The following is a 72,089-nucleotide window of genomic DNA, read 5'->3' as shown; positions in this document are numbered from 1 at the left end:
TGAGAAGAATTGGAACGTTTGTGCGAGGAGAAAATTGAAGCGTCTCCGCTCTGGTTACCTCTGAATTTAAGGGAGAAGACAAATAGAAGAATTGTTCCGTCTGTGCGTGACGAAAATTGAAGTGTCTCCAATCGTCTGTGCGTGGAAGGGTTCCATGGCTGTGCGTAAATTGTTCAAGAAAGAGAGGGCAACCGCTGGTATTATCAAGAGTCATTAATCTACAGTGAAGAGCGCTACAGTTGCAGCAAGTGACTTCTGGCTTCCAAAAGGAGGGGTCCTCCAGGCTTCTGCTTTTCGGTGGAAAAAGCCATGGCTTTTGTTAGAAGCCGGCTGAAGGAGGAGTTACCAAAAGCTAAAGGGTGTGGTGCTTATAAGTAGGGGAGCAAAAAAGGCGGCTCCCCCCCCCCCCCCCCCCCCCCCCCCGAAAACTTGACATCATCATCATCAAGAGGCCTACTTTACTACTACCCCAGCTCCTCTTATCCCCATGAAGAGGTGGTCTTGGGGAGCTAAAGGGGCTGCCTAGATTCGAAATTCCCACTGTCCTCAAACCCATTGGTCTCGTCGCTGGCGCTGTGGATAGTCACGACTCTCTCATCGGCACCCGACACCGTTTCGCCGATTCGAATCTTGGACTTGGTGTCGACCCTAAGTTGCTTCACAATCTCTCCTCCTCTTCTGATTATGCTCCCGATTTTCTTCACCGGGCACAAGTACCGGTAAACTGTGTCCTTGGCGTCGATGATGAACTGCACTCTTTCCTCGCCGATGTTTCTTCTCTTGCCGCCACCACCTCCTCCGCCGTTGTCGGAGTAATCGGACTGAGAATGGGAGCGATTTCGGTAACTATTCCTCTAACTTGCCATGGATTATCTGATTCCCCCCAATCAACGACGAAGTCAGTTCAATAAATAAATAGAGCTTATAGCACTCCTAACAAAATCTAATGAAATTCATGAACTAGTCGTACATAACAACATAGAACATATAGCCTGACGACAAAGAAATGATATACCCCAGAAACACAATTTGATCCCTTCAACCGAAAAAGTTGAGATACTAAAATTAAAGCATCAAATACCAGAAAAACTATGCAAGAAACTAAAGAAATAAAGAAGATGATAATCCCAAATGGTGGTGCAGAACACCACAAAGAGTGCCACGGCACTAATAGAATCCAAGACATTGCCAAAACAGATCCAGGGATTCAAGAGGTCGGTCACAACTCACAATCCACAACCAAAAGAACAAAACTTGATAAATAGGTACCAAGTTGAACTACAAGAATTACCTGCTATGACAATCCAAAGAAACCGCAAATTCCAAATGACAAAATCAATGAGAAAATATTGCTCACCTGATCGTTCAATTTCAGAGACGATAAGAAGACGATAAACCACCGATTTGGACAAAAGGGCAACAAATAGTTTGAAAGACTATACGTTCTTCAGTTGCTTAATTCGATAACTTTCGATCACCAACACAGGAACAAAACATGATTCTAAGTCGAGATTATACCTTCGAAACCGGAAATCAACCTGAATCAACCCAACTCAGTTCCCAGAACTCACTGCCGAGACGGAAATGGGTGATGAACTGATGAGTGTGATGCCAACAACTAGAAAGCTCTTCGATTGTTAGGCGGCCCAGACGGTGGCCGGAAAGTGCAGAAACTCGCCGGGAAGACTTAGACCTTCTGACTGACTTTTCTCCCTCCTTGTCCGGTGCATGGGCAATCGAAGACCACAGGCGTGACGGTGACGACGAGAGGAAGAGATCGGTGGTCGTGAGTCATCGATCGGTATCCGGATGGCGTCACTCCTGTCGGGTTTGTCTCTCGGGTCGCGGCGGTCAGAAAAAACACCATGAATACTTTACAAGTGATTTTTGTCTGGTCTAAGTTGAAGATGAAAAGCTTTTTTTTTTTTTTTAATATATATATATATATATAACAAAATTGGTGTAAAAGTACGACTTTGCCCTTAAAATCTAGTCACATGTACGACATGTGATCATTTTTAACGGAACTGTCACAAATTTTGGATGGAAGTATCACGTTGATGTCAAAATATGTGTTTGGATATCACATTGATACTTTTGAGAGTTCGGGTATCAAATTGGCCTTGGCAATTTAGTTTGGGGAGGGTAGCTAAATTTTGCTCTTGTTTTAAGTCCTTGAAAACTCCTGACCCTACCAACCCGTATTCTATTGAGTTAACATGATTTTTGGCAAAGAAAAAAACACAAAGTCATGCTCCGGCTTAGCTGGCATGGGTTCATCAACATTACACCCATCAAGGGGGATGTAGCCATCATGCATGCACCAATATATGATGTTTAGCCATAGAATGATTGGGTCGCGCGAGTAGCCTCAAGTGGAATAACCAGGCTAAACAGCATTGAAATCGTCATCAAAGTGCATCTTTAAGTTATACCAAACTAATCGAATATCTTTCGGACGAGGCCTCCGAGAAATACGAAGCGACCTCGAGAGCGAAGTCTAGGGTTTCGTGTAGTGGTGGCGGTGACGTTGTGTTACCCAGACCAGGCAGTGGCGAGAAGGCGACGGCAAGGGAGGCAGTGCGTATGTAGGCCTCTTGTTCATCAACGTCATTGTTTAGTTGGATTGCTTGACAGAACAAGTTGAGGTGGTAAAGGCTCCAATCGTAGCAGTTCTCGGCTGAGGCAGTTGAGGGTGCGGGTCTGGGTGTGCAATGGTCTCTTTCATGCCGAGTTTTGCGACATCAGAGGTCCGCAAAGGAAGCGGCGGTGGTTGTAACTCTTGAGGAAGGGGTTTCTGAGTTCGGGGGCGGCGGTCTGATCTTTGTTGTTCCAGGTCGGGGTTTAGGAGTTTTCTTTTGTTGACCATGGCGATGGCGAGGATCGCGACCCGCCACCAGACTGCTGACGGGAGGCTAACCCTTTGAAGGTTTGGTGCAAGTCGATCGAGGGAGACGAGGTGTTAGAGATGGGCTTTGGCCATTGGGCCTATGCTTGGTTGGGCTGCTGTTTGTGGCTTGGCTAGACTAGCTCGTTCTCCTTTCACCTTTCTCTGTCGGATTGGGCCTATTGTGGACTTTTGGGGGAGTGACAGAGCCCTAATTTGGTTTTTTTTTTTCTTCGACTAAAGTGCTCTTACCATGTTCTGCCCTTGGTCATAGTCGTATGTTGGTTGATGAGTAGCGATGTACACCAAGAAGGTTTTTAGGCTTCAATACTTGTCAAGACAGTGGCTCTGTTTTAGGGTTGGATAGGTGTGGGGTTTTTTCTTTTTGCATTTTTTAGTTTGGATTTTTGTTTTCAGACCTTTCTGCTTTGTGCAGCTTTGATATGTGTACCGAGTGTGATCGTTGATATTATTGATGGAACCTGCTTCGATCTGTTTCCCTTAAAAAAAAAAGTGCATGTTTAGGTTGCTTATTAAATGAATTCAATATTGCCCTGCCCAAGCTCGGGAAGCCATCTTTATAAAAAAATAAATAAAAAAAGATGATGATGATGATGCATGAAAGAGACGTCGGACTTCGGAAATGCACCCAAGCCCTCTTCGTGGTTTGTGGCATGTGCTTTATAAAAAGATTAATTTTGTTAATCCACTAGGTTTTCACATGTAAGCAACATACACCATACAAGGCAATGCGCTAAAAGGGTTGATAAATTCATGGGAAAAATTCACCAACGGTGTCTGGACACTTAGGGGACTTTCAGAATGATACCTGAACTTACAAAGTTATCAATGTGATACCTGGACTCATTTTTTCGTATCAACATCGTACCTATGACCAATTTCCGTAACGACTCCGTGACGGAAATTGGCCGTAGGTATCACATTGATACGAAAAAATGAGTCCAGGTATCACATTGATAACTTTGTAAGTTCAGGCATCATTCTGAAAGTCCCTAAGTGTCCAGACACCGTTGGTGAACTTTTCCCAATTTTGCACGTGCGATGCACGTGAGTCACTTAATGAAGACAAAATGACCGATTTACCCTCAAATTCTGTCTTTTCTTTTCTTTTCTTTTTTTATTCTTCTTTCTTTCTTTCTTTCTTTCTTCTTCTTCTTTTTTGGTTTCTTCTTCCCCTGATTTGAATCATCAAGATTCAAATCATCTTGCTCGTCCGATTCCCACCGCCGATCGCCGATCAAACACCGCCGTTGCGTCTCAATCCACCTTCATGCACCACAGATGTTTCTGGTTCCCCCAACTTCAAATCCTATATCAAATTGAAATTGTGCATTGAGGCTTCACCGCTCACTCCGAGTTCATCCCCGCCGCCACCGCCAATGACTTGACCACTACCACTCTCGTTCTCTCCTCCGACCCCCTTTTATACACCATTGATCAGAAACTCAGACCCCGCCAGCCCTCCACTCTCAAATCACAGCTCCAATCCCACCCCTCCATCCTCTCCTTCGTTCCCGACATGCAACACACCATCCTCACCTGCAATTTCATCGGTTTAGCCGACAACTTCGGCCTCTAGCCCAACTTCGATCAGAGGCAATTTTAGGCAGACAAAGATTAACAACTTCGGCCTCCACACCATCCTCACCTGCAAAAAATTCGAGTTGTTCTTATTCACCAGCTTCGCCACTCCGCTGCTACCCACCATTGTGCCTCGCCGATTAGTAGACAAAGAACTCGGAGCCTCCACCATCGAGAAATTGAGGCTCACGTTCTGCGTGTCCTACGCGGCGGATATCGGCATCGTCGGAGAAAATGTTGTATGAACATAAATTTGGTTTGGGTTCCACGGTGGCAGCTAGTCGAGCTCGTTGATTTCGGCCTTGGCTTTCTTGATTAGCCAATCGGCGGCCTTGCTAGGCTGGTCGTATCCAAGCCAGTCCTGCATGTCGTAGAATTGAATGGCGGTGTGGGCGACGAGCCTGATGCTGCGGTCCCTGGGGCCTTTGGTGGTGCAAACCTTGCTGTGGCGGTCCTTCCGGCCGGTGGTCCTTAGAATGTGGCCTTGAGCCTCCACGATTTCTCTAGCGGTGGAGGAAGAAGCAGTCCTTATCCCCAAACCCAATCGAGAAGCAGCGGAGGACGACGTTGTTGTGCGGTGGTGGAGGTTGTTGAGGTCAAGTCATTGGCGACGGCGGCGAGGATAAAGTCGGAGTGAGCGGTGAAGCCTCAATGCACAATTTCAATTTGATATAGGATTTGAAGTTGGGGGAACCAGAAACATCTGTGGTGCATGAAGGTGGATTCAGACGCAGCGGCGGTGTTTGATCGGCGATCGGCGGTGGGAATCGGACGAGCAAGATGATTTGAATCTTGATGATTCAAATAAGGGGAAGAAGAAACCAGAAAAGAAGAAGAAGAAAGAAAGAAAGAAAGAAAGAAAGAAAGAAAGAAAGACAGAAGAAAGAAAGAAAGAATGAAGAATAAAGAAAAAAAGAAAAGAAAAGAAAGAATGAATTTGAGGGTAAATCGGTCCTTTTGTCTTCATTAAGTGACTCACGTGCATCGCACGTGCAAAATTGAGAAAAATTCACCAACGGTGTCTGGACACTTAGGGACTTTCAGAATGATACCTGAACTTACAAAGTTATCAATGTGATACCTGGACTCATTTTTTCGTATCAATGTGATACCTACGGCCAATTTCCGTCACGGAGCCGTTACGGAAATTGGTCATAGGTACGACGTTGATACGAAAAAATGAGTCCAGGTATCACATTGATAACTTTGTAAGTTCAAGTATCATTCTGAAAGTCCCCTAAGTGTCCAGACACCGTTGGTGAATTTTTCCCTAAATTCATTATCATGAACAGACAATTAGATTAGATATAAGGGCAATGATATGGGGCCTCAATGAGGCCTAAGATTTGTGGCCTCAAATCCTAGGTGTCATGCCATGTAAGTAAATAAAAATTTATTTTCAATTCCATATAATATATCTTGCCACATCATACTACTTCAACACCAACTTTACCCTTTTAGATGTTAGGGGGTGAATCAATTATATTAATGAATTTAATTAGGTGACAAAAAAAAAAATATATCAGCTATTAATTATATATTAATTTAAGAAATATGTCTATAGATTCTTTGATCAATATTTTTCTTCATTTAATTAAATTATTTCCTTTAATTTTTCTTCCCAAATGGCATTAATATATTGAATTACGTGTCAAGAAATAGACATTAACTTTTCTTTTCAAATATTGATTAATTTCATCCAAAAAAATATAGCATTAGTAAATTGAATTTGGGAAATACTTTTGTCTAAATTAAGAGGTAAGAAAAAACTACATGTTAGCAGCCATTAATTAACATCTGCAATCTAAATATAAGGGGAAAGACAAACAAAAAATAATAAATTCAGATCTAACGTTTAAACTCATAAAGAGAAAACAATTAACAAAAGAATATATACAATCATATGAATATGTATTTTTCACATTATATTTTCAAAATTTGCAGGAACCCAACAAAAGTTGAATTCATATACATGTGTTATACAAATCTACTAATCAAATGTACGTGCAAATCTATTGACTGAATTACATGAAATTTTTTCAACTCTTGATTGAAGAAAAAAAAAATTGTTGTTTAAATCTAAGCATGAGTGTAATGAAAAAAAAAGTAAGAAAGCCAAATTTTTTTTTTTTTTTTTTAGAAGAAAGTCAAAATAATTTTTGAGGTAGAAAGCCAAAATAATTTAGAGTCATTAGATTTTAGAAGGATAAGATTGTCTTTTTCTTAATAGTTACATGGCATGATTTGACAAATATGTGATGTATGTAGATGACATGGCATGACACCTAAGATTGAGGCCAAAAATCTTAGGCCTCATTGAGGCCACAAATCATTTTCCTAGATGTAATTAACACAGTGAGTGTAGCTAACTGCATGTGTTAATTATATAATTGAGAATTCAAAAGTGAGGCTGGAAATAAAAGCCGCTTCTAATTATAAACACAAAAATACGCTGCATGAACCGATCACATAAGCAATAAAGTAAAATACACAAATGTCTAACCGGAAGATGTGGAAATATGTATATTTCATAAGCTACAATTACAGCTCTGGACTTATTCTTTTATCGTAAGAGTATACATTAAATAGGTGCATACTAATTCATGTAAGCAAGTTATGCCCCCTCAGATGAGCAAAACCTATTATTATTGAAAAAAAAAAGGAAAAAAAGCTGGTTTAACTTGCGACGAACTCAAAGTAGCAGATTTGTGATTAATCAACCTCATTCACAATAAATTGATTGATCAATTTATCTGTGCACCACTCCCTGTGCCTAAGGTACTCCTTGCAACGATAACAACTCCGCCCTGTACAATATCAACAACACATATGCTAAATAAGGTTCTTCTTTTGAGAGAGAGAGAGAGAGAGAGAGAGAGAGAGATCATACTGAGGTTTGATCCACTGCTGTCTTTGCTGGTAGATCATCAACTTGGTCTGGTGATTGATCAGAAACTTGTGTGTTTGAAGGAGCTTCGACGTTAACACCCAAGCACTTGAACAAAGCCCTCATTGCTGATTCAAGAAAACTGCTGCCCAGATTTGGCTTGGTCTTGTAAGCATCATAAGAAACAACAGCTATCTTCTCACTCATCTCCTGCCCAGATTTGACTGATGAGTTATGCTCTTCCATTCTATGGTTCTTTTCATTTCATCTTCGTTCCCCGCCCATTATATACTAGCTAGTTTTACCTCGCGGGCACAAGTTCAATATTTAATTCCCACGTGGATAGTTTTCATTTTGAAAAGAGATAGTTTTCTTTTATTTCAATACTTTAGGTCAAACTTTCACCGCACAAACGACCTAGACTATTATAATTATTCTTGAGAGTTGATAGTTTGTGAAGCAAGTAGAAAAAATAACTCCCAACCGTGCGTAGTAATTTGAATAATGAGTGATGAGAAGTTAGGACGCGTACCATAATTATTACTGCAAAGCAAGCTTTACACACTTAGCATATTTATGTGAGTGGTGAGAATAATCCATGAGTCAAACATGAACAACAATTATAGTACGCGTTCTTAAGTCATATGGCATGAGACGAGTTTGGTTAGTTTGTCACATGAAACTAACAAATAGTCTTTTCCTTAATTATATTATGTTAAAGAAGAAAAATTAATCAGTTAAATTACCGTTGAACTCCGAGATCCATATTCCACTATACAAGTTCTAGATATTATACTCCATACTCGAGAAACAAAGAATATATCTAGAAGGTCATCAATGGACCTATATACACCTCTGTGTGTGTCTATATATATATGTTTAAGGAAAACTGAATTGGGAGAGAATTGAGTCGTGTTTTCATTGATAATAGGGGCCTCTTTATATAGAGGATTACAAGACATAGAATCAGAGTTGTACAAGGAAAGATAATCGTACAATTAATCGGATATCTATGAATATCTCCGAGAATATCTCTAATTCAAAACCCTATTACAACTAGGTCAAGTAACCTAGAGTTTGGGCCAGACACATATTCTGGATTTACTTGAATACTCCCCCTTGTGTCGCCCAAACGTAATGCTCATCTCGTTGCCTCATTAAAAACCTTGCCGAGTAACAAAAACCCTGTGGGACAAAAATAACCTCGGTCGAAGGGCAAAAAGAGCGCAACACACCCTTCACGTTTCGAGACCATACATGTAGGCATCTCCCCCTGATATCTGCACCCCCCCCCCTGATGACAACGGTCATGAGAGTTCGGATAACTTCCGCAAACGATGCTACCAACATGTTTCTCGAAAGTGGAATTTAGGCAATGACTTAGTGAGCAAGCCTGCCACACTGTCCTCAGATGGAACCTAATTCACTTTGATCTTGAGGAGAGTCTGTTGTTGCTGATTATGCTTGGTGTTGTCGCTTTTGATGTAGCCTTGCTTCATTTGTTCAAAATAAGCAGCATTATCCTAGACGCTCGTAGGCTCATCTGTGATAGACTTCAAATCACAATTGTTCGAACATGCGTAACTATGAATCCAATCCATATACGTTCACGAACCACTTCGTGAAGAGCAATAATTTTTGCATTGTTCGAAGATATAGTGACTAGGGTCTATTCTGTAGACCTCCAAGATATCACGGTCTTACCCATAGTGAACACTTAACCAGTTTGGGAATGACCTTTGTGTGGGTCAGAGAGATACTGTAACATCCCGTATCTTAATTCACCGGTTTACTAGTCATTTGGACAGTAAACGACAATTTGATTTACTTTTACTCTTTTTCAGTAACTTTAGTGGCTCTAAAAGTTGACTTTTGATCGGGTCAAAATTTGAGAAAACTTCCTTCGTGAAAGTTTTAGAGGACGTTAAACCGAGCGCGTGCATATGTGGTACGTAAAAATCGGAGTTCGTATGCGAAAGTTATAAGCGAAATATTAAAATTACTATTCACAATAGCTTTCTATATATATGGAAAGTTACTGTGGTAGGTTTCCATTTTCAGAAACCTACCCCCCGAGATTACTCTCTCCTTCCCTCTCTCCCCCGCGTCGGTCCTCTTCCCTTATTCCTCTGATTCGCCGCCGTCCTGCCAATAATCGGCGTGCAGCCGGCCACCACAGGAGCGCCTCCCTCCCCTCTGCACCTTAGTAGCTTTAGATTGTGGTGATTTGGCCGAGAAACCTTGAATCGAAGCAAAGTTCATCATTGTTGCAGTTTGGCTTTTTCCGGCAAATCTTCCATTTCCGGCCGTTTCCGACCACCAAATTGGGACCGTAGGAGCGCCTCAAGCCGGTGATCATTTCCCCCTTAGCCTCTTGTCTCAATTTGCAGTGTGCAGAGAGAATCGATGAAATTTCGAAGCTAGGGTTTCGAAATTTCTGGGCTTGTGTTCACCGGCCAAATTGGAGCCTTTAAAGGTAAAATTGGATTGTGTTGTGGTTGAGAAAATCGTTGGGTCTGATGAGTAGGTGGTGCTGCCAAATTTTGGTGGCCATTGGAGGTGGTGGCCACCGGCGCGTGAGCCCCACGCGCCGCCACTGTGGGTGGCGCGTGGAGGCGTGTAGAGCAGTGTTTTAATTTCAGTTTTTAGCCCATTAAATTCTATAAATGTTGTAGAGCTTGTATGTGAAGTTTGGTGATTTTTGGAGAAACTTGGAATTAATTATGAATTTTTGAAGTTTAGGGTTTCGATTATCAAATTACGAGAATCCGACCGTCGGATATCTCTCGGTTCTGCCTTGGAACCTTTAAATTAACGAATTGGTATTAGTGGTATAATTTGGGTTGAATCCGAGGAGAAGTGGAGATGTAATTATGAGGAATTGATTTTAGGAATCGTATTATTTTGTTGAATAACTATTCACAGAATATAATTGTGTATAGGGCGACGTACCGAGCTATTGCTCGATGAAGGAACTCGTATGCGTGATCGTCGGAATAATACTGTGAGTGGACTTTTCTTTTAAATAATGATGCATGCAATTATTTTGAAATTATTGATTTATTTAATTATCGTTTTAATTATCGAGCATGATATTTTGTCTTGGATTATAATTTGACATTGATTTTTCATGAGTTTTGGATATGAACTTATTATGCACGGATTTGGATTTATGAGTTGTTTTTGAGAATATGAATTGATTTTCAGAAATTGATTATAATTATTATTTGAAATTCTGATATTGTGATTTTCAATGAATTCTTTTCCGAGGTGATTTCTGGAATTTCATATTTATTTTCATTCGTCGATTTGAGATTTCTGAAAGATTTTCGAAATGGGATTTCGATGGAATTATTTCTTGTTTATTTATCGACTTTCGGTTTTGGCATTGGGAATGCCTCGATGATGATTTTGGAATTGGTTTTGTTTCGAATTATGGTAATACTATTGGCGTGTGGGACACGTCGTTGGAAATTCATTTGCAAGAGTTGGGGATGCTTTATGGATTTATGTGGTTTTCGCATTTTCTTTTGCCATACTCTGGGTGACTATTATCATTGCTAGCATTGATCTTCCGCCTTTGTGGCGAGGTGATGGGATCACCGAAGCCCGTCCGCCTTTGTGGCGCTGGTTACTGTCTTTGTGACAGTAATGCTGAAGCCCAGTATCCTAATCGCTACAGATAGTGGCGTGTGGGTATATAACGGGAGTATATGGGAGTACTTTAGCCTGGGAGGCTATCACCCGAGCCTGAGTGGTTTATTCGTATGGCTATCATCTTCCCCTACTCATTATATTATTGCTGGGCTAGCGGGGTCTAGTCCGATTCCCTTAACCAGCGGGGCTGGTCTTATTTTCATGAGTATCAGAGTTCTTTCCTCTTTGCTTAGTTGTGGCTAGCGGGGCTAGTCGGTTTTCTTGAGCTGAACTAAAATTGTTGTGTTTCTTTAAATTGTTGTATGCATCGGGTTTTTAAAGAAATAAATGTGGGAAAGTATGAAATCTTTTTCTTTTTAAATTGTTTATTTTTTGTCCACTCACGCTAACGTTTTATGTACTTTCCCCTGGGCCCTTCGGTTTCAAATGCCCAGTTTGCAGGCGAAATTAGTTGAGGTCGGGCGTACATTGGAGTTGAGGCATAGACAACAGCGTGGCTTCCGCGTTTTTATTTGATTTAGGTTTTCCTTGATTACCCTTGCTATTAGATTTGCTCTGATTACCTGAGGAAATTAATGTTATTTAAGTTGTGTTTTGTGTCATGTGATTTTGGTTGATGTTGATTTGGGGGAACAGGGTGGCTCCAGAAGAATAAGGATGGGTGATCTAGAAGTGTAAATATGTTTTCTACAGGTTTTGGGTAGTCCATTTTTAGAGGAAGTTCCGCTAAATTTTTGGTAGAATTTCTTCTAAGGTGGACCCCGCAGGGCCACTTCGGATTTCAGGGTGAAATCCGGGGTGGGTCCTGACAGATACCCAACATCAGCAAAACCTTCCAAAACACATGTTGTTTTGGGATAGGGATAGAGGACGCAGGTGAGTGTTGGCGACGTTCCTGGTGTGTGATGAGTCTGAATTCATCGTCTCTCTGTAGGGATAGAATAAGCCCATATCAATCGTACATCTCAAGTACCAAAAGATATCTTTCACACCAATCCAATGGCGTCGCGTTGGCGCAAAGCTATTGTGAGCCCCCGAAAATTTTGTTTAATTTTTGAAAGTAATTTTTCGCCAATAAGATTTTTCGCCAGGTGATTTAAGTGAAGAAATTGACCTTGGAGATCAATTCGGTGTAAAGACTTCAATTTGGGCCTTATAATTTAAGTTTGGGCCAGAGTCCTTCGTTTTGGGCCCAGAAGGTTACAGAAGTTTAGTGAGGCGACAGTTTGTTGAATTTTCGAAGACGATAAATTGAGTTGTAACAGAGTTTTGGATTTTGGATTTTTACGAGATCGAGTTTTGGGCCTAGGACGAATTCGAGAAATAACTTAGGAAGTTTCCGACGAAAAGCGAATAAAAGAAAAGTTACGAGCCCAAAACCGAAAGCAATTTACTAGAAGAGTTTCGTAATTTGTCGCATGGGAAAATGGGTATTTCACGGACATAAGTATAAATAGAAAGTTGGCAAGGGAAAACCCTAGATTCCCATTCTCTCCCTCTCTCCTCTCTCGGCCGCATCTCTCTCTTTCTCCCCCTACCTCACTCTCTCTTCTTCTCTCTGCCATCATTGAAGAACTCCATCTCCGTCCACCACCTCGCAAAACCGCCACCACCAATCGATCCAGCATCCAAAACCAACCCAAGCCCGAGCCTTACCGTCGACATGCACCGTCGGCAGCCTCCACACTCAACCACCAAAAACTACGACACCACTGCCTTCGTTAATCCTCTGATTTCCAATCGCCAATTCACACCACCACTACCAGAAATTGAAGCACCAAGCCCTAAAGAGCAAAGCCCGAACCATAGCCTCAAACTCCAACACCGGAAAACGCTGAACGCACATCGCCGGAATCCGAGACTCTGCATGTCGTCGTTTTTCAATTCCTAGCCATGTCTGAGTTACACGACCACCATAGATGAAGTCAACACCTCTCCTTTGACCAAAAACCCCATGGCTCAGACTTCTATCTTCGGCCAGAACCACTACACGCGCCGCCGCCGGCGCGTGAGCCAACCTAGCGTCACCGTGAACGCCACCAGCTTATTCTCTTCGTTTGGTAAGCTGGATTCTATCCCTTCTTCTTAGTGAGGCTTCTACTTTGATCTAGATTGAGAACCCTAACTCGATTGCTTAATTTGAAATCTGTGAGGATTATGGAATATGTGTTCTGGAGATTTTGGAGGAAATGAGGTCTGCAAAATTGTAAGCTTTTGGAGAAGAAGGAGTTGCTGGGTCAGTTTCGATTTGAATCGGATAAGGTAAGGATTATGTGCAGATTCTCTGTGAAATAAGAAATTGGTTGAAGGTTGATTTTGATCCTATTTTTCGTAATAGGGAATCTGAAGGATTAATGGTGGTAGATTGCAACTTCGACGATTCGGCTACTAATTTGGAAAAGAAGAATGGTAAGGGTATGGGTATTTTAATTCTCTACTACAGTGGCTTGTTTGTACCGATTGAAGTGTGGTCTTGTGTGAATTACTTGAAGGGAAGTTTGGTATTTGGTGCTCGAGTTATAGGTGGTGTTGTTGAGACAAGTCTGGTTTGATCAGAGGTGTAGAGAATTGGTCTTGTGAATTTTATTGATAAGTTTGTTTCCAATATTGAAATATGACATAGGAATGAAAGCGGTGATTTGGTTAAATGCATGAGAAAAAGTATAAATAAGAAGGGACCGGTTTTGACAAGTGAATTAATTTGTTGGGAATTCAATTTAAAGTTCGTGAAACACTTGAAGTATTCTAAACCTACCATATCCCGGAATTACCGAAGGATTAAATCATTTGGGAATGGTGGTTGTTGCTATTTAATTTGCTTAAGGTTTAAAAGCTAAATGAAATGAGGTCAAACCGGTTGACTGAAACTTTATCATGGAAAGAAGTGTGATCACCATATCCCGAACGAGCGTTACTGCGTTAAGTGAATCGTTTGGGAATGGTAATCGTCATTTGTTTTTTTATAGTAGTAATGCTAAACAATTTTTGGGTCAAAGTGCTAAGTATAATCACCATATCCTAAATGATTCAAATGCTACATCATTTGGATTATTTGGGAATGGATAATAGGTTTTAAAGACTAAAAGAAAATTCGATGGACTTCAAGGAAGTTAAATAAATGCTTTGGTTGCTCGGTTAATTGAGTTATAGTGTAGTCAATGTACTCATTGATTTAATTTTATTTCAAAGGACTCGAGCATGTGCACATGGATTTGGACAAATGATCGAAAGTCGGGAACGAACCCGAATTTGGACGAGCACTCCATATCCAGGTAGGGTGAGCTGTCCCTTCCTTGTTAGAGGCTTTTCTATGTGTGGAATGCACTAGTGAAATAGTATGTTGCCTGTAAGTACGTTTTTGGTTGTTCATTAGTCGATGCCTCGTGATATCTGTGTTTCCATAACTGATATTCCCTGATTGCGAAAACCGAGGCTAGACTTGTTTGTTGAGATACTGTACCCCATTGTATGTTTGTACTTGTGACCTGAAAGTGAATGGGACCTAGACGCGTAGATTCCTAGGGATCCCACGGTGTCGATAACCGTGAACCTCCAGAGGGGGCCGTGCTCCTATGTTTGTCGAGGAAGGGGGAGTACAGACAGTGAACCAGTCATAGGAGACTCAGAGCCAGGAAATGGACACTTTCGCTACTTGTAGTCACAAGGACTACAGAGTAGTTGGTCGGTTCTCGAAGGATGACGAACCGGGTCGGTCACCGATTTGTTTTATTTTAGCCGGCAGGTAAGTATCTCGGAGCTCCAAGTTGTGGGAAACATACTGCATATGTTTTATAAAAGAGATAAATGTTTGTGGTTGCCTATTTTAAAAGTATTTTCGATAAACGTGCACAATATTATGTAGTAAATATTTTCAAGTACATTGTCTTTCAAACCTAGCATGGTTGGGTCGGCCCCTACTGGGCATGCGAGAACGAAAGCTCACCCCTACAACAGTGTGCAGGTTTCAAGCATGTGGTCGGGGAGCGTACAGAGGAGGCACATGGCCCGGCTTGGCTCATTCTTCTTTAATTTTAACAAAAGAAGGTTTTGGTCCTTTATCGGATTTTTAAGTAGCTTGTTTATTTACTTTTTATTTATTTTCTACTGGTTTACTAAAACTTCGAGAGGCCCGTAACCCTGGGGCGCGTCTCTCGCACTTGTAGTTACTTAGTGATTTGTTTTCCAAATTGGGCTCCGATTGTAAGCCCAAAACTCATAGCCCATTTCAAATTCCGCTTTTGAAAATATGTTGGTCGGTTGCTAGAATGATTTGTCCAAGAAAGTGTTTTGTAAACCAATAATCTAAACCCATAAGGCCTTGCGATTTCGGGATTGAGGAGTTATCGGGATGTTACTCGTGACATGTAGGTTTCTCATTGGCTCGGGGTCGCGGCGCTGTGGGACCCCCCTCTCGGGTCACCACAGCTATATCTAGCTAACAAGTTCACAGCATATGAGATGTCCGGTCTTGTTCATTGAGCTAAGTACAATAATGTGCCTATGGTACTTATGTAGGGCACTTCCACCCCTAGCACATCTTCGCCATCATCCTTCGGACGAAGAAGATCTTTTTCAGGATCAAGACTACGGACGATCATGGGGGTGCTTGAAGGCTTGACCTTATCAAAATGCCTAAGCATCTATCAACACGATGCTCAAGTTCCAAACTGAGACATAATCGTGTTCTCCCAAAATCCTTCATCTCAAACTTCGATTTCAAGTGTTCAGCGGTTTCCCTTAACTCTTTAAGGGCTTCCAATGAAGATCATGTCCAACATGAACCGCGATAGAATCTGAAACTTGTTATGGAAACGTGCTTCGTGGTCTAGAGACTCTTGACTTGGGTAAATGAAGTTCATCATGACCCTTCATGTATATTCCATATCTAGGTCCCCATAGAGATACGTAGTGACCACATTCGTAAGCTGCATTTTCAGTTATTCGGAAACTACCAAAATGACAGGGTAGTGGAGTGCAATGACATCTATTACGAGAGAATATGTCTTATCGTAGTCGATACATGGCGTTTTGTGAGAAGCCTTGCGCCATAAGGAGAGATTACCATCTCTTTTTCTCATCACGCTTTCTAACGAAGACCCATTAGTCAATAGGTTTTATGTTAGGAGGTGTTGGCATCACTGGCTCAAAAACCTTCCTCTTCATTAGAGAATCCAACTTAACCTGGATCGCATCTTTCCATTTAGGCCAAATTTCTCTACGTTGGCATTCATTCATCAACGGAGCGTTGTTCAATATCATCGGACTCAACAAACTCATGCGCAACGAAATGCGCAACTACATCATCAATTATGATGGAGTTTCTATCCCACGTCTCATGTACACTAGTGTAGTGTAATTTTCATAGAGTTCTATATTCTCAGGAATAAGTTCTGACATTGAGGCGTCCCCCAACGATAACCATAATCTGGAAGATACTCATGAGACGGATTTTGAGTGTCGATGATCCAAGGATTGAGTTGTGCCAAAGTATCATTCGAATCCACGGGCCTCCCACGCATCCTAGCTGGGGCCATGACTTGTAACGCCAGAGTGCCACTCTCTTTAGGGTTGGTGCCATGCCTACCTCCGTGTAGGGTGGCGCTACGTCCTCTCGTAGGGACGTCCTTCCTTGCAGGCATTTACAGCAGATGTGTGATCTCGTCACTTTAACAGGGATCGAGATGAGACATAGTGGGCACAGATCACGACAATTCCTGTCGTTCCTGCTGAACATCTATGTTCTTATCTCCCCCTAACGAGGGGAAGACTGTCTCATCAAAGTGACATCCACAAATCTAGCAGTAAGGAGATTGTCTAGCAAGGGCATTAAGTGGCGGACGATTGTTGGAATCTCAAATCCAACGTAGTTGCCCATTCGTCTGTAAGGACCCATTATAGAGCGTTGTGGCGGCGCAATTGGCACATAAATGGCACACTCAAATATGCGTAAGTATGATACTTGTACCCAGTCACTAGCTGTAATGCAGAGGTAGATTGAGTGGCGGTGGGTCGTAGACGAATTAGCATAGCTGCATGCGATATTGCATCACCCCAAGCGGATATAAGGATATTGGTGCGCATTACCAAATTCCGAGCTACCATCGTAGTCGTTTCCGCGAGACCATTTGGGTGTGTACATGAGAATATGATGTCCAACATCAGTCCCAGTGATATGCAATAACCATCGAAAGTCTTCAATGTAAACTCTTTAGCAATGTCAAATCCAATTGACTGAATAGGATGATTCGGAGAGTGAGCTCGTTGTCATATGATATGTGCTAGGAGTGTAGCATAAGCAGCATTACAAGTGGACAATGGCACAACACGTGACCAGCGTGTTTGCGTGTCAACCAACATCATGAGATATTTAAACGTCCGTAAGTTGGTTGAATCAGCCCATAGAATCCCCATGGATTCTATGTAAGAACATAATGAGTATGCTCATTTCCTTTACATAGGACGATCTCAGTCCTAATTTCCCTAAGGAACAGGCTTTGTAAATCGAGCGATAGGCCTTGGAAGCAACCAATGAGGATTGTGGTTGGGCCTGAGCGTCTGAAACGCTATTTGAAGCAAAGTTGGTGATTGCAACATCACCTAGGGCATCATCACCATGATGTACGCTTCCATGGCGTCATGGATAAGGACTGTGCTAGCCTTAGGCTACTGGTGGATGGCAATGGCGGCAGTCACACTTAGTCCAGGAATCAACTTTTGATTCATGCTTCGTTTCGCTCGAAAGAAAGGATGTCCATGTGAAGTCTTTAGTAGACGGATCATCATATCATAACTAGGATGACCTATCCTGTCATGACAAAGTCAATATGTGTCTAAATCTAAGAGATCTTCTCTAATAACTTAAAAAAATCTAATCCAAAATGCTAGCTAATGCAAAACAATGGTAGTCGGCTAACTTCTTTCGGTAACTCCAAAATAAATGTGACCAGGTGAGTAGAGAGATGTCGGTGGAGCAAGGTTCACTTAAGTACCACTAATCTACGAACCTTCTTAGACATCACACTTACTTTGGGTGAGCCTACTTTGAAGAAAGACTAAACCATTGGCATACTACAAAAAAAATTGGCAATTGCCTATTACATCTCTTGGAAAATAAAAAGACTTAATCAAAATCGCCAGTCTCTGGATCTTGGCCTTTGAAGTCTTCAACCCTTAGAGCGAGATCATCATCCTGATCTTCTTGCTCCATGTAATTTACTTCCCTTGCTTCACGATACGTCTTGTACGCATTAGCAACATTCTGGGGTGCATTACATGCTTTAGCCCAATGTCCTGACGCTCCACACCGAAGACAAGCATTATCATGGCCAGGCTCCCTTGATCGAGACGCGCCTAGAATGCGTTGGGGATGGCTATGATCCTTGGTGGCGCCACCACCATAGCCGGAGGCTCTACCTCTCTCTCTCTTCACACGTTGACCTCTACGGTTCCGTGCACGTCTATTTTGGTGGTTTTCTTCCTCTTTGGGGCAAGAATATGGACCAGAACGTTCAGAATAATCCCTTTCCTTAGGGTTTCACTCCTGGCACCCTCCCTTAGGGGCGCGACTATAATTAGACTCTGGAATTGGCTTTTCTCCCACGGGTCTAGAGTTATAGTTCTTCACCAGTATGTTGTCGTGATTTTCAGCTACGTTCATGGCTCCAACAAGCTCATGAAATCTTGTGATGCGTCCGGCATTGACATCAATCCGATAGTTCTTGGCTATCATCAATGCAAAGACGGGGAAGGTAGAGAGAGTCTTCTCGATCAACATCGTATCAGTGATTTTCTGCCCACAGAATTCCATCAAAGACTTGATACGAAGTGCTTCCGAATTGTAGTCAAGTACATACTTGAAATCACAGAAGCGGAGGCTATGCCATCTCACTTCTAAATCAGGACGCAGGGAGTCATGGACGTTGCCAAAACGCTGCTCAAGTTCTACCCATAGTTTTCTTGGTTCTTCCTCATTGAGGTACTCATTCTGGAGCGCGTCATTCATGTGCCTTGTCATGAGAATTATGGCTTTAGCTTCATTGGCCTCTCTCGTAGCTCTATTCGCTTCAAAAGCAGCAGCTTGTTGAGGAGTAAGCACGTTTTGACTTAGCTCTTGGATCGTACTTAGGATCCCATCAGCCTTAAGATGCTGGCGCACATCACGGACCCACTTATGGTATCCTACGCCTATTGTCTCTAGTGGAGCGAAGCTCAACTTGTTCAGGTTACTCATCTTGAAAAACAACAAAAGATTAGGGTTAGTTTCGGAGCGAAAAAGGCTACCACGAAAACAATAAAAATTTCTGAGCGTAGTCGCTTCCAAGAAATTCGATTCCAAGAGGGGTTGGATTAGATCGAAACAATGATGTTTGTGGTCGATCGTTTCTTCTCAACAAACTCTAAGTTTGGAGGACTCTACAAGCTCCAAGTTTGGAGTGAGCACGAACTCCCACAGTTCGACATAATTAGGTCTCCCCTATGATGAAGAAAGAGGGGTAGAAGAAGGGAGTTTGCAAGTCCCTGAGAAAAAAGAAAAGAAATTGAATAAAAACTAAAAAAACGGGAACTTTTAGTAAAAAATACCTCGAAATAGGTCGCAGGAAAATTTGGCCGGAAAAAGTAGCCGGCGGTGACCTGTCGCCGGAGCTGCTGACGTGGCACTTGCTGCTGACGTGGCTGCTTATGTGGTGATGTGGCTGCTGACATGTCGCCTTGGTGGGCCTGCGTCTGTGGGCGGCTTGTTCTCGGCTTGGGCTGCCTCCTCCTCCTTTTTTTCTTTTCTTCTTCTGCCGGATGTTCACGTTGCCAGTTCAGGATCTTCTAGACCAGTTTTTGGGCTATTTCTTCTGGTTCCTGAATTTTTGGTCTGAGGAGCTTCTGCTGGCAAAATTTGGTAGAAATTAGAGGTTCAGAAGGTGGTGAACCGGTGGAGTATTTGCTGCGGGTGATTTATAGATTCTGGTGGCCAGTTCGTTAAGTTTCCAGCCGGTTCTGGTGATTTTGCCCCTGGTTCTGGATTCCTGGGGTCGAGGGCTTCAAGTTGTATGGCGGAGGCAGAAAAGGTATCAAGGTTTTGTATTCGGATTTAGGGTTTTGGCTATTAGGTTTTAGGGTTAGGACGTCGTGCTGATAACATGTTTAAGGAAAACTGAATTGGGAGAGAATTAAGTCGTGCTTTCATTGATAATAGGGGTCTCTTTATATAAAGGATTACAAGACATAGAATCATAGTTGTACAAGGAAAGATAATCGTACAATTAATCGGATATCTATGAATATCTCTGAGAATATCTCTAATTCAAAACTCTATTACAACTAGGTCAAGTAACCTAGAGTTTGGGCCAGACACATATTCTGGATTTACTTGAACAATAATAGAATAATTCATTCATGGGCGGTGCCGCCACATGAATGGTATGTGAATTTGGGTCAGGGTTTAAATTTCCATTCTAGGTTATCATTTAAGGCCATCCCCGATCCTAAGAGTTAAAATAAGATTCATGTCAAATTTAAACTCTGATAGTCATTATTTATGGCTTCATGCAAATACTAAGGATCATAATTTTGTCCGCCTCCAGGAGTATAATGTTTTTTTTTTCGAAAAGCTGAAAGAAAAACTACAACCCAGAACCTCTAAGGCAACCTACAACTAAAGAATAAAAAAGAAAAGCTTGTCTAGCCGCAAGTGGAAGAGAATTAGACCACTCCTGAGCCTGAGAATTATGTCCCATTTTGGTTAGTATATTTGTTAAGAAGTTGGCTTCTCGGTGATCATGATTAATAGACCGGATCTGAAGATGACGAGCAAGGGACTGAACACGAATGATAGATTTAACACACGGGGGAGGAGGAATTCTGCTAGTCAAAGCATCAACAAGGACTTTAGAATCGCCTTCAATATCCAAAGACTGAAAGCCATGAATCAAGGCTGCATGTAAGCCAGCTCGGAGGGAAAGACCCTCCGCAACTAAAATGTCCACAGAGGGAAAGCTCTTGGATAAACCCTAATCCCACACTTGCAACCCCAAAGAAACAAATAAGTTTTCCTACTATTTACTTATAGTAAGTTTTATTATAATTTAATACTAGAGACAAACTATGGTACTGTGATGTTTATCATATACTCATTTTATATATATTTGAACAAAAATTATCTTTGCTTGATACCCAAAATCAAAAGCCCCAAAGAAGCTGCTCAATTTCGTCCTATAGCTTTAAGCAATGTCCTCTGCCGGATTTGTTCCAAAGTTGTTGCCAATAGACTCAAGGTGTGGCTCCCTCAAATTATTTCTCCACTACAGAGTGCATATGTACCAGGAAGAATGATTATTTCAGATAATACCTTGGTAGCTAATGAAGCAGCACACTTCATGCATAAGCTTCGTCACCAAGACACTGGCTTTTTCTCTTTGAAGTTGGACATCAGCAAGGCATATGATCGATGAGTGGCCCTATCTGCAGGCTATACTTACCAAGCTAGGGTTTCATCCGCACTGGATCACCATGGTCATGAACAATGTGACAACAGTGAGTTACTCAGTATTGGTGCAAGGTGAACCAACTCCACATATTCTCCCTACCCGGGGAATCAGGCAGGGAGATCCCTTATCACCCTACTTGTTCATTCTCTGTGCAGAAGGCTTATCAGCTTTAATCACACAGGCTGTCAACACTAACATGATTCAGGGACTCAGAATGTGCCCACAGGCTCCCACTCTTCACCATTTATTTTTTGCAGATGACTCTTTATTATATGGAACAGCTAATACTGAGGAATGTCATGCATTTACACATATTCTAAAAGTTTATGAACATGCTTCTGGTCAAAGAGTGAACTTCCAAAAAAGCAGTATTGTCTTCAGTAGGAATGTTAATATGGCTCTTCAGACCAACATGGCATCCATCCTCAGAGTGGAACGAAAGGACGAGCATGATAAATACCTCGGCTTACCATTGAGAGTGGGGAAATCCAAGACAGCAAAATTTGCTTACATCAAGGAGAAGCTGACTAAAAAGTTGATCAACTGGAAAGCCAAAATTCTCAGTTGTGCAGGCAAGGAGGTTCTCATCAAGGCAGTTGCTCAAACAATGCCTCTGTACGCAATGAATTGTTATCTCCTACCAAAAAGCATGTGTGATGATATTCATAAGCTATGTGCCTCATTTTTTTGGGGTGACACGGATGAGAAGAAGAAAATCCATTGGAGAAGTTGGGAGAGGCTTTGTTTAACCAAACAAGAGGGAGGTATGGAGTTCAAAAACATCTATGCTTACAATATGGCTATGCTTGCCAAACAAGGATGGAGGATTCTTTCCAATCCACACTCTTTAATTGCTAGGTTATATAAAGCTTTGTACTTTCCTCACTGCTCCTTTTGGGAGGCTACAGTTGGAGACTCTCCTTCCTTCTCTTGGAGAAGTATACTACAAGGCAGGGCTGTTCTGAGAGCAGGTACATAATGGAAAATTGGAGATGGCCAACAGGTTGATATTTGGAGTGATAGATGGCTTCCAGTGCAAGCTACTTATCAACCTACTCGACCTCCACACACCTCGCTTAACACAGTAGCTAACCTCATTGATCATACAACTCGGCAATGGAAAGAGGATCAAATTCAAAGCTTATTCCCTCAGGATATTGCTTCACGCATTCTCTGTATTCCTCTTGGTCGAAACCATAGTTCGGATCGCCTAATCTGGAGCCCGGAAAAGAAAGGTCATTATTCCATCAAGTCTGCGTATTGGATTGCCAAAATGGAAGTTATGCAGAACACTCTTACCTCCACATCACATGGTGATCCATACAAGGACCTCTGGAAGACGTTATGGCAAGCCAAAGTACCTGGCAAGGTGAGTATTTGTGTGTGGCGTGCTTGTAATAATTTGCTTCCCACTCGAGAAAGACTGCTTACTAAAGGGTATGATGGAGATCCCAACTGCCTCCTGTGTAACCATCGCATAGAGGATGTAGTTCATTTGTTCTGCAAATGCCAGGTTGCGTCCACCATACTCTCGAATCCTCCTTTTAATCTACAGGATACTATCTTACTATCCCTTAACTTCAAGGAATGGATGTTGGAAAGGGCTGTCACTCTGAGTTCGGACAGCTTTGCACGTTTAATGATGATGATTTGGGCTATGTGGAAAAACAGAAACAACATGTTGTGGTCTGGTATACAACAAACAGCCCAAGATATGCTGTTAAGCAGCTTCTCCTGGCTTGCTGAGTTTCAGAAGGCTCGAGGAGGTGTGAAAAAACCTAAGGTGCATTTACGTCCTAAGTGGAAACCTGATGAGCATGGTGCTCTTAAATTGAACGTGGATGCTGCGTTCTTATCATCAACAACTAAGGGAGGTGTTGGAGGAGTCTTACGTGATGCCTCAGGAAGATTTGTAGCAGCCTTTGCTAGTCCAGTTGAACATGCTGCGTCTCTGAAGCAATGTGAGCTCATGGCCATTCGGGCTGGTCTTGATTTACTGGTCTCCCTCCAAGTGCAACAGGTGGTGGTGGAAAGTGATAGCACAATGGCCATTGCCGAGGCTCTATGTTATGATTACACACTATTAGCTAATGGAGGATTAATTGCTGACATACGATGTGCCATGCAGAAAATCCCAAGCATCCGTCTTGAATATCAGCCACGATCCTCCAATATGGTGGCACATAGGCTTGCTGGCATTGGTTTTGAAACTGGTAACAGTTGTGTATGGATAGGTCTAGCACCTGCTTGTATTCGTGATGTTCTCAATCACGATTATCAGTACCTCCATTGAGGTCTTTCTTAATAATAGTTCTTTACTAATTCAAAAAAAAAAAAACAAAAATTATAATTATTTGAATTAAAATTACAATATTGAGAACAAAATTACCATATTCATTTACACTATTTACATATAATTAAACAAAAATTACAACATTGACAACAAATTTATTCAAAAACTTGTAACAAGGTCGTAGGTAGTGTAATTATCATTATTAGAACTAAGATTACATAAAATATGACTCAACATTACTACTCTGACAATAAATTTGTTGTCACATTTATAAATGTGTGTATGAGATACGGGTATGTATTATAGAATTTTCCTTAATACTAACATTCTTTTGGGGGTGCCATAAAGCTTACTATTTACGTTGCAAATAAGTTATTCATAATCATACTTGTATGTATAGAGGAGAGCAGAATTATTAAACGGTGCCATAACACTTGTTAGCTTCTTGGTGGCTCTGCCACTGTCTCTCAGCCTCTCCAACATTTTGGTTTATTGGTTGGATTTATATTCAGAACATAGGATATATTATTCCTCTCATTAGAAAAGATGGTATCTTTCCTTTTCTTTTTTTTTGGTTTCATCAGAGACTCTAATTTTGTAGTATGTACCTTTGACTATAACGTTTAATTAAGGTGCATGGTCCACCATCAACTCTGGTTTGATAAGAAAAGCTCTTGCGTCACCCAAGACTTTATGTAGTATGTACCTATGACTATAGTATAGGATGCAAAGTCAGTGTTAAACATCAACTCAGATTGAATGAGAAAAGTTCTTGTATCACCCAAGATTCTATGTAGTTTGTACCTTTGAATGTGCACCTTAAACTTTTTTATCCTTTGTAATCACATCACTCACTCTTTGTTAATTAAGAGGTGAAGTGATAATTATCTATAGGAGAAAATGTGAGATTTTTTAATTTATTTTTTAATCTTGAAATTTGAATGTAGAGGCATTGAAAATATAAATAAAAAAGACATTTGGATCCTAAAAAATGTTCCCATAAGAAAGCCAACCACCAAGCAACAAGTGGCCAACAACCAAACTTTAAGCAACATACCACGTTGTGCATATACTCCTATTTCATCTCATCTATTATTCAGTGGACCGGGCGGTCCACCCCCTTGGAGTTGAGTTTATCTGTTTATATTAGGACTGTTAATTTCGACACGACCCGATAACACGATTCGAAATTCGTAAAAATAAAATGAGTTGAACCCGCACGATTAAAAAGCGGGTCAGCCGTGGGTCAACCCGCCATGATCCATTTAATAAATGAATCGGCCACAGGTCAACCTGTCAACACGAAGTGAACCCGTATAACTGATTATGCTATACTTCTTAAAATTTTGGACGTTGGGAGTATTTGATCATATGATTAGACAATTTAAAATATATTGCTTTATAATTATTGGATTTAATTATTTATGAATTATATAATTATTCATATTCTTCGTCTTGTTGAGTTTTTAATGAATTTAATCAATTTATGCATTTTTTAGTTAAATGGGTCATATTGTTAACCCTTAAATGGATCATTTTGTCTAATATGACATGATCTATTTATTAAATGGGTTAAGCGGGTTGGAAACGGGTAACCCGTTTAAAAAATAGGTTGGGTTTGAGTTTAAATTTTTGACACGATTATTAAATGAGTTGTATTTTAGTTTGTCTCTTGTGACATGATAAATACTTTGACCCGACACAATCCATTAACTGCCCTAAATTTATATGCAGCACGCACCTTGGCTCTTTAGACCTTGAATATTGTTTTTAGTATACCCTGACCCACAGATTAGAGTTGGCAAATTGACATTTTGTGGCAAAATGAGGACCATGGCCCCTGGATTGGAGAAGGCCTAAGATTAAGTTTAAAGTGGACCTATTATCCTCTGGGTCTAAAAGTAGGCTTACTATTTGTCCACGAAAAGTCAAAAACTATTGGCAAAATAGTCAAATTACCCCCTGATTTATTTCATAATTGTCGATTTACCCCCTGACATTTTAATTTTGATTATTTACACCCCCACTTTTTCAATTATGGCCGATTTACCCCTTACCGTTAATTTTTGGACTTTTCATCTAATTTCTCTGTTAGCTTGGTTAGCATGTGAGGAGTATTTTCGTCTTTCCAATTGTCTATCGAAAACAAAAAAAAATAATCAAACCAACAATCAATGTCAGATTTTAGGAGAGAGGGATCTAAATAGAGACATGCCACTGATCGATGAACCCAATGATGCAAGGGTGCAATCAATACAAGAGCATTCTGGCATCTGGATCTGGCGAGAGAGATTTGCCCTGACCAAAAGTACAAGGATATGAGTACAGAAGACCTAATGGCAGTGGTCTATTTTTACTGTTTTTTTAATCCTCTCTGCTCTCTTCTCTTCTCGACGTTTAAGTTCTCTTCGATGTGGGACTTCTTCACTTGTTGGAGCCAATCAATTTGGCAAAGCCAGCATTATGTATGTGGGTGTGATGTTTGCTTAGTTGTTTAAGTTAAAATCTGGAAAAGGATTGGAACAAATAATCCATTTTATAGACCAGGTGTTGTTTGCTCATATCTCTGACTCCATAATTAGTCTCAACCATTCTTGTGGTTGAGTAGAAATCGAATTAGATCTTACCCGCTACTCTCACTTGGTTGCAGGTGAACAATAGTTTGAGAAATTGTGTTTCTGATCTAATATGCATTATATTTCCATCGCACTTGAAGGCTTGTGGACTTTCTGGGTTCATTTCTCTCGTCAATGGAGGATAATATTTACTGTCCAACATAATTTGGGCACATATTAACTCAAGATAAGAAACCAATAATAGTTTTTAGATAATAATAGGAGGCCTCCGAGTTTGGCGGAGCGACCTCGACGGGCGAAACCTAGGGTTCAAACCTAGGGATCGTGTAGTGGCGGTGGTGGCGTTGTGTTAATGCTTGTCATGTTGGTTGCTCTGATTTAGGGTTACGTTGGTGTAGGAGTTTTAAATTTATGCTTTTCTTTCTTGCAGTTCCTTTAGGTTTTTACTTTTTTGGTTAGAGTTTTGGGTTGCTTTTCGCAGTGTATATTGTGCTTGTATTTGTATTATGAGTGGTTTCTTGAAACCCTCTAGCTTGGCGCATTTCCTACCTGTGTCAATGACGTATTCGGTTGACAAGTTATGCAAGCTTTACATCGAGGTGATCGTGAAACTTCATGGAGTGCCTGTGTCGATTGTTTCTGATCGTGATGCTCGGTTTACTTCAAAATTTTGGAGCGGTTTCCAAAAGGCCATGGGAACTGATTTAGATATGAGTACGGCATTTCACCCTCAGACTGATGGGCAGACTGAGCGAGTGAATCAGGTGTTGGAGGATATGTTGAGAGCCTGTGTGTTGGACTTCAAGGGAAGTTGGGAGGATCATCTGCCGTTGATTGAATTCTCCTACAACAACAATTATCACTCCAGTATTGGCACCATATGAGGCCCTGTATGGTAGGCCATGTAGATCTCCGATCTGCTGGGCAAAAGCGGGAGATAAAGTGTTATTGGGTCCTGAGATTGTGCAGGAGACCACTGAAAAGATTTCAGTTATCAGGGACAGGATTCGAACAGCACAGAGTAGACAGAAGAGTTATGCAGATTTGAAAAGGAGACATGTTGAATTTAATGAGGGTGATCATGTGTTCTTGAAGGTCTCACCCATGAAGGGTGTGGTGAGATTTGGCAAGAAGGGGAAGTTATCACCAAGGTTTGTGGGACCTTTTGAAATTCTGGAAAGGGTAGGAGATTTGGCTTATAGGCTTGCCTTACCTCCTAGTATGTCTGGTGTGCATAATGTGTTCCATGTGTCTATGTTGAGGAAGTATGTCCAGGATGTGTCACATGTGATCGATTATGGCCCGATTGAGGTGCATGCGGATACGACCTTTGTTGTTGAACCTGTTCGTATTCTGGATAGGTCAACAAAGCAACTTCGAAGGAAGGAAGTTGACTTGGTCAAGGTATTGTGGAGTCACCATGACGAGGGTGATGCTTCTTGGGAGTTGGAGTCGGATATGAGAGCGAAGTACCCACAGTTGTTTGTTGATGAGCAAGCGTGAATTTCGGGACGAAATTCCTTTAAGGAGGGTAGAATGTGATGACCTGGATTTCTGTTATTTAATTTTGGTAATTAATAATGGACCAGTTGTACGAATAATTGTTATTGTGCTTTATTCGTAGATTGTATGTGAAGTGGAATGGTTTTCGTCCGTATAATTATTTGAATTTCACAGTTTAGGGGGTCGTGTGAAGGTTGACTTTTTGTACGTTGGGATTCTCGGGAAACTTCCTTCACGAAAGTTGTAGAGCGCGTCGATACGAGTTCGTGGACATGCGGAACGGGGGAATCGGAGTTTGTATGAGAAAGTTATGGCTAGCGGAAGAAGTTTCCATTTTAGTATAAATAGAGGAAAATCATAAATTATTTTCATAAATTCCATTTCCTTTTCCGGAAGCCCTCTCCTCTCTCTCTTCTCTCTCGGTCGGCCTCTTCAGAAACGAAAATATCCTGCTGACCCGACCCGAACCCGGTGTTCCGACCCGGCCGGAACTCCATTCTCCGGCGACCTCTACCGGCGAAACCTGCACAGAACGACTCGCCTTCTTGCTCCGGTCGTCTCTGTGGTGACCTCGAGCGACGATCTTCGGTGGAGGAAGCGCAGCAAGGCGGTGCAGTTCGTGGTTTTTCAACCCGACCGGAAAACGCAGCTCCGACGTCGGTGAGGCTTCAGGCCAATCTTGGGGAGTTCGCAGCAGCCTCCTTGTGCGATCTTTGGTGGTTGTTTGGAAGGATTTATGTGAAAACTCGATCAACTCAGTTGGGATTACTGTTCACGGCTTGTGAGGTAGTTTTCGATCCCTTATGGTTGTTTTCTGACTTCGAGCTAGTTATGAGATGGCACAAGCATGCTTAGATGAAGCTTTTTGATGTTGGGAGTTTTGTGAAATATTGAGTTTTGGCCGGCGGCGGGTACCTCCGTCTGTGGCGACGTTCCGGCGGTGTTCCGGCCATGTATGAGACAGTTTCTGGTATTATATGTCTTCTACTCGTTGGTACGAGCGTTTCGATATATAATATGCAAATTTTGGAGTTCGAATGAATTTGTTATGATTTTTATCGTTTCATATCGATGAATTTATTCGATCCGTGAGGATTTGAGTATCCGATCGACTTGTGGTTTGGACACATTGATCATGGAAGTGTTTCGGTGACCTTGGGAGGTCTCGGATGTGGTTTTGCCTCGATTGGCGCCACTTTGGGGATTTTAGTCCAAAACAGGGGTTTCGGATTTAAATCAAATGTGAATCGTTACTAAGTGGATACCGTTGTGATTAGGTACTTGACGAAGTATTTGGACGGTTAATTGGCGGATTGACCGTTTTGTTCTTGGTTGAAGACGCAGCGGGAATTTAAGGTGAGTAAATCTCACAAGGATCTTTATGAACAGAAGTACCATTATTGTTTTGGCGTTAATTATTTAACTGCAAACTATAGTTGGTATTAGTAGGCATTCCTGAGCGAATGACTACATATATATATATATTTACGTGAAATATATATATTCTTGTGGATGGTATTTGATGAATAATATGCATGATGATGCTTATATTATTGTTGAATATGACTTTTCATGGAAACAATATTGTGGAAAAAGATGTTTTCTATTGTTGAAATGTATTGATGTTTGATGTTACATTTTTGAGTCAAGCGTGACTCATTTAAATGTATTGGTCTTTGTACCAAGAGTCACAGATGGTGAGCAGGGATAAGGAAAGCCGAGATTAGATGTTAGTAACGTTTTAGGTCAGGTGTGACTTACTTAACGTTCGACTTTGAGACCGGACGGGTCTGAAGGTCATAGGTCACAGATGGTGACAGGTTGCAGATGGCGACCTTGATGTTTGATTTCATGATCAGACGGGGTCTGAAATCATATGTCACAGATGGTGACAGGTCGCAGATGGTGACCAAGGCAGGAAGTTGGTAATCACGTCCTTGGTAGGACGAGTGATTACGATTTCAATAGAGCTCTAGTCTGTCTGTCATGATAGCTTATGGGAGTGACGGTCGAGGTTGCTGGAGACTCATAGGTATGTAGTTTAAAGGAGAGTTCTGATGGTATTCTTCTTTAATTGTCTAGATGAGACATAAATTGCTACTTGATGGTTAAGTTAGCAAATAGAACATTGTCACAGCGGTGACTCATGTTGTCCTTTCTGTGGAAAGGATATGGAATGTTAGAAGGAATCATGGTTGCATGAGTTCCTTAAGTAGATTGATGTGAGTTGTTGATTGATGTTCATGAGTTACTCATACGGGCTTGCAGAAGCTTACCGGGTTTGTTGTTTGGCAACCCCGGTGCACCATTCAAACGGTGTAGGGGTTAATCCTGCAGGTCAGGAAAATCGTGGCTGAAGCTGAGGTAGCTTGTTGGCAGCAGAACGGGTAGGAAGCAAATTTTGTTGGCTTTGCCAGTGTATGACTTCCGCTATGTAGTAAGCTCTGAGGAGCATTTACGTTTTATTTTGTGATGACAACTTAATTCGTAAACTTGTGTAATATATAACTCTGTGGGCGAGTGTATATTAATTTGGATTGTTTCAGGGCATCAGTATATACTTGTTTTAAGGGAAAGATGTTCCAGGTATTTGTATTGATGACTGAACGTTCACGCATGTATAATTATGGGATTATATATATATCGATTTTTATTTTGTTAAAAATCAGGGGCGTGACAGTTGGTAACAGATTTCGTCTCTCCCCATATACCTCTCTCCTAAAATCTGACATTAATTGTTGGTTTGTTTAATTTTTTTTCGATAGACAATTGAAAAGACGAAAATACTCCTCACATGCTAACTAAGTTAACAGAGAAATTGGATGAAATGTCTAAAAATTAACGGTAGAGGTAAATCGGCAACAATTAATAAAGTGAGGGTGTAAATAATCAAAATTAAAATGTCAGGAGTTGCATACATACAAAGTTTTAGAGGGTGCACCCAAACACTTGAGAAGAGCCTTAATTGCTGCTTCAAAGAAATTGCTGCAGGGTTTGGGCTTGTAACCATCACCATGACTGGAATCAACAGCTCCTATCTTCTCACTCATCTCCTCTTCTTCTGATGCTTCTGTGTACTGATCTTAAATCTCTCTTCCGCTTGATCCTTCAATTCTTCTCATTCCCTTCCCCAACCCTCGCATTTCCCTCTTGCCGCTGCCTATTCATAATTCAATACTTAATTTCCCCCTCGTTTTTTGTTTAGGTCAACTTCACCACACACGTAAACGACCGAGTCGACTACTGACCAGTGATTGAATATATCAACTACATCCCAAATGGTTTTGAGCGTATGACTACAATATCATCCCCAAAGGTGGAAAACTAAGCATCGAAAGCTAATTGCTCATGTACAATGTAATTAAACATCTGAGCATCCAACACTGATATTGTTGCTGGAAACTTCGATGGTAATTAACATTGGCAGTATAGAAACACGTCAGGAACTTTGTAATTGTAATGTAATCGTATCAAAAAAAAAAAACTTTGTAATTGTAATTTTTTAACAATAAATCTTGTATTTTATATCGATTTCTACAATATTTTAGAGACAAATATATGATTTTGGTTAATAAATTAAGTAAAGGTGGATTATAATGTTTTTTTTGTCTCTTGTTGAACTTTTAAGGACGTTTTTGTTAGAGTTGTGACCTGTTGGTAAATTATAATTCCAACATTGTAAAGGTCGTGGGTTCGATTCTCACTCACATATCTAATGGTGGAATGGGGTAAGGGTTTTTTTTTTTTTTTTTGAAAAAAAAAGGACGATTTTGTTAGAGTTGAGGATATTTTCTCTGCATTATGTGATTTGAGAACTGTTTTTCTTTGCATCCTAATAAACATAAGAAGACCTTTTTTTTAGTTATGAGGTTGCGTTTATTTCTTCCTAATAGACATTAGAGGACAGTTATGTTTACATATTAGGGCGTTTTCAAGCGTTCTAATTAATAGACATCAAATGACGTTTTTCCAATAACGTTAAAATAGATGATTTACAACGACTTCCTGATAGAGGATGTTTTTTCTAAGTGTCCTAATAGGTCATTGAGGATGTTTTTCAAATGTTATTAAAGCTAGCTATTTTTTATGTAGTGTGTAATAGAAAACCTCTTAGTAAAATTACATAGAAAATGCCTACAAATCTACAATGTTATCCATTTAACTCGAGGTAACATATAGCTTCAACCCTACAACTTGGCGAATATTGATTGGCTAGAAAACAGTAGCGATGGTTGTTGGACGACAAACCTCCGTACGTTCACCACTGTATAATATAGGGTATTATAGGAATAAGAGATATCCACGTACATCTCTGACTCAAGAGCTATAACTTAATGCATGTGGATTATAGTCTTCCAGCATATATGCTACCTACTGCTTTTGAAGAAGGAATACATCAATATGCCAACGGTCGTTTGTTATAAAAAAAAAAAACGGTCGGTTGGTATGAATACATTAGTCTTCTCCTATTTATTGTCCTTTAATTAGCAAACTGTCGTTCATATAACAATTTTGTCAATCTTACTACTCATATCTAAGATTTTGGCCAAAATATCTACAGTACGAAGGTGTGTGGCCGGGGCACATATTGTGTTTCCTGGTTTGTGTTTTTTGGCATCTATCTAGCTTGGGGTGTATTGGGATATAGAAATATTTTTCTGATCAATGCATATTTAGAGATTTTTGGAATTCATTTACTTTTCTCAAAGATGGCTTGCTTTGAATATATAAAATGAGGAGTGTTTACAGTTCACACTCTATATTTTATTTTTTAGTTTTTAGTTTTGGTAACTTAAATCTTTTTTTTTTTAAGAATTTCAAAAACTAAAAAATAAAAAAAAAGCGTGCATTTTGCTTTTTTTTTTTTTTTTTTCTAGGAAGATTGTCAGACATTGTATTCAATAAGCAAAGACAACATTACAACAGTGATTCGCCCTTGTGGGGCTGTCAAAAGAGATACCGCTAAAAGTAATAGTATCCTGCCAATTGATGGAAGCTTGGGAGAGTAAACTAATAAGACGCTGGCAATAAATTTTTCTTGCAAAATTCATTAGAACACTCGCTAACATCCTTAGACCAATAAGCCCTACAGTACTTTGTGGGTATTGATCCCAAAAGAAATATGAGACCTGAATCCACAACGACAAATGACTTGGATTCATGTTTTAATGCAAAAACCATGGGGATCCCAAATTTAAAACCAAATACGTGCAAGCTCAATAACAATGCAAACACTTGAGCCAAAGATCAGAATAATTTTTCTTGCAGGTAATTATACAACACCGTAGTTGAAGGTTGAGTATAATAAATAAAAAATCATAGTAAGCGTGCAAAAAGAAAAAGAAAAAATAAGTCGCTAGCATTACACTAAAATTTCGATAAATTAATAATCATGCTTAAATAATAAATCTTCTGGTCTCGACTTGGGCCAATGTACTAAATAAATATTCTCACTAAATGCATATTCTCACTAAATAAATATTCTCACTAAATGCATAAGATAATAATTTTTTTAACTATAGGTCCCATTGAATATATAAATTTATAATTGATTAAAACGACATATAAATTTTTTTAATAACTTACTTATTAGATATATAAAGAGTTTGCTAGCTCCTCTGTAGCCTGAGGTGGTCGCCTCAGGTTGCACCCCTTAAGGCCGGCTTTGGTGACAGGACATACCTCGAATTTTACTCTGAAATCCGAAATGGTCTTGCGGGGCTCACCTTAGAAGAAATTTTATCATAAATTTGGTTGAACTTTCCCTAAAAGTAGACTACCCAAAACATCAAACCTATAAACAAAATGATTGAACACTTCTAATACCCACAAAGGCAACCCAAACTTCAAGAGCCTACATGCTCTCCTCAAATAATTCAACTCTCACATGATATATAAGAAAACTTAAACTCATATCTCGAGTCTCAAATTATCATTAATACAACTGAAAGTTGGTCATGAGATTAAACTACGCAATGAAGTGAAATGTGACACAAGTAGATTAAATAGTTACCTACAACGAAGACAAAAACTACCTCGACTCCTACCCACGCTCGACCTCAACCTATCTACAGACTGGGCACGTAAAACTGAAAAGCTCAGGGAAAAGCATTTGCAAACTATTAGAGTGAGTGAACGAAAAATAAGTAATTGTAATTCAGGTAAAACAAAATATTTAATGCTTTCACAATTTCAATTTCATATAAAAAAACCAAGCATGCATTAAAAGTTAAAAAAAAAAAATACTTTAAATGCTAACTGAGACGAGCATCTCAAAAATGGTGCAAAACTTGTGAAATTACTCTTAATCATTCTCTGTGTCACGCCCCGATTTTCAAGCACAAATAATAAACAAATTAACAATCACAAATACTCTAGGCATGATGGTTCAGACATCAACACTAAATACTTGGAATTTGTTTTTCTTTTAAAACAAGTAAACAAAGATGCTCTGAACCCACAGTATCAATAGAGACTTATTCTTTACAGTCACATATTACATTACACAAAGTTTACAAATTAAGTTGAAATAACAATTTAATAAGTAAACACACTACTGCACTCACTACACAGTGGAAGTCTAACAAGTGCGAAACAAAACAATCAGATTCCCAACCTTACTGCAACAACAACAAGGAAGCCTCAGCCACCAACCATGTACCCTGACCTACAGGATAAACCCCTACACAATCGAATAGTGCACCGGGTTGCAACAAACAAACTCGGTAAGCTTATGAAGCTCGTATGAGTAAATTCAAAACAAACATAACAGAAACACATGCTTAAGTTATCTCAACCTAAAAAATCAATAAGCATACATCACAACATCAACGATTCCACATCTTTCAATTTTAGGCTTAAGTAAGCCAACTCGTGACTAAAACTCACATGCTATAACTCTCAACTCAGCATTCAATTACACAAAACCACAACCAACACAATTTCACCTCAAGTAATGTTAAATAACTTGATAATTATTTAGTTAGATTTATACTATATAACTTGTTGGTTGCTTATTTGTAGCACATTTCTTAAACCCAAATTTTCATTACCGACCTGATGTTGGTCATAACACATGTTTCACAAGCTCTCTGACAACAATTGTCGAACAATTTAACATAAATGGAGAAGTTGTGGATACGTTTGTGGATGAGGTAACTTCTTATTGATGACAACCTTAAAAAAGTTTGGGATTATAAATGACCAATTTCCAAATGGTTAATGCAGATTGTATGCTTTAGAGATGCAAAGGAATCATTTGGCTCAACCATAGCAAGAAAAACACGAGAAACTAGAAAAACAGGTTTGTGGTATATGTATACATTAATACACACACACACACATATATAATTTCATTAATAAAAAATGTTGATCTACTATAGAAATAACTCATTGTAGTTCATTTATGGCTGATTGGTGGTCACAATGTGGATGTTCTGCACCAAACATACAGAGAATTGCAATGCGTATTTTAGCACAAACAGCTTCTTCTTTTGCGTGTGAGAGAAATTGGAGTACATTTACTATTATTCATACCAAGCAAAGGAACCATTTGGCATATCAGAAGTTGGAAAAGCTTGTATACTGCTACTACAACATGAAGCTGCGGCTGCTAGACAGATAGGAAATGAATAATGTGGTCAATGAAAACAACCATATAGATCTACTTCATGTTGTAAGTGAGCCGCTTGATAATGGCATTGATTCACTTCATGATTGGATTATGCCTGAACACCTCGATGATGAAGCTGGAAGACCTCTTCCACAAGTTGTAGAAACTGCAACTAATGCTGGAATCAACGTAGAGGGGTCTTATCTGAAGAAGTTGTTAAAAATCCAGGAGATAATTCAGATATAGATGATGCGTGGGGTGGTACAGCAACTCCAGATAGTTTTGATGATGGTGGAAACGAAACAGGTGGTGGAGGTGAAAGATATGAATATGGACAATCTTTTGTGGGTGGAGGATTAAACCAATTTACCTGTGAAGGTAATTTTGATCATACCACCCAAGATGAAGACCACGGAGTGATAACAGCTGGTCATGCTGCTCAAGAGAAGACCTTATATGTGAGGAGGACTAGAGGTGCAACTGATGATCAAAGTACCACATTTGATGTTTCTTCAATTGCCTTAAGTTTTGACTCTATCAGTTTAGGCACAGAGCACAGTGAGATCTCAAATGAATCTCATGAAGGCAACAATCAATTTGACGATGACGCTTATGGAGAAGTATATGATCAGTCATCCAGTTGGATTCATCCTTATTATCCCCTTATAGGGGAAACAGTCGGCAGCTCTAAAGAGATCTATAACTATCATGTTCATCACTACAATTCGTACTATATGGGTCATATGTCTTGGTCTGATTATTACATTTTCGTAGACCAACGAGCGGCTTTTCAACCACTTAGAGTTTCTTTTTAGATGTAGATGACGTTGACATTCATATGTATTTATATATAATTATAATAAATTGACTATTTCAAAAACGATATATTTTCTCCTATATCTCTGATATATCGGGGATATTTTTGATATCTCAATTTTTCAAAATTCTGATAAATATGAAGACACCGATATTTAAAACCTTGAGTCCTAACAAGTTCCTGACTTTTCCTCCGTACGTTTCGCGCCATGATCATAGCTGTCCCCACTGGAGTAAAAATCTTTAGTTCTTTTTTGGCAAAAAGAATCTTTAGTTCGGCAAGTGATTTTAATGAATGATTTTAACGATCCCGCGCTTTGCTGCGGGTATATCACGTCGTTCAAGTTATATAACAATTATCAATTGCTTTCTAACTGAACTAACAACTAATAGTAATCAAATGAAGTTCTCTAGTTCATAGAGGGAGGGAGCCCAACTACTTTTACAGTCTTCTCCATGTTGTAACCATTTAACACATTCCTCCTGCACATAATAGAAGATACCAGCAAAGCAAGTGTTAGACTTTGCTCAAAAAGATTCCAATTCAACATGATTTTAAATTAAGTTGAAGAGACTTGGTGTCAATTATAAGCAGTGAGAAAAGCATTGACATATCAGTTATAGGACCAGTTATAATCAGTGAGAAAAGCTAATGAAATATAATCAATGAGCAAGGAGCAAAAAGGATAACATTGTTCCAGCAAACAAAGTGAGGAGTCCAAAATTTCATCTGTCAACTCTTTGCTAACAAATCATGCATATATGTTACTACTTAGAACCATAGTGGCCAGGCTAGGGACGGAAAAGAAGTGCATCCATTCGGAATTAACTCAAACATAGAACACCGATTGCAGAACCAACCAATTCAGAAATTTAACCAACAAAACTCAAAAGCATAAATAAGAGTGTCAAATTAGGATAAAAGCTAAATGATTTAATTCGCTAATAAAAATGCCATGCTGTTACTCATTCAAATTTTAAAATAGTAATTGCTGCAGGTCCATATGTACAGCATATGCAAAATCCGGAGAGGGCATAACCAATAGCTAAGCTATTAGCCCTATGCCAATCTCTCTGCCACTGCCAGACATCCTAGTAGCCCAAAACTCTGACTCTGCCCATGTAAGCAAGTCTATCTCGATAAGTTTATCCTATAATTAAAAATGTCAGTGTCTCTCCTACATATTTAGGCTATCTTCATTACCAAAAGACTCAAGATTGTACTGCAACTTATAATAGCTTGTTTGCAACCACAAATTTCAAAATTCAGTATCTTTTGCTATGGCTCTCTCTGTAATTGACAAATAACAGACTGACTCTACACAAACCATTATCATGATCTCAAGATGTTTGTAAAGACAACATCTTGAAATATGCAACAAAATTTACAATTCAAAAAAAAAATAATAATAATAATAATAACATAAAAGCAACAACGTAAATGAATTGAAAAGAAAAATCAAAGTATGCTGATTCCCTCAAATTCATGAAATTGCATAAACAAAACCTATTTCAGCCGAGAATCAGCAACATAATTTACTGGAGAACCAGAAATCGGGCAAACACAGAAATAGGCAGAACCCAAGCAATAATCCGATTAGAGAAAGCTCAGAGGAAGAGGAAGAAACACTACCTTCAGTAACTTGCCTGGCCAAAAGCAAGCAAACACCGAACACCGATCAGTCTGTCATTCTAGCTTCGGTCAACAACCAATGGCAGAAACTCTGAACTCTCTCTCTCTCTCTCCCAATTCCTTCGTCTTCTAAGCACAACTCTCTCTCCCAATTGCAAACTTGTGTTCTTTGATTGGTGCCTTCAAGTTGAAGCTTCTGGGCTTTCTTCAAAAACCAATTGAAATTTGAAAGATCCGTACGGTTCAAAGCGAGGGGAGTAGGAGAGCGAGAGAAAGGAGAAACAATTCGCTTTAGGTGAAAGAGAGAGTGAATGACAGAGGCGTAAAAAAAGATAAAGTAAGGACAGAACCGTCCTTTCCGTCCCTTATGAACAGTCAGGAACAGTGCACTCACATTTAGTATATAGTAAATTACTCCTTATCGAGGAGAAAGTGGGTGGCAACAACCCTACTAATGTCCAAGCACAATCTTATCAAGAGTTAAAGTGAATCGGACTGGTCAAGCCACATAAAAAAGGCAAACAAATGATCAAACCAGAAAGTGAGGTCAGTGTAGATCAAACAACATTTCGTGATCAAGGTTTTAATTTAGTCATCAAAATTGGTCTTTTTGGACTCGATATTTTACGATAACGTACCACTTTTATTCAAAGTCTGTACCCTTTCATTGAAAGTCAATTTGAGTGTGTGAAAATGGGTCAGAAAGTAAGGTCATATTTTCTCACTCAGTAACGAGATTCTGGTATGTACAACATCCCATAAATTCGAACACCTTCTATTTACTTGGACATCAGAAGGCAAGTGCACGCCTCCTGCTAATAGCTAGGGTTTATAGATTTGTTGTACAGCCTGACTATCTTACCATGTACAAAACACAAATGTACAACCTTCCATATCCATCACTGGTTGAATTTATTTACTGGCCGGTTGTACCCCAAACTGGTTAAAACAAGACCCAAACTAACTACAGTCCGACCTGTTATTAGGTCCAGCTCCGGCCTAGACCCATGATACATGCCCGGGAAAATCAGGCAGTACGTTGTGTATTCTCCGTAGGTACAGCTCTCATATCAAAAATACATCAGCATCACCATGCAGTTTTTATCATATTTTAGCCTATAATTAAGTTAGTTGGAACATTGTTTAACGAAGACCTCCATTATCAAAGTATAGTCCACTCTATCAGGTCTTTCTTTAGTTACTTTTCTTTTGATTGATGTCGATCCATTCCCATTACATTATGCAAGTCATTCCAAACATAGAAGCCACGAAAACACAGTGCAACTTCATAGCCACCCACCCACCCACCCACACCTTGAGAAATTGAACATGTAAATGCAAAAAAGAAAAAGTGAAGAAACAGCAAGGCCAGGCACCAAGGCCACCCATTGTCTCCCCTCAATGATTATAAATAATCTCTCCCCTCAATGATTATAAATAAAGCTTCCCAAAGCTGTTGCAACAATAACGAAGTTCAATAATATTAGCCACAAGCTGACTAGTTATCTCTCTAATAACAGAAAAAGAAAAAACTCAAGGTGAGAGAACATGGCATCCCCTCCTACCTCCCTAGTGTTCAAAGTGCAAAGACGGCAGCCGGAGCTGGTTTCACCTGCTAAACCCACACCGCGAGAGCTGAAACATCTTTCTGATATCGATGATCAAGAAGGTCTTCGATTTCAGATTCCCGTCATACAGTTTTACCGTTATGATCCCTCTATGAAAGGAAAGGACTGCGTGAAAGTGATTCGAGAGGCGATATCACAAACACTAGTGTTTTACTACCCTTTTGCTGGTAGGCTTAGAGAGGGGCCTGGCCGTAAGCTTATGGTGGACTGTACCGGCGAGGGTATTCTCTTCATTGAGGCCGATGCTGATATTACGCTCCGCCAATTTGGTGATGCTCTTCAACCTCCCTTCCCTTGCTTGGAGGAGCTTCTCTATAATGTTCCTGGATCCGATGGGGTTCTTAATTGCCCACTCTTGCTGATTCAGGTAAACCATTAATCATCCATCATACTCGTACGTAGTATAACTATTTACTTGATTTCCGTAAATTAGTTTAACTAACATGTTTAATCCAAGGTCCTCAATTCTAAGCATGATTGTTACATGCAGTTAATTAACTTCTAAATTTCTCGTGTTAAACATGCAGTTAATTAGTTTCAAGTTCTTCTGCAATAAATTAACTTCTCTGTACTGCTGGACTATATTTTACTGCCGCTAAACAAGTAACATGCTCATCTTCCCAAAAAAAAAAACCAACTAACATGCTTTGTACCAGAAAAGAAAGAAATGAAAAACAAAGCTGTACCGCCAAAAAAAAGAAAATCGTGTGTCTATTTCCACCCTATTAAATATAGGAGGCTAACATGCAAGACAAGGATACCTAATATTTTTATATCAATAAAAACACCTAAAATTTACCACGAACATGGCTGGAGAGGATTGTATGCACTGACTGTCAGTTATTTTAATCTCTAAAAAAATAACAGTCACTCATCTAATTCACTCCTTTATATATTTTAATATCAAAAAAATTACATCCATTCATATTTCAAGTACCCATGCACTGACGGTGCATGAAATACACTCCCGAACATGACTACATAACTATGCAGGTCAAAGATTCCAAGACTTTAGCATGCAGAGCAATAAGTATATTAATATTTCGATAATATTATCCCACTTTAATTGGTGGTAATCAACTTGACAGGTGACTCGCCTCAAGTGCGGCGGTTTCATCTTTGCCTTGCGTCTTAACCACACCATGAGCGACGCAGCCGGGCTCGTGCAATTCATGACGGCCGTGGGAGAGGTAGCGCGTGGCGCGCGTGTCCCCTCCATCTTACCAGTTTGGGGAAGGGAGGCATTCAAAGCTCGTGATCCACCACGCGTGACATGCACCCATCACGAGTACGATGATGTGCCAGATATCCATGGCACTCTTATCCCACTCGATGACATGGCTCACCGGTCATTTTTCTTCAGGCCAACTGAGATATCCGCCATTCGTAGATTCCTCCCGGACCACCTCCGCAAGTGTTCTACATTTGAGATCCTCACGGCGGCTCTCTGGCGGTGCCGTACTATAGCCCTTCAGCCTAAAGACCCAGAACAGGAGGTCCGTGTGCTCTGCATTGTTAATGCACGTTCCAAAATAGTAAACCCTCCATTACCGACTGGTTTTTATGGCAATGCCTTTGCATTTCCTGTGGCACTCACATCTGCGGCCAAGCTTTGCCAGAACCCTCTCGGCTTTGCACTGGAGTTGGTGAAGTCCGCGAAGGCTGATGTGACCCAGGAGTACATGCGCTCGCTGGCAGATCTCATGGTCAACAGGGGCCGGCCTCATTTCACCGTGGTTGGTACATACCTCGTCTCAGATGTGACTCGTGCCGGGTTCGGAGATGTGGACTTTGGCTGGGGCAAGGCAGCTTATGGTGGTCCAGCAAAAGGTGGGGTGGGTGCTATACCTGGGGTGGCCAGCTTTTACATACCGTTCCGGGACAATAATAGCGAAGATGGAATTGTGGTGCCGGTTTGTTTACCAGCTCCGGCTATGGATAGGTTTGTGAAAGAAATTGATGGTATGCTGAAAGCGAAGGCCATTGACTTGCCTCCTCAGACGTCCACTTCTTTTATTAAATGTGCCCTGTGATGGTCTTCTTTTTATTAAATGTGCCCTGGTATGAACGTTCAAAAGAATCTTGTGCTTTGTTCAACATGCTTTGTGCGCAAACAATTGGCAATAAATGTACTGTATAATTTAACAAGCCAAAAAGATTATTATATTTGAAATACTACGTTGAAGGTTGTTGTGACATTTTAATATTTTGTATTTATTTTTAATCTATTTTGGGTATATATTTATTTGGTTGTTGTGACGATAACTAAATTTATATTGGGATTTCAGATTTAAATTGGTAAATTATCAAAAAACAGAGATCTCTCTCTCTAGAAAATTATAAAGTCGACCTTCAACTGCAAGATCGTTTTCTCGTCCGGCAATGCCCTGACGTTCAGGTTGGCTTCCAACCTCGCCGACGTTAGCAGGCTGCTGCCAGACGGGATGATTGATAGTATTGTCCGGGGATCCCATGGATAGGTGCTTTGACTCGAGGTTTGCAGGGTCGTGTTGGTAGCAGATTCATGTGGACGTCGCTGCAGCACAGTAGCTGTGTTGCACAGGTTTGGTAGGCCTCGTCGACGGCGTCGGAAGGTGCTGAAGATGGCGGCATGGGTTGTGGGTGCTGGATCGAGCGGTGTGGCTTTGTCATGGCATGGGTCAAGGTGGCATGGTCCTGCGGCTTTGTGGCGGCGAAGTCGGGTGGAGCTGCATCAGAGCAGCAATACGGCTTCCGGGCGGGTTTGACATTACCTTCTGGGCCAGCAATCCTGCTGGGCCTTGAGTTTGGGCTTCTGTTCTTTGAGCTGCTGGTCTTTAAATTTGGACTAGGCTTTGGCCCTTGGTCCTATGTTTTTAGTTTTTTTGTCTAATTACAATAACTTTCCTTGTATTAGGAACTTAGATATCTAGCGCCTCCGGCATAATATCAATGGAGGATCCCCGCTACCTCTAGGTATTTGATTGTATAATGAGCAGGTCTATTTCTATGTATCACTGTGGGCACTACCACTATCTTCTTGTCCGTCTATAAATAGCAGCGGAATGGTATGTAATGACATATATTCTAGCTTGTAATTAATATATTATTTCGCCCCATGAGCTTGATTAAAAAAAAGAGGGGGGGGGGGGGGGGGGAATTATCTACAAGTTGTTCAGAAATATAAATTTATGGAAATCAAAAACGAATAAAGAACATTTATTCAGTCCTGAAATGATTTAAAATTTAGAAAAGAAACGTATGTAATGTTCTTCTATCCCTAATGTCTCAAACTGGTACTCCTTCCTATCGCCATATAAGACTTACGGTTATCGTACAACTTTTTTGAACCTTCTTCATATTATGAAAGGAACAACTTTTACAACGAATTATATTGATCAAAGCAATTAATGCATAGAAAAGTAGGACATGCACTTTAGGAAGTTGGGTGGATCATATTTTAAGACAAATTATACTAAGCTCGCTTTAAAGCGAGCCTTAGATTCATAGAAAAAATTAATAACTCACCGACTACACAATTGTGATACAAAAAAATATAGGTACTTCTTAAGAAGCTGCTCATAGAAGTAATCCTAATAGACCTAGACTTGTTAGAATGCCTAGACTAGAATTTGAAAAGAGCCAACTCCTATCCTCTAGGGTTAAAGTTAGTAGGCTCCACTAGGTACTAAAGTTTTTTTAATGCAAGCCTAGTTATAAACCCTAACAATCTTGGGCCTAGCCTGTTGCAGCACAATTTCGTCAAGCTTGTTGACTCAATCACTTGCACATAAGAGAAAATACAATCAAAACCCTTGGGTGAGAGAGGACAGGTGTGATACTGGCCAAGGGAGCTTCGACGGTCAAGTCAATTTGAGAATAAGAGTATTTAGGGTTCAGTTTGAGAATAAGAGTATTTAGGGTTTGTGTGTACGGAATGTAATACCCCGGAATTTAGTTATTATTTTGGAGTGCTTTCCGAAATTTATTATGTGGGTTGTTGTGTGAATAGTTGTTTCGTGGTGAAGTGAAAGTGTTTCGGACGAATAATTACTCGAAATGTTTTATTTTCGAGAGATCAAAGGGTTGACTTTTATTCGTTGGGTTTCTCTAAACATTTCCTACACAAAAGTCATAGAGCGTGTCGATACAAGTTCGTGGACATGTGGAACGCGGAAATTGGAGATCGTATGAAGAAGTTATGCGCAACGGAAGTTATTTTCATTTTTGAAAATTTTAGTATAAATAGGATTTTTCAGAAAATATTTCATAATTTCCTTTTTAGGAAAATTTCCGGATTTTTCCGGAAGATTTCTCTCTCTCAGCCAAGCCAGTCCCGCGGGCAAATTTGGCGACCCGACCCGACCGTAACTCAACCGTCCGGCATCCAACGACAACCGACTCAGATCTTCCTCCTCTTCTTCCCTCAGCCACTGACTTGTTTTGAAGTCGGCCCGGCAACATGTGGACTTCACGTGCAGCCGCCTGTGGCGGCATGTGGCGGCTCGTCCGGCCATTCCAGGGGCAGTTCCTTGCTCCATTAGTCTCCTTTTGTCAATACGAACATGTGGGTGATTGACGGAATTGCGTGAGCGGAGTTTGGATGATTTTGTGCTTGTCTTGGTTTTTGTGTGAAGACGCAGCATGATATGGAGGTGAGTAAATCTCACATTGTTTTGAGTGATAAATTAGTTGAGTGATAGTAGTAGAATAAATTGTTAGCTGTAAAATCACATCTGTTGCAAAATCAATATTTGTTTTAAATTATATGAACTAAATCGTCAACGATTCATGGGTAAGTAAAAACAATGATTTGTTACAAATGATTTTCGGTTTGAGTAGATTGTGAAATATGATTACACGTATTTTTTATACGTGTAATTATATCTAAAATACTAGAATTAAGTTAATCCTCAAGTCAATTAATATATAATTAATTTATTTTTATTTATTTTGTAGAAAATAAGCGGAATTGCGGAAATAAGAGAAAATGGTGCGAAATTGAAGCAAATTGGAATTTTCCGACAAAATGACGAAAAGTCAACAGTGGTCAAACATGATCAACTCGAGCGAAGAGGTGGAAACCAATCACCCTAAGGCCCCGTTTGGATGGCAGGAAATCATGGTATGGAATGGGAATTAATTTCATTTTCCATTCAGATAATTTGTGCGGAGGTGCCTCAAGACCGAAGCAAAAGAAAGAAAGAAAAAATAGAATAATAATATGAGGGATTAATTAAACAATGTTTACTTAATTAAACAAATGTTTAATTATTTAGACATTTGTTATGCATGGTGGCACGTGGTCACGTGGATGATAGGCACTAGCTTAATTATCCATTTTGGTTGATTAAGCAATTCAAGCATCAGGTGTGCTTCCTTCTTTCCCTTCTAGCGTATTAGCTCAGTTTTCTCGCTCTAAAGCCAACCACACGGTGACACTTGGCAAAGCAATATCTTCATCTAGCCCATCGTCAGCCACTCATCCACTATTCCACTCACTCTCTTTCCCCACAGAACCACGACCTTATCTCTATTCTCTCCTCTCTCAGTACTTGAAAAAAAAAATTCACAGACCCATTCCCTTTCTTTTCCTTCTCAGACCGCCGCACACCAATATTGGGGGCAGCCCAAAGGCTGCTGCCCTTTTTCTCTCCTCCCCTTCTATTTTCCATTCTCTTAATTTTCTTTTGGGTACTTGAGAATTACTCACCCAAAGCTTCCAAGCATCAAAGGACTTTATCATCATCAAGATTTGAAGATTGGGTAAAAGTGGGGAGCTATAAATCAAGGCTTGTCATAATTGCTTCATAGCAATTGTGACTTGTTCTTGTTACTTCTCACTTCTTTTCACTTGTTCCTTTTAATTGATGTTTGTTGATGTTAATTTAATTATGGGTTGTGAGTAATTCTCTTATTAGGGGTTAGGGTTGTGTGCCCTAGCCCAAATTTGATGTAATTGATGCTTAATTTAATTTATATATGGAATTTGTTAATTATTGGGTGCTTGTGTTTTATGATAATTGATTAGAATGCATGCTTAGGAATTGTCAATTCTTGGGTCTGTGTTTTAGAGCTAGAACCCCGATTTAATATTCGTAGGAAGTACAAGCATGGTTCACTACATGATTAGCTTGATCGCACTTATGGTGAGCTTAGTTGCCTAATTCCTCGAACTCTAGGCCTCTTGATGTGAATTAGTGACCTTTGAACCGGCTCTAATTCATGTCAAGTGAGTTCCTACGGCCCTTGAACCGGAGTAGGAATACCATGAAAGGGAATTTTGGCCCTTGAGCCTTGAAAAGCCTTGGGTAGGGCTTCTACCATCTTTAGTAAATTGCATATCAATTAAATTAGCATCTAGAGCATTGAATTAGGGTTAGGATTCATTCCTAACTACCAATCCCATATCCATCTCAATTTCTTACTTTTCTTTCCTTTATTTAATTTAGTTGTAAATTAGAGTCTCCATTTAAATTCTTGCACTTTAGTTTTAGAAATGCAAATTACATTTTCGGTGACACTTTCTACTTCATTGTAAATAGTCATCACTAGGTCTTAGTTTTGATTAGGCTTTGGTGCAAACCAAAGCCGAGCATTGCTAAGGCTTGGTGCCTTAGAGTAGCATTTTTATTTATTTTCTTTTTCTTTTTCTTTTGTTTGCTAAGTGTCTTTATTTCCGATTACCCAAGGATTGTGGGTTAGCCACTAATCCCCGTTGTATGATAAACTTTGGGCATAATATTTCCCTATCTTGACAATGATACGTACGCTTGCGTAAATGTGTATCAAGTCCAAATATAGCTGGAATTGTTTGGTGAAGTGAAAAACATTGTTTTGCTTGATGGTTTCTATTGTTGTGCAATGTGAGTTGGAGGAAAATAAATGAAGTTGGGAAGAAAAGACGGTGTTGCCAATTTTGAGTTTTAAATGATGTATGTACAATTTTGGTGATGGTTTTGAATTGTTTTTCGTTATTTTTTTGAGAATGGTGAAAGTTGTGTTTGAGAGTGTGACTACATATATAGTGTGGTGTAATAGGACCTGTGTGGCGGAACCAGTGTGGTAATCTGTGTGACGATTATTATAAAAAGGATATGGATTATTGTTGAGTGATTGATGTTTGAAATTGTTGATGTGATGTTTGGTGTTATAAGTAGATGAACGTGTATTGATTTTTTAAATGTGAACGTGTATTGACTTGTCATGTACACTAGTATAATTTTTAAAAGAGCTCTATATTCTGAGGAATAGGTTCTGACGTTGAGGCGTCCCCCAACGATAACCATAATCCGAAAGATTCTCATGAGACAGATTTTGAGTGTCAATGATCTAAGGATTGGGTTGTGCCAAAGTATCCTTTGAACCTACGAGCCTCCCATGCATCCTAGCTAGGGTCATGGCCTGTAACGCCAGAGTGCCACGCTCTATGGCGTTGGCGCCATGCCTACCTCTGTGTAGGGTGGCGCTACCTCCTCTCGTAGGGATGTCCATCTTTGCAGGCATGTTTGTAGCAGATATGTGTGATCTCGTCACTTTAGTGGGGATCGAGATGAGACACACTGGGGACAGACCACGACAATTTCTGTCGTTCCTGTTGAAAATCCGTGTTCTTATCTCCCCCTAACGACGAGAAGACTATCTCTTTAAAGTGACAATCCGCAAATCTAGTGGAAAGGAGATCGCCTTGCAAGGGTATTAAGTGGCGGATGATTGTTGGAGTCTCAAATCCAACTTAATTGCCCATTCGACTATAAGGACCCATCATAGCGCGCTGTGGCGGCGCAATAGGCACATAAATGGCTTACTCAAATGTGCATAAGTACGAAATACTTGTACCCAGTCACTAGCTGTAATGCAGAGATAGATTGAGTGGCGGTGGGTTGGAGACGAATTAGCATAGCTGCATGCGATATTGCATCACCTCAAGTGGATATAAGGAGATTGGTGAACATTACCAATATCCGGGCTACCATCGTAGTCGTTTCCGTGAGACCATTTGAGTGTGTTCATGGGAATATTATGTCCAACATCAGTCCCATTGCAATAACCATCGAAAGTCTTCGATGTAAACTCTCTGGCATTGTCAAATCCAATTGACTGAATAGGATGATCCGGAGAGTAAGCCCGTTGTCATATAATATGTGCTAGGAGTGTAGCATAAGCAGCATTACAAGTGAACAATGGCACAACATGTGACCAGCGTGTTTTCTTGTCAACCAACATCATGAGATATTTAAACGTCCGCAAGTTGGTTGAACTAGTCCACAGAATCCCCACGGACTCTATGTAAGAACAGAATGAGTATTTTCATATCCTTTGCATAAGACGATCTCGGTTCTAACTTCCCTAAGGAACATGCTTCATAAAATGAGCGAGAGGCTTTAGAAGCAACCAATGAGGATTTTGGTTGGGCCTAAGCGTCTGAAACGCTATTTGAAGCAAAGTTGATGATTGCAGCATCACCTAGGGCGCCATCACCATGATGGACGCCATCCATGGTGTCATGGATAGAGACTGTGCCAACCCTAGGCTGGTGGTGGACGGCGGCGGTGCCAGATGCAGCGGCGGCGGTCACACTTAGTCCAGGAATCAACTTTTGATTCATGCTTTGTTTCGCTCGAGAGAATGGATGTCCGTGTGAAGTCTTTAGTAGACAGATCATCATATCATGACCAGGATGACTTATCCTGTCGTGACAAAGCCAATATATGTCTAAATCCAAGAGATCTTTTCTCATAACTTTATTGGATTTAGAGTCCACTAGAGAGACACATAAACTTCTCTAAGATGCAATCATTAGAGGTATTGCAAAGGAACTCATTTTCGTTCTCTACGTGCGTTTCTACATGGAATCCGTTGGCTATTCATAGGTACGATTTGCCCTAGGAGCGTAGACAGTTTCTATGATAGTAATCAAGGTGCCATTTGGCAAGGGAAACTTGGGCTGTTTCATGTCCTTGAATTAATACTGATGGCCCAACCATCGTAGTCACAAAGTAATATGCACAGAATCAAAATGGAGTCATAATGAAAAGAACTCGAAATTTTATTCATAAGCCAATGGAGTACATTGCTGTTTCTTAACCATTAAGAGAATCTAATCCAAATGCTAGCTAATGCAAAACATAGATAGTCTTTTGACTTCTTTCGGTAACTCCAAAATAAATATAACCAGGTGAGTAGAGAGATGTCAGTGGAGCTATGCTCGCTTAAGTACCACTTATCTTAAAACCTTCCTAGACATGATACTTACTTTGGATGAGCCTACTTTGAAGAGAAACTAAACCAAAGGCATTTAGTATAAAATATATGGCAATTGCCTATTACATCTCTTGGAAAAATAAAGACTTAAATAGAATTGGCGATCTATTGATCCCAGCCAAACTTGAAGTCTTCAACCCTTCACTCTAGATCATCTTCCTGATCTTCTTGTTCCACATAGTGAGCTTCTCTTGCTTCACAATATGCTTTGTAGGCGGTGACAATATTTCCACGAGCTCTACAAATGTGTGCCCAATGACCGGACACTCCACATCGGGAACATACATCTCTGTGCTCAGACTCCATTGATTGAGGCGCTTTAAAAGCTTCATAAGGACGGCACTTAGTGTTGGTGGTGCCACCAACATGGCCAGAGGTGTTTCCTCCCTCTCTCTTTCCACATTGACCTCTTAGGTTCTGTGTTCGCCTATTTTAGCGGTTACCTTCTTTAGTATAGCGATTATATAGACCAGAACGTCCAGAAGTATCCTTAAGATTAGGGTTTCGCTCTTGGTGCCAAATCTTAGGGGCGTGACTATAATTGGACTCCGGAATATGCTCTGTTTCCAAGGATCTCGAATTATAGTTCTTCACAAGGATGTTGTCATGCTTTTCAGCGACATTCATAGCTCCAATGAGCTCAAGAAACCTTGTGATCTGTCTTGCAGTAACATCGATTCGATAGTTCTTAACAACCATCAATGCAGAGACGGGGAAGGTAGATAGAGTCTTCTCAATCAACATCGCATATGTGATCTCTTTACCACAAAATTTCATTAGGGATTTAATGCGAAGTGCTTTTGAGTTATAGTCAAGAACTGACTTGAAATCATAGAAGCGGAGGCTATGTCATCTCACTTCTAGGTCAGGAAGCAGGGAGTCACACGGACGTTGGCAAATCTTTCTTCGAGTGAGATCCACAGCCTTCTGGGATCTTCTTCATTCATATACTCGTACTGGAGCGAATCATCCATATGACGAGTCATTAGGATGATAACTTTCGCCTTATTTGCCTACCAGGCTGCTCTATTTGCTTCCAAAGCTTGAGCTTGCTCAACAGTTAGCACGTCCTAGCTAGGCTCGAGAAATTATCCAGGATTCCATCTGCCTTGAGATGCTGGCGGACATCACGAACCCACTTGTGATATCCAGAGCCAGTTGTTCCTAATGGAGTGAAGTCCAGTTTGTTCATGTTACTCATCCTGAAAGAAAACAAGAAAAAGGGTTAGTTTCGGAGTGGAAAAAGCTACTACGAAAATATATAAAATTTCTGAGCGTAGTCGCTTCGAAGAGATTCGATTCCAAGAGGTATTGGATTAGATCGAAACAATGATGTGTTTGTAGTCGATCATAACTTCTCAACAAACTCTAAGTTTGGAAGACTCCACAAGCTCCAAGCTTGGAGTGAGCGCGAACCCCTACAGTTCGGCTTTTGGTCTCCCCTATGAAGAAGAAAGGGGGGTAGAAGAAGGGAGGTTGCAAGTCCCCGAGAAAAAGAAGAGAAAAACAATAAAAAAAACTTCAAAAACGGGAACTAAAAGAACCTTTAAAACATACCTAAAAAAATGTCAAAAATTTGCCGGAAAAAGTCGCCGGAATTTGGTCACTGGAGGTGGCCGAAAATCGTCACAGGAATTTGGTCGCCGAAGGTGGCCAGAGCTTGGCGGTGGTTGGCCGGAATTGTTTGACTGTAGGCTGCCCTTCCTTTCCCCTTTTTTTTTTCTTTTGTTTTGCTTCGGCCCAGACCCTCTTTTTTTTCTTTTTTTCTTTTTTCCTCTCATCCCAGGGCTACTAAGGAGCTTGTCGATTCTTCTTATGGGCCTTGACTGAAGAAGCTTGGGTTGTGGAGTTGACTGAAGACAAGTGGGCCAGGCCGCGTCACATCTTGTTTTATTGGGCCGCAGGCGAGGTGTGGGCCGCAGGCCTTCCCCGTTCCCTTTTTTTTTTCTCTGACTTGGGCCGCGTCAGTGAGTTGGGCCTCCTCTTTTTTTCTTGGGCTGCTTCTTGCGCTGGGCTCGGCTAGATAATATTTGGGAGTCTGCCGGCTCAGGGTGGTGCAATAATTCAGCAGGCCGGTCCGGCAGCTTTCCGGCCGGTTCTGGGAGGTATGACACCGGTTCACGAATTCTGGGGTCAGGATGTAGATGATGGCCAAATGTTACGATAGATGGCGGTCTGAAAGGTGGTCAACCGGGCAGGAATACTTTTTCTTTTCTCTAGGCCGGTTCGGTGCTTTTCCGGCCGGTTTCGGTGACGCCACCGGCTGTTCTGGGCTCCTGAGATCGAGAGCTTCAAGGTGTTCGGCGGGGGCCAAAAGGGTTTTAAGATTTTGTATTCGGATTTAGGGTTTTGGCCATTAGGTTTTAGGGTTAGGGCGTCGTGCTGATAACGTGTTTAAGGAAAACTGAAATTTGGAGAGAATTGAGTCGTACTTTTATTGATAATAGGAGCCTCTTTATATAGAGGATTACAAGACATAGAATCAGAGTTGTACAAGGAAAGATAATCGTATAATTAATCAGATATCTATGAATATCTCCTAGAATATCTGTAATTCAAAACCCTATTACAACTAGGTCAAGTAACCTAGAGTTTGGGCCAGACACACATTCTGGATTTACTTAAACATATAGTTTATATAGCTTCTACTTTGTGCAGAAGTGTAGACTAACTCTAATTAAGTAAAGCTAATTATGTAATTATGTCAAATCATGTCTTATGTAGACAGTTTTCTTTTTTGGGGGCAAGGATATGAAGTCACTCTTATTGCTTGGTTTGCTGCTTACAGCCCTGAAGAGAAAGTGGCTAAGTATTCATCTAACAGTTTGATTTAATAAGCTATAAAAATTTAACTAACCCTCATAATTGGTTTAATCTAAAATACGTACCCTCATAATTGGTGGGTGAAATTGCAAAGAAGTCTTTTTCAGCTTCCCTTCAGAATTATTTTCATGATGGTATGAAATGGATAGTTTTCAATGGTCAACACATACGTTTTTGGTCTTCTTCTTTTTTTGGCAAAAAAGAGAAACTTATATTAAACAGAAACAAATTACAAAGACCCAAACTGGGCCAACCAAGGAAAAACATAAACAAAGGCCAACAAAAGAGCCCACAAACTATGCTACAACCCGAGAACCGATAGAAGATCGAACGCAACACCGTTGCGAAGAACATGAGTTATTGTAATTTGGTCTTCCAAATGACTTAACTCATTATTTCTAAATAGAGCATAACCAAAAAAATTCTCATTATAATACTCACTGGTTCTTTCGAATTTTTCTCTTGAAATTTATAAAAATACGCATCATCCTAAATATCTCAATGCTTTCTTCTCTGGTATTTTAGTATTAATAGAATAACAAGGGCCGTGCTACCGTGCTAGAATAATATGTCTATGGGGCCATAAGTACGTACATAAAACAAAAGTATAGAAATTGTAAATACAAGAGTTTGTACGTATTGAGTGTTGGCATTCCCATACAAAAGCAAGTGATGTACTTTACCTAACCTCATCCTTAGAAGCTGAAAAAAGGACATCAATACTGATCTCAGAGAAGCTTCAGGTAAATGCATCTCATGGTTCTGCATATGCACTGGGATTGCAACACATGTTGCAATCCCCGAGTCAGTCCTAGGTTTTAGGAAGTTCATTTTCGGAAAGTATCTTTCTGCTTTTTAAACATTATCTTGTAAAGATATTTTCCACCTGTTTATTTTGTACCATTTAAGTTCTAATTGATTTAGGATCAGTCTATTTTAATTGACAATCTTTTTTGCAAAAGACCTTTCCTAATAGGAGTCAATTAGGGTTAGACACATTGATTGAGCATGATTGTTTTCCTCCATATATTCAGAATATTGTGCGTTCAGTAGTGGGTCTTTTTACGCAAGATTTGTGTGCATCTTGTGTGCTTAGAAAGAGTCTCATATGCGTCCTTGAAACACTTGTTCCATGTCAAAGTGTTTCATCATTCATTCATTCATTTGCATGGTTCTCTCGAGATCAGTAGAGAAGTCATTGGTGCAAGAAGAGAGATTGTTGAAGATCCTTCAAGTGAAGAAGGTAGAGAAGATTCAAGACAAACACCTCACCTAGTTAGTCTAGTCATTATAGCCGAGTGTAGCGCTATTTGTGTTTGTAACGAAACTTGTTCTTCATCGCTAATGGGTTCTAAAGAGTTAGAGCCCCGCAGTGTTTTTAACCTTAAATTGAGGTTTTCATTGCGTAAACAAGTTTGTGTTTTCTGTGTGAATTTCGATTATATGCCCAAAGAAGAGTCAGACATTTTGTTTTAAAAAAAAAAATTGAAAATGGCACATGGGTGTCTGGTAATCGAGACAATGCATATCAGCACCACCACTACTAAATTGCAGCCACAACTCAATGAACAACAATGGGCTAAACGAACCCACAATCACATGAAACAAGACAAACCATAACATAGAATTAAAGCTCTATATATGTTTCAATTAGAGCTAAAATCATTTTACCATCCTGAACTTTACAAAGAGATTTTTTGAAAGAACATAAAATTACAAAGAGGACCCTAGGAATCTTATACATTGTCCTATAGAATTAGATCCGTTGTCCTATCTGTTTGGTAGACTCCGTAGCTTGAAATTTGTTGTGGGTGCACCTTAACGTGTTTCATTGCGTATTAATCGGAAGAGCTAAAATCATTTTACCACCCTGAACTTTACACCTAAAACCATTTGTATCTCCAAACTTCTAATATGATTGCTTGTGCCCTTGTACTCTCCAATATGATCAACCAAAGCCATTAGTAAGCTAATTCATCAATTTCTTCATAAATTACTCAGGTTGCAATGACTCGCATTGTCGCTGGTGGTAACTCTCTCTTGCTGGTGGCTGTTGAGGACACAAGGCGAACCCACCTTGTGATCAAGTAGTTCTGGGGTTCTCACCTAAGTTTAATATTTTTAAAATTTCAGCAAGAATAAAACATTTAAATTGGTTTTAGTTTCTCCTTACAAGTTGCAAACTTTGGCGTAGTGGCGAATCAACTTCTGTTTTAAAGCTAGCTCAAGGTTTAAATATGGCTTGCAGAGCTATACATGAAAAATTTTGAAAAGAAAAAAGATATTTTCATGTGGCTTACAGCTATAATACTATTATTCTTTTTTTTTTCTTTTCTTTTAACATTAAGTCATTAACACGTGTTACACTTATAATTTTTAAATATAGTCTAAATCCTAAAAACTATAAATTTTAAAAATATTTTTCATCTTAAATTAACCTTATTTAAATCTTTTTTTTTTTTACTTTTTTTTTTTCTATTTCCAAAGGCCCCATCTAAGATCAAATGGTGGCTCCACCACTGTAATGGCTAGCTTCATACTAGTTGGTTTTTGTTGCTGAATTTGTCATCTTTTAACTATTGGGTCTTAACGGCTTTTCTTTTGTCTTAGTTTATTTTTCATTCGGTCTTATAATTTATATTTCAATGGCCTAGTTAGTTAGGATTAATCTCTTAGAAATATCAGATTCTCTTTTTATCAAAATTAAGATAGATGGCTCAGTTCTTCATGACAAAGTCTTTATTACAGGTTATTAGGGACCATGATATAATCTTTCCGGTGAGGTTTGACATGTTGGTTATTTAAAAGGGGAAATGATCATTTACCCAATTTTAGCTTAAAAATCGCCCACTTACCCAAACACTCTAAGAGATTATTTCTCTAATACCCAATTAAGTATTTTTTATTCTTTTTTATTTATTTTTGAGACAATTTTGCCCTCTCCTTCTTTGTCACTTAGTGAGAGAAGGAATCGGAGACCTTGCCGGACTCAAGTGACCAGTGGCCGGCCGGGGACTCCGGCGACCGATGACCGGAATCCCGAATCCTGCTACCGGACCGATGACCGGATTCTGGCGTCTGATTTTATTACCCCCCAATAATACCCAGTAATCATATTATTACCCCCAATAAACATATTATTGCTCCCCAATAACAAGTTTATTGGGGATCAATAATTAGTGAAAAATGAAGATGTTTTGAATTTTGAAAGCTTTCAGAGGTTTATCCAAATAAATAATTTTATTATTGCCCCCCAATAATCTTATTATTGCCCCAATAAACATTTTATTGGCCCTCAGTAATCTTATTATTGTCTTCCAATAATCTTATTATTGCCCTCCAATAATCATATTATTGCTCTCAAGTGAATTGCATAAACTCCCAAAACCAAAATGAATATACTACATTTATGTTCAATTGTACACGTTCACTTTTTTTTTCTTTTTTTCTCTTCCCCATTCCGGAAGCTCACAGTATACCCAAAAAAAAAAAAAAAATGCTCTGGGCACCCACCGGAGTGTGAGGCCGGCTCAACAACCAGCTCCGCGACACCTGCTGCTCAGATCTGGCGCGATCCCGATGCGGCACTGGGCACCCAAGGTGGGGGTGCCGCTGGGAGGGAAGCGAGGGGAGGAGGGTCGGACTACCAACGCCGAGCTGGAGTGCCGACGCTCTGGTTCTGAAGATGATGATGGGCTCTTTTCGGAGAAGCCATGGGTTTGAGAGAGAGAGAGAGAGAGAGAGAGAAAGAATGGGGATGAGAGAGAAAGAGCAGATCGGGGATAGAGAGAGCGGTCGGAGAATGGGGATGAGAGAGAAAGAGCAGATCGGGGATAGAGAGAGATCAGAGAATGGGGGACGAGAGAGAAATAGCAGATCGGAGAGAGTGGAGAGAGACAGGGGGATGCACATGTAATTAATTAATTGAGTTAAAGGAAAAACTGTCATCAAATATTAAATTAGGTAAATGGGGTTAAAAAACTCTTAGTGGAGTAAGTGGGCAATTTTTAGGCTAAAATTGGGTAAGTGGTCACGACCCCTATTTAAAATAACCGACACTATGGAGGTCACAAGTTTAAATATTAAATGGCTCGATTCTTTTAGAATCCATAAAGACCCGGATTCTTAGATGAATCTTGTTAAGGTCTTCATTCTGTGCTACCAGATTTGGTATGCTAGAAATAATGATATATTTAGACAAGTTAATATAACTAGTCCTTCTCAAGTTGTTTAAGCAGCAGCAACTAAGGCTCTCCAATATCAGCAAGCTAATCCATCTCCTCACAAAAGAAGAAATGCTCGCAAACATCTTATCAACTGGCGTCCTCCTGATTCAAAATTTTGTGAAGCTGAATTTTGATAGCTCAATGAAGCATAATCATCAAGGTGCTGCAGGTGTACGTTGTGATTAGAAATGAAGAAAATCCTCTGATTGCTTCCACCAAAAATATAGGTTTATTGATGTTCTCATTGCGGAGGTGTTGCTTTAAGGGAAGGTCTTACAGCAGCTTTTATCCATGCTCATACTCATATTTAGGTTGAAGGAAATTCAAAAATTCTTATTGACAGCATAGCTAGAAAGATTTCTTGCCCCTAAAGGATCAAAAGACAGTTCGAGACAGATCAATCTCTATCCTTTCACTCAATCTGATTCAAACATGTTTGGAGGGAAGCCAATTTTGTTGCAGATCTTGGACATACTTTGGAGACTTCTAGCTGGTCTTATGCTTTGCCTTTTCAGACGGCCCGTGTTCTTTATCTTAATAATTTGGATTAGGTTCGATTAACCTATGATTTTTTTATAGACTACCTATTCTTTAAGTGCCATCTTATCAACGAGATCTGGTATTCTCTTTTTTCTAATCTCCAACCTCATCATTGGCATCGTTCCTCAATCGACTGGTTAGATTTTCTCTCTACTTTTCTTAATCATGATGCTAATCTATTCAGCACAGCCTTAAATATAGCTTACTTTATTTGGAAAGCAAGAAATATATTATTTTCAGGAATAAACATTTTGTCCCAACTCGTATTTTGTATGCTGCAGCTTCTTCTTATCAAAGTTATATATCAATCATAATCCTACTTCTCTTAGGAAATCAACTGCTCCCCATTTAATTAAATGGAGATTCTGGAGTCCTCCTAAGGATCGGAGTGATGCATCAAGCTGAATTTTGATGGTTCATTGTTATCCTCTTCAAGTGCAGCTGGAGGTTTTGTGTTCAGGGATGCAGAAGGTTCACCTATTCTAGCAGCTTGTAAACAATTAAACTATGCTAATGTTCTCCTAGCAGAAGAGCAGGTTTGCATGCAGCTTTGTCACATGGATACTCATAGAGAAATTGAAGGTGACTCAAATATTTTAAGACTACTCTCTGGAAAAGCTCAAGTTCCTTGGCGTATCAAATCAATAGTTCATTATATCAAGCAGTTGGCAAGTTATCTACAAATTGTTTCCATCAAATGCAAAGCCAACTTCCTGGCAGATGCTATTGCGAAAACTGGATATCGATCCTCAGCTCAAGCCTAGAATAATTCCCTTCTTCTTACGGCATACGGCATCTCAAGCTCTTCTTTTTGACTGCTTGAATGCAGGTTGTTTGAGAGATTCTAGGTTTTAAGTTCTTTTTTCTTTTTGGAAAAAACCTTTGATTTTTTTTATTATGTAATGGAAATAAAAATAAATAAATAAAACTTCAAACCGCATTCAGCCAAAAGAATCAAAAAAAAAAAAAAAAAGAGGAAATTACAGTCATTTCTGGGACACTGGCTATATCTTTGGCCATAACGATCCCTTCACAGTTGTCAGTAACTGCCTACCTACATGAATAATTGATCCAAGTCTTTCAAAATTGTTTGGACAAGAATCAGCACTAACAGCAGAAGTTGAGCCCGCTACAAGATATTCATATTCAACCACTTGTACAGGTATGCACAGAAACAAATATACTGCCCCAGCTTCTTAAATATTAAAAATTACGCCTTTGTCAAACTGCCGCAGATGATACAACTTGCAACTTAATATGCACAAGTATAACGAATAAATGCAGAAATGGACTTTCAAGATACATTAATAAGGATGGTATCATATCTGATGAAAAAACATCACAGTTGAAAAAATCAAGTCGAAAATAACTCTCCCATTTCCACTTCTGCCATACCAAGGTCACCTTGGACCAGATAACTCAACCGCATGCAAATTTTCAGTTGAGTCAACAATCCAATCGGAATTTGGATGAGGAGCTAATTCCACTTCCTGGCGGAGCACTTCGACCTTTTGCCACTCATCCCATCTTTCTGCCAAGCCATCACCTTCAAGCATTCTCACCACTTCTGACATCTTCGGCCTTTCCATTGGCGAGCCTTGTGTGCAGAGCAGTGCAACTTGAATAAGTTGCTCTACTTCAGCATCTACATAATTTCTCTGCAGATCAGGATCAACAAGCATTTCTAGCTTTTTCTCTTTCAGCAGTCCTTTTACCTGAAAAGGCAGTGAGCTGTATCAGATGTTGAAGAACATCATAATTCAGTAAATATCGAGGCAAACCCTGGACACCAGATTGTTGATTACTATTCTCTTGATATTTCAATGAGAGGATTTAAGCAAAAACATTTAATGAGGAAACAACTGATCTCAAAGCACCAAGCAGATACAAGTCTATTATAAGTTCTTGATTTTAAACTCCAACTCAAAACTTGCTAGCAATAAGAACCGTCTGTAACCTTTCAGCATTGTTTGTTGAATTAATGAAAATATAGATGGATCAATTTAACTAAAAAATCCAATTATCCAGTATGCAGCTCTCAATAGATTGATGGGTTCATCCTACATTACTTGGAACAGCATAAAAACATCAGCCATATCAACAGTTACTACACAGTTGTCTGTGCAGTACAGCACATTCATATTGTCTGCCAAATATATTAGTAGGACTAAAAGAGAAATTTCTCTCTTTCCCTCCCCAGTTTTAGGTTTAAGAACCAAATGTATACATAAATGTAAAAGCAGGCAAACAGAAGAGAGACATCCGATTCGGGTGGGGTTCAGAATATTTCACCATAGTGCTTTTCATTTGTGTTCAATCAAAGCCTATACTTCTACTGGTAATAGACATGCAAAATTGACTTGTGACCTGAAAAGAACGTCAAACATTCCTGTACTTCAATAATCCTGACCTCCGTTGTAAGGTTGAATATCAAATAAGGCTAGGTCGTCTCTAAAGTTTTACTTGATGGTATATAACATAGAAATACAAGTGTATAGTGCCAACTTGACGAACATGGGCAACAATGGAACAGATACTTACCCAATCAAGCAACATGACATCATCATCATTTGCGAGCCGAGCAAGATCGAAGGCCCTCTGACCAGTGATAAGCTCCAAAAGCATGATACCGTAACCGAACACGTCAGTTTTCTCAGAAGATTTCCCAGTGGAGAGGTACTCTGGAGCTATATGTCCAATTGTTCCACGTACTGCAGTAGTTACGTGGGTGTCTTTATAGTCCATAAGTTTAGCCAACCCAAAGTCTCCAACAACAGCCTCAAACTCCTCATCCAGCAAAATGTTTGCAGCTTTCACATCACGGTGAATAATCTTTGGGTCACAGTGATCGTGCAAATAAGAAAGGCCCCTCGCAGATCCCAATGCAATTCGCTTCCGAGTTGGCCAATCAAGAGGTGGTTGGGATGGTGGGCGTTCTAAAGGAAAGCATAAAAAGGTATGCATAAATTACAAACACAGAAAAGCAAATCCTTCTGAAAAGATTTGCAAAGATGGGAGAAATGACATTTAGAAAACCACTGCTAGAAATAAACAAGCAGAAACCAACAAGACAAAGAAAGCAGCCCTCACAGAAGAAGTAAAGTATCAATAAAGTGTCATATAATGAAATCACGTTCTACCTCTTAAACATGAGGCAACGCTGCCATTAGCCATATAAGGATAAACAAGTAACCGCTCAGTTGGTGTCATACAAAACCCACGTAACCGAAGAAGATTTCGATGCACGGCCATGCTGATCATCTCTACTTCGGTTTGAAACTGCAACTCGCCACCAGGTGTGCGCTCTTCTTTCAGTCTTTTCACAGCAACCAGAGAACCATCTGCCAGGCGCCCTTTATAGACCTTACCAAATCCACCTCTCCCCAGAATGTTTTTGTTGCTGAAACTATCTGTTGCAACTTGTAATTCTCGCAAAGAAAACCTCTTAAGCTGCCCCAGATGTACTTCAGGATCCTCCTCCGCTGCAAAGAGACGTTGATACAATGTAACCAAAAAATATTAAATGATATTAATGTGAATCTGAGTACACTACTAAGTACTAACCAGGTACATCAAAGAAAAATTCTTGAGGTTTTCTGCGGCGCCACCATGCAAATGCAATTGCAGGGGCAGCAAATAGTAAAGCAGCACCAGCCGCAACTCCGCCAGCAATAGCCCCAGTGGCACTATTTCCCCCTATAATGCAACCAAATAAACCAAACAAACATTAGATACCATTGACCTAAGGCTTTATATACCCCAATAGAATGGTTACTTGCATAAAATTTAAGATGCAGAACGATATGCAGCTTATTCAAACTCGGGAACTACAAAATAAATGCACTAAAAGATGAAGTAATCTGCTCATTATAGATGAAATATGGTGCCTTTGCATTTAAAGAATGTAAAAAGCTCCCGTAAGGCCAGCTATTGTGTACTTAGAAACAAGCCTTGCCATCTTGGCTGAGTAATAGATAAAATCACTACTAAATATATATTACCAATGACAACAGAAACAAAATAAATTGGACAGTAATAACCAAGCTAAATAAAGATGTAGAAACACAGGACGAGGCTGTTCCCCTTGGTGAAACATCCTCTTGATAGGCTCAGTTGTTAAATGCATCTAATACCTTCAACTTTTAAAAGTCAACAATGGGAAGATCACCTGGTGTTGAAATGGGGGGTGGTGGAACAAAAGGTGGGGGAGGTGAAAATGGGGGAGATCCTGGGCAAGGACGTCCTGTTACTGGGCCACATAGATTCAGGTTGTTGGCAAAACTGAAAATGATTAAGAACAGTTATTCAGAATAACGTCAAAATCAGAATGAGGGTAAGGAAGAGAGTTCAAGCATTAACAAGAAACCTTATGGGAGTGAATAAAGAGAAGGAGCCATTGTCTGGAACTTCTCCTGAGAGGTGGTTATTTGATAGATCCCTGAATTTTAAAATGCAAAGTTAGAACAGATGATTCATGCGATGAACAATTACTAAACACGATAGATGAAACAAAAATACAGATATCACATTAGCACTTACAATACTTGAAGAGAGGAGATATTAGTCAATGACATGGGAATGGCACCCACCAAGCTGTTGTTGTTGAGCCGGCTACCCTTACACGGAAGGCATGAATAAATAAATATTTCTCCATGAAACACAATCATCTCTATCATGAATGGAAATAACAAAATTTGAAATTATTTAAAAAGTGTAATCTTCATGTTGGTGTGTTGGTGATGAACTTCCTGACTTAATGTTTGACAACACACAACACAAAATTTGGTTAACAGTAATAAGACAGGCACTCACCAAAGGATACCAACCAAGACCTTTAATTTGATTTTATTCTTATATAATAAATAATAGTAATAAAAAGGTAAAAGCTCCTACGTTTTTTTGCAAAAGATCGCACTATTACCAATGAAGTGCATTGAATTGTATTACCATCATAGACAGTAAGCAGTGAAATTCATACATCTTTCGTTATGCAGTTGGTTTTCAAGTATTAAGGCATACTCTTTTTTTTTTTTCCTTCCATTTGATCTGATAAGATGTGACATCAACACATCTAACACATTACTGTAATTTTTTAATGCAAAGAAATCAATCTAGTTTCCATTTATTAGGACGTAAGCTATATACAAACCATAAATTATACTTATTAGACAACATCTATGTCTACAACATAGCATTAAGGAAACAAGGTGAAGATAAGAATACCCACAGGAATCGCAGTTTTGACAGCTTGCCCAAGGTATCTGGGATTTGACCAGTAAAACTATTCAAATAAAGATCCAAGCTCACCAAGCTGGTTAGATTCCCCAGTTCACTAGGAATTGGTCCGGTTATGTTATTACTGTAGAGCTCCCTGCCATTAAAAATACCAATAAGATTTAATATAAAGGCCAGGACAAATTTGAAATGGTATAAGATGTCTCAGGGTAACATATCAAAAATTACTAGATCTCTTTTTCCTTTTCCATTTGAGGTTCAATTTCACTATGAACATGTTCAACATCAAAATTATAAGTCACTACACCTTTTGGAAATATGCAGATAATGTGAATGGCAAAATAGCAGTCCAAGGTAATATTCATGAGTGATTTCCAAGATAGTCTGATATTTAACCACTTTCTTCGGATTTAGGCAAAATGATGATATCAGTGTATGTTTTCACCCAAAAAGTCCAAAAGTGAATATCTCACTGAATGGGCAAAAGCTGAAAATCCCAAAACAAAACATGGACTTCACAAATGTATGCCAGGATATATCTAAACATCATCCTCCCAATGGCATTCTCCCTGTACCATTGTTTGCTAACAAAATGAAAAGCGACGACCTTAGCGTTCATAGTAATAGTGCTGCTAGCAAAGTAGCTCTATGATAGATCATTCTAATGGTAACAATATCATCCCACACCAATCTGCTTGTACCAATTACTCAGTCCACAGCCTAGGTAAATGTTGACTTCATGTTGCCTAGTGATTAGATGCTAAACACACTTAATCCAATCAATTGACCAAGTACGGCACCAAACAGCAAGTTGTGCAGAATAATCCCAACTGGACTAACAACAGGATTGGAAAATAATGAAGTAAACATTACAGTTTGAAACAGAGTAACTTACAAATATTGTAAATTCTTAAGAAGGCCAAGCGAGGGAACAAGTTGACCAGACAAGGCTGCATTTCCAAGATCACTGAGATTACACATAACAAAGCAACGTGAAAAGATATCTTCCCGAAAAGAGTGACACAAACATATTTGTCAGGTATAACACAAGCATGTACTTCAAAAAATGTCAAAAGTGAGACAACATACACTCTAATAACGCTATTCTCATTGTTGCATGTTACATGAAACCATGTACACGGGTTAACAAGAGTTGGATCCCAACTCTGCAAGACATTGTTCGGGTCCTCTAAGTTGGCCCTTAGACTATGCAAGGCATCACCTGTTTGAAAAAAGAAAACAACACAAAATAATTAGTTTCGAACAATAAACCTACTAGAAAAAGGGGTAGCTTATCAGACCAAGACCTTTGCACACTGAAGAGTACATACACTAATCAAGATTTTCCAGAAACAGATACAAAACCATTATGCAGAAACACCAGAATGCAAAAGAAACTGAAGCTGCATATAAATTCTGTTGAACTAGAGCAGACCATCACAACGGTTATAAACAGAACAAATGGCATGAAGCTCTTTGGGTTCAAGACTTATTTGATCATGGTAGAGATGATATTAAAATAAAAAGGCTGAGATTAATCAAACTTCAGATGCGGACAGCGCTATCGCCATCAAACTCTTATTGACTCACTACAATTTACAAACAAAAAATAAAAGAGCTTTATGCAACCAGCAAACAATAAAGTCGCATTCATCGAACCAGAATAATGTCACTTAACCACAAGTACCCGATTAAGTTATTGCAAGTAAAACAAAAATAGAGGCTTTCGCTTATGACACTAGAGATCAAGCTTCTATTTCAATAGAAACCTCTAATACTCAAAAAGTTCATAACTTTCAATACCCAGCACAGAGCAAGTAACCAAACTCAAAGCATGCAACAATTCCAAAACAAGAGGCAAACCCATTTCCAGAAAACAAAAGTAAAGTGTTAAAAAAAACAGCAGAGTCGAGTCTAGGTAGTAACCTTCCATATTTGAAAGCACCATTATGATCCATAAGGGATGAGCGACCAGGATCAACAAGGGACAAAGTGAACTGGCAAGCCTGCTATCCATCTCAGGCGCTTTTTACGTGTCTCTCAGATCCAAATGGTACATCACCCCCAAACACACCATCCCCAAAAAACCCGCACTCCAATCTCTCTCTCTCTCAAGTCTCAACCCAACAAACCCACCATTACCCACAAAAAAAAAAATTTAAACACCCACTCAACTCAACCAAAGCCTGATCTCACCACCACCCAAAAGACCCCCTTAAAAAAAACCACAGATTTTCGAACATTTTATTCTCTTTCTGCTTCTGCTCCTTCCCTTTTGGCCAAACCTGCCCTTTTCTTCTCTCTCTCTCTCTCTCTCTCAGTTCTGAGCGTTCTCGCGTGGGATTGTTATCTTTTTCTTCTTCTTTTTTTCTTTCTTTCTTTTTTTTTTTTTTTTTTTGTTGCTAGCTCAACGCTTTTTTGAGTGAGGCGTGCGCACACACAGAGAGTGAGAGTGAGTAGGAGTGCAAAAGAGAAAGAAAGAAAGAAAGAAAGAGAAAGAGAGAGAGAGAGGGTGCTGCTGCCCGAACGGTGCTGACCGCTGCCCGGATGCAGTCAAAACGCCTTGGCGCTACAACGTGGAAAGGGACACGTGACCGTGCGCAACCCCGTTTTCTTCAGTCAAATCTTGAGCTTGAGTACGTGGGGACCCACACTAAAGCCACCTCAGATTCGGTCCAACTCCTCATTTTTCGCTTTATAATTTTATTGGATTTTTTTTCTAGATTACATCATTTACCTGCTTTTGCCGCTCTATTCTGTATTCTGTATTGACCCGCAAGAGCAGCTCCGCCTCAATTTGTGACCCACGTTGTAAAAAACATAAGGTTTTCAAATACAAGTTCAATTTCATTTCGTCATGATGGATGCCGTTCATAAGTAATTTTATTATCAATCTAAGTTCATTAACTACTGTCATTATATTTTCATGCTTATTTTTCCCCTTGAGTTAAATATAGAAACAAATTAATTGCATTTTAGCATTTATTTATTTATTTTTAAATTTAAATTTTGAACTCATGATGAACCTGCAATAATTCAAAATATAATTAGTATTATAAAATTAGCAAATAGAGATGGGAAATCAACCTAACTAGAAGGTACAAAAAAAAGTTCATCAAAACATTCTAACTAAAAGATACGTATAACCTAAGTAAGAGATATAAATTTAAGGATTTCCTCTATTGTAGGTATACCATAAATAAGATATACGTACCTAAGTAAGAGATATACACTTACAGATTAGTTTTCTTTTATATTGTAGGTGTAAATAATGGAGATGCATATGATGAGAAAAACTACCTATATATGAGGTATACTAAAATGCTGAACTTTTGAGCTCTTAATAGATCGACCACAAAAATTGGTTAATATTTACCTTAGAATAAGGTTACAATAGTGGTTTGTCAACCAACAATACACACACACACACACACACAAGTTCTTTTCTAGGTTAAAGGTAAGTTAAGAAGGAAATGTAAAAAAAACAAACAAAATTAAGAAGAAGAAGAATAGCTACCATCCATGGAATGATTTACATAAAAAAGATCACAATCATATTGGGCCGACAAGAAAATACCTTGACCATAGAAAACTTAATGTTAAAGAAGGAGAACCACGTTCATAAAAAACTTGACATTACATACAAGAGCCATAACCATAGAAGCTTTGGTGTTTTAGTACCTCTAGAGTAGTACTGAAGGAAACCACGTGGTGTGGTGTGTTGGTCGAACGGCCTAGTCTGGAACCCCCAGGTCTAGCGTTCGAATCTCAGCTCCATCCCGTGGCCAGCAGATTTGAGGGATCCTTTGGGTTCGTGCGTCTGCGGTGCAGTGGATTAGTCTGACTTTGCCTGGCTTTCGCCGCAATGTCGGTGCAGGTGTCCTGGCGCTGGGATACCACTGCATGGGTGTGTGAGTTACTAACAGCTAACTACCCGATCAAAAAAGAGTAGTACTGAAGGAGGATTTACGCTGGTCTCTACGGATTTGATGTAAAATGAGTGGACCTATTTCTACGTACCACCATCGGTACTACCACACGGTCTTGATCTATCTAGTTGAAGGCAGTAGAAGGGTATGTAATGACCATTCTGGCATGTGATGAATCTAATTGGCACCCGATTTGGGTTTGATTCAAAAAAAAAAAAAACATTATCAAAAAATTGCTTTAGAAAGTGTTTCTGGTGGCTTTCTCCGGGTACCTCACACAGAATGCTATACCGTCTGGGGTACCGATACACCTCCTAAATCCTGTACCAAGAACACACGCTTAGAGGGGTAAACCGTACCGGACGGTTTACACCTCTCCGATGCCTGAGTGAGAAGCTAATATAGATGTATAGTAAGTAAATAGTGGACAAATGAGTTATTACCCGTAAAAGGTGGTTGTGCTAATGCCTTTATACTCGAGCATGTGAAGGAAGTCTCCCCCATCTTCGATGTGGGACACTAGTTGTTATTCTGATGCCATATCAGTCCTCCTGTTGTGTAAATAGTTGGGCTGTGCTGGCCTTGCCCAGGGCCCTGGGTGCCCGGGGTGGCATCCCAAATGAGCCCCGCCATGGTGGGTCGTGAACCCGGCCCATGGCATAGTACATGGGAGTACCGATGGGGCCCAGCCGATAGTGCCAAACTTAGTTGAGACCTCCCTAGTATGTACAAGTCCCCCAAGTTCCCGTTCAAGATGTTTCTTTGGTGGGGACTTATTATTGTCTCGGAAGTTTGGCACTAGTGTGCCTATAGGGAGTCCCCCAAGTTCCCGTTCAAGGGATATCTTGAGCGGGTTACGCTGTAGGTAACTAATCTACACGCTGCGATAGGGTGAGGGTTGAGCCTCCGGTACCGAATGGGGTAGAGAGGACTTGACCCTGATACCCGATGGGGAATAGGAAGTGAGCCTCCGGTACCCAATGGGGTAGAGGATGTGAGCCTCCGGTACCCGATGGGGTAGAGAGAGGACTTGCCTCTGATACCCGATGGGGTAGAGAGGACTTGGCTCTGATACCCGATGGGGTAGAGAAAGTGAGCCTCCGGTACCCAATGGGGTAGAGGATGTGAGCCTCCGGTACCCGATGGGGTAGAGAGAGGACTTGGCTCAGATACCCGATGAGGTAGAGGATGTGAGCCTCCGGTACCCAATGGGGTAGAGAGAGGACTTGCCTCTGATACCCGATGGGGTAGAGAGGACTTGCCTCTGATACCCGATGGGGTAGAGAGAGGACTTGGCTCTGGTACCCGATGGGGTAGAGGATGTGAGCCTCGTGGTACCCAATGGGGTAGGCGGTGCATGTCAGCCACGTGGGGCAGACTGAGTGCAATAAATGCCCGTCCCCTCAACTGACAGTTTTCGAGACATGGGACACGTGTAGTGATCTTGCGGTTGAGGTCTTTTCGTCTTCAACGGCCCTGATGCGTTAGGGATTGAATTTAAGAGGCCCTTCTCACTTTTTCCAAAATTCTGAGAATTTGCGAGTTTTGCTTTTTACCTGCTCTCTGTGTGCCTCTGTTGCTGTGAGGAGTGAAGACGAAAACCTTGAGGTGTGATCACAGAGAAGGCCTTGGCCGGATTAGCGACTGCAGGAAAAGAGGTAAGAGAATGTGGTTTGGTTTTTGGTTTTTCTTGTGTGTTTCCGTTTGGCATGTTTTTTGTTTTTCCTGGGTTTTTTGTTTGCGTTTCTGGGTTTTTTGTTTGCGGTTCTGGGTTTTTTGTTTGCGTTTCTGGGTTACTCAGAATAAGCAATATGTGAAAGTGGGTGGAAATTGCTACGGCCGATTGGGTGTTTATGGATTTTGCTTGAATTTCTGGGTTTTTTCCTGGGTTTTTTTTGTGGGTTTTTTTTGTTTGAAGTGGGGAGTGGTCCGCGCTTCAACATGGTCTTAAATCTGGCTAGGCTAACCCTTGTGCTTCTGATTCCAGATACATCGAGTTTTGAAGTCCCCGGTATCGTAGTTAGGATGGAATCAGAAACCAAGGGTGGGGATGCGGGATCGTCGTACCAGTCCTCTGCCAGGCAAGCTGAAGTGGACATCGATCGGTACTTAGCGCAAGTAAGTCAGTTAGCAGAGAATACCGGATCCTCGACTGGGGTGTTCTCGGAGAGCAGTGAGGAGTCCGACGAGGGTGAGAGCGAGGGAGGGTCGGCGGAGGCCCCGGTAGTCACGGTGGCAATTCCCGAGGGCATACCGAAGCCTAGGTATACACTTGCGGACGGGACCGTATGCGACGAACCCGGGAGAAGTATGACGATGAAGGAGATCATCGCCATGCGACTGAAGTGGGGAATACCGGATACAGTAGAGCTTAGGCCTCTCAAGGATGGAGAGATGGCCGCAAATCCTGCCCCAGGGTGGGTGGCGCTGCACGAGAACCAGTTCCACCAAGGATTATCGCTACCTCTGCCCCGGTGCCTACAGTATCTGCTGCGGATGCTGAACCTGTCACCGGGGCAGTTGACCCCGAATGCTATTCGCCAAATATATAGTATGTTGGCCATGTAGGATTTGTGGCAACAAGGGTGGCCTTCCGTAAATGAATTCCGCGCGGTGCACAGGGTCCTGTACTCGAGGAAGTTGTCCTGTGCGGGTACGGTGACATTTGCTGCTAGGGACTACGAACTACTAGTTACCGATATGCCTTCCTCGATGAGCAAAAGGTGGAGGAATAAAGTATTTCTAGCTGGGGGCCGGTGGCAAATTAAAAATAAGAAGTGGCAGCTGACCGGTACCTTCCAAGCCATCGGGGACCAGGCCTACAGTTTGTCTGAGGTAGAAAGGAAGAGGATAGCCCGGGTATATGCCGTTTGGAATGAGAAGGAGAGGAGCTCTTATAGATTCATCCGGCACTCTATACTTTATAGGCTAGGACTAGGATGGCTTCCCGGTGAGGCTGAAAGATTTTTTGTTTTTGTTTTGCATGTCACCCTGTCCTTTTTCCTTGACTAACTTCGAACTGATTGCAGTGAAAGCACCGAAGAGGAAACCCCGGAAAGGAAAAGAGGAGGACAAAATGGATGATAATCAGCTGATGGATATGCTGATGGGGCAGGGAGAAGACGCCCTTCACATTGAAGTCGACCTAGGCTCGAAAACTACGGGTCGGTCCGTTGAAGAGACCCTACTGGAGCTTACTGATGCGGGGTATGGGGAACCTGATCCTGAAGCTCCCGCGGCCCAAGTCGTACAACCGTCAGTTGCTGACGTCATTACCATTGCTGATACCGGAAAGGAAAAAGCACCGGCCTCCGTATCTATTTCCTCGCGCTCCACTGGGAGTGATGAGGCCTTGCTTCCAGGTGAGAAGAAGAGATCTCACAAGCATCGGCACCGAAGCGAGAAGCATGAGGTGACGTATACCGGCCGGGACGTTAAGGGATCCGGTGCTAAGAGACAGAAGAAGGATCACCCGGTACCTGAGTCGTCGCCTTCGCTTTCCCTGTTGTCTCCTGCCCTTCCGGTAATCCCCAAGAAGCCCATCAAGCAGCTGCTGAGTGAGTACGGGGTTGCTGATGAGAAGTTCGTGCGGGCCATGCTTAGTGACCTGAAGGACATTGATCTCGACCGGGTGCGGGCCAAAGACAATACTCCCAAAGAGAATCGCCGTCTTGCCCGGGAATCCATGATGCGGGTACGAGTTTGCTTTACCCTTGTAGCCTTTTATTACTATATATACATTTTAATCGGTGCGCTTGCAGGCACTCTTCAATGTGTACGCGGTGGTTGCCAGCGAGGAAGATACTCAACTGAAGGAGGAGGTTAGCAGTCTCTCCGGGCAGGTGAAGTATCTTCATGGCGAGAAGACCAGGCTGGAGAAGGAGCGGGACTCCTTGAAGAAGAAGATTGAGTCTTTGACTCCCCTGGTTGCCGAGATGGACGCGGCCAAGCAGCGGATCGCGGAGCTTGAATCTGAAATCTCTGAGGCCCGGGAAGAGGTGAAAAGTGCCCGGGACTCCGAAAAAGAGGCTGCGGAGTCTGCCACATCTTGGAAGGAGAAAGCAGACTACCTGGAGGAGCGTCTTCCCGCGGAGAAGCACGAGGCTGTAGAGGAGTACAAGGCCTCCGAAGAGCTCATTGCCATGCTGGCTGCTGCCCAAGACAAAGCTGTTATCATGAAGTTCAAGGAATGGGTGGCGGCCGGGTACTTGGACGAGGCCAAATTCAGGCGGGGCCTTCTTGAGAAGAAGAAGAAAGACAAGGATGCTGCGGCCAGGTCTGGTGCCGGTGGATCCCAGAGTACCGGTGGGGAGCAGTAGTACTTGGATTCCCTTTTTTTTGTATATGTTTTTTTTTTTTTTTAGTAGAAGTTATCCTTGCCTTGAACAATGGCCTAATTCCTGTGCTTGGTAGTCCAGGCTTTTGTGGATTAAAATTTTTTGAATTTGAATGGGAATTGGAAAGGAATTAAAATTTCTAGGATTTTGTACCTTAAGCATTTACTTGCATCACTTATTACCGGAATAGAGTAACTGACAATAGCTATGTCCGGGCATGTCCGGGGTAGGTAAAAAAAAATGCTAGAAATGGTCTGAACAATTCATTTTTCCATTCAAATACCACATGGTGGTTAAATACAGAATGAGTACCCGATGGGTAGCTTGCCATAGCTGTATGGTCAAAAAGCAAAAGCTAGGACAAGATGCTCCCGGAGCTACTTGTAATAGTACCGCAGGCGCTGGGTATTCCATGGATGCCGGGATACGACTCCGTCCATGTCCCGGATGAAAAAGGTTGCGGGGCCTACCTCTTCAATGATCTCGTAAGGGCCTGTCCAGGATGGATCCAGTCCCCGGGGCTCTGGGTAGACCTGCTTCATGACCCAGTCCCCCAACTTCAGTGTGCGGGATTGTACCTTGGCATCGTAGTAGCCAGCTATCCTCCTCTTGTTAGCCAAGTTATGCATGTGTGCCACATCCCTTCGTTCCTCTAGTAAATCGGCATCGAGTTGTAGGCCTTCCGAGTTGGTACCCGCATCGAAGTATTCGATCCGGGGACTCTGGACCTGTGTTTCAATAGGGAGTACCGCCTCTGTCCCGAAAGCCATGCAGAATGGGGTCTCTCCGGTGGCCTCTGTTGCCGTGGTCCTGATAGCCCACAACACCTCCGGGAGTTTAGCAGCCCAAAGACCCTTGGCATCGTCGAGCTTCTTTTTCAGTATCTTATTGATGATCTTGTTGACAGCCTCGACCTGACCGTTGGTCTGGGGTTGGGCCGGGGATGCATATAGAATCCTGGTGCCCAGGTTCTCTGTGTAAGCCCTCAACTCATCATTGTCAAACTGGGTACCATTGTCCGTGATTATGGTGTCCGGGACTCCAAACCTGCAGTAGATGTTCTTCCACAGGAAATTTTTTACCTTTTCCGTGGTGATGGGGACAAGAGGTTCTGCTTCCACCCACTTTGTTTGATAGTCCACAGCGACGATGGCGTATTTGAATTGTCCCACTGCTGTGGGAAGTTTACCAATCAAGTCCAAACCCCACTAACAGAACGGCCACGGTGCAAGGAGGATGGAGAGGGCAATGGGCGGTGCCCTTGGGATATTTGCATACATTTGGCACTTGTGACAAGAACTGGATATTGTTTGGGCTAGGGCCGACATGGTTGGCCAGAAATATCCTGCTCTTAGGGTCTTGTGTGCAAGAGATCGGGCTCCGGCATGGTTACCGCATACACCAGCATGTATGTCCTTCATTATTTTGTGACCTTCCTCCGGTGTTACACACTTCAGATTCGGGAAGCAGTGGCCTCTCCAGTATAATTTGCCATTCATGATCGTGTATCGAGCTGACCTTAACTGTAGTCTTCTGGCCTCGATCTTATCATCCGGTGCCAGGCCGTCGACCATGTATTTCAAAATTGCGTCCATCCACGAAGCTGTGTGATCCACCGCGAATATTTCTGACACCGCTTTGGAAGTGCTAGGTCTTTCGAGTATTTCGACCTTAGTGGCCCCATAGGTAGGACTTGGAGAAGTTGATGCAAGCTTAGCAAGGGCGTCTGCCTTGTCGTTTTCTGCCCTCGGTATCTGGGTAAAAACGTAGGAGGTAAATCTCTGAACTATTGCCTGAGCCAGAGCCTGGTAAGAGGACATGTGGGGCTCCTTTGCCTCGAAGTTACCGCTGACCTGGTTTACGACTAACTGTGAATCACTGAATATACTAAGGTGCTGCACCCCTAGTTCCCGGGCGATCTGTAGACCTGCTATGAGTGCCTCATACTCTGCGGTGTTGTTGGATGCCTTGAAGGCAAATTTGAGGGCGTACTCGTAGACTTGATCGTCCGGGCTAATTAGCAGGATACCGGCTCCGCTTGTCTTTTTGTTGGATGCGCCATCCACATATAATCGCCAAGTGCTTGGTGGAGGTGGATCCGGGGCTAGTGGTTCAGGTGATTCCCGAGAAGGGTTATGGGAGGGAATCGCCTCAGAAATAAAATCTGCCGCTGCCTGGCCCTTA

General features: G+C 40.7%; 3 protein-coding genes and 2 long non-coding RNA genes across 6 annotated transcripts in view; 2 read left to right on the top strand and 3 right to left on the bottom strand.

Annotated features, from left to right (window-relative positions):
* Nucleotides 1-371, bottom strand: part of LOC133741231 (uncharacterized) — a 2,629-nt gene extending 2,258 nt beyond the window's left edge. The window contains exon 1 of one of the 2 annotated variants that reach the window (XR_009861729.1): nt 1-371. This exon is cut by the window's left edge and continues 980 nt beyond it. This is a non-coding gene — a long non-coding RNA (uncharacterized LOC133741231). The other variant, XR_009861728.1, reaches the window with a different exon arrangement.
* Nucleotides 372-26,937: 26,566 nt separating this feature from the next.
* LOC133737489 (uncharacterized) lies at nt 26,938-27,883 on the top strand. Its single transcript, XM_062165028.1, has 2 exons — nt 26,938-27,247; nt 27,567-27,883. The coding sequence occupies exons 1-2, from the start codon at nt 26,938-26,940 to the stop codon at nt 27,881-27,883; spliced, it is 627 nt and encodes a 208-aa protein (XP_062021012.1).
* An 8,711-nt stretch (nt 27,884-36,594) lies between these two features.
* LOC133740030 (uncharacterized) lies at nt 36,595-38,398 on the bottom strand. Its single transcript, XR_009860991.1, has 2 exons — nt 37,945-38,398; nt 36,595-36,794 (listed from the first exon to the last, which is right to left on the bottom strand). It is a non-coding gene; the product is annotated as an uncharacterized LOC133740030 (long non-coding RNA).
* Nucleotides 38,399-39,379: 981 nt separating this feature from the next.
* On the top strand, nt 39,380-41,770 carry LOC133738337 (benzyl alcohol O-benzoyltransferase). Its single transcript, XM_062165857.1, has 2 exons — nt 39,380-39,939; nt 40,661-41,770. Exons 1-2 carry the CDS (start codon nt 39,493-39,495, stop codon nt 41,603-41,605), a joined length of 1,392 nt encoding a protein of 463 aa, XP_062021841.1. The 5' UTR covers nt 39,380-39,492; the 3' UTR covers nt 41,606-41,770.
* Nucleotides 41,771-57,585: 15,815 nt separating this feature from the next.
* Nucleotides 57,586-64,073, bottom strand: LOC133738370 (somatic embryogenesis receptor kinase 2). The gene is made up of 11 exons (XM_062165899.1): nt 63,566-64,073; nt 62,729-62,861; nt 62,535-62,606; nt 61,632-61,775; nt 60,944-61,015; nt 60,771-60,842; nt 60,573-60,685; nt 59,969-60,100; nt 59,545-59,886; nt 58,946-59,340; nt 57,586-58,119 (listed from the first exon to the last, which is right to left on the bottom strand). Exons 1-11 carry the CDS (start codon nt 63,654-63,656, stop codon nt 57,805-57,807), a joined length of 1,881 nt encoding a protein of 626 aa, XP_062021883.1. The 5' UTR covers nt 63,657-64,073; the 3' UTR covers nt 57,586-57,804.
* Nucleotides 64,074-72,089: the final 8,016 nt, after the last annotated feature.

This window comes from Rosa rugosa, chromosome 3 (assembly GCF_958449725.1).
Source record: "Rosa rugosa chromosome 3, drRosRugo1.1, whole genome shotgun sequence".
In the NCBI taxonomy this organism is placed as follows: Eukaryota; Viridiplantae; Streptophyta; class Magnoliopsida; order Rosales; family Rosaceae; genus Rosa; species Rosa rugosa.
Note: the sequence above shows the minus strand (reverse complement) of the source record. Positions and strands in the feature narration are given on the sequence as shown.

Bases quoted from the DNA above. Each gene is read 5' to 3' on its own strand.
- LOC133737489 (XM_062165028.1), top strand. From the start codon at position 26,938: ATGACGTATTCGGTTGACAAGTTATGCAAGCTTTACATCGAGGTGATC. The intron at 27,248-27,566 runs GTATTGGCACCA...TGGAAAGGGTAG, and splicing joins CAACAACAATTATCACTCCA to GAGATTTGGCTTATAGGCTT.
- LOC133738337 (XM_062165857.1), top strand. From the start codon at position 39,493: ATGGCATCCCCTCCTACCTCCCTAGTGTTCAAAGTGCAAAGACGGCAG. The intron at 39,940-40,660 runs GTAAACCATTAA...TCAACTTGACAG, and splicing joins GCCCACTCTTGCTGATTCAG to GTGACTCGCCTCAAGTGCGG.
- LOC133738370 (XM_062165899.1), bottom strand. From the start codon at position 63,656: ATGGATAGCAGGCTTGCCAGTTCACTTTGTCCCTTGTTGATCCTGGTC. The intron at 60,101-60,572 runs GTGATCTTCCCA...GTTGCATTATAG, and splicing joins ACCCCCCATTTCAACACCAG to GGGGAAATAGTGCCACTGGG. The intron at 59,887-59,968 runs GTTAGTACTTAG...GTCTCTTTGCAG, and splicing joins ATTTTTCTTTGATGTACCTG to CGGAGGAGGATCCTGAAGTA.